The sequence below is a fragment of the Triticum urartu genome, chromosome 4A (genome assembly GCF_056163025.1).
Source record: "Triticum urartu cultivar PI428250 chromosome 4A, HENAU_Tu73, whole genome shotgun sequence".
Lineage (NCBI taxonomy): Eukaryota > Viridiplantae > Streptophyta > Magnoliopsida > Poales > Poaceae > Triticum > Triticum urartu.
Genome location: NC_141876.1, coordinates 397,169,204 through 397,241,292, shown reverse-complemented (window position 1 = coordinate 397,241,292; position 72,089 = coordinate 397,169,204). Strand labels below are relative to the sequence as shown.

The 72,089-nt window shown below is 44.3% G+C and overlaps 1 protein-coding gene and 1 long non-coding RNA gene across 4 annotated transcripts in view; both read left to right on the top strand.

Moving 5' to 3' along the window:
• The window catches only part of LOC125551769 (P-loop containing nucleoside triphosphate hydrolases superfamily protein), a 13,018-nt gene extending 2,494 nt beyond the window's left edge, over window positions 1–10,524 (top strand). Inside the window, exons 5-18 of the mRNA XM_087518468.1 lie at window positions 365–555; window positions 1,091–1,301; window positions 2,578–2,815; window positions 3,336–3,763; window positions 4,088–4,190; window positions 4,350–4,528; window positions 4,951–5,307; window positions 5,519–5,605; window positions 5,688–5,906; window positions 6,810–7,049; window positions 7,595–7,804; window positions 9,349–9,615; window positions 9,701–9,904; window positions 9,987–10,524. Coding sequence (XP_087374594.1) covers window positions 365–555; window positions 1,091–1,301; window positions 2,578–2,815; window positions 3,336–3,763; window positions 4,088–4,190; window positions 4,350–4,528; window positions 4,951–5,307; window positions 5,519–5,605; window positions 5,688–5,906; window positions 6,810–7,049; window positions 7,595–7,804; window positions 9,349–9,615; window positions 9,701–9,904; window positions 9,987–10,139 — 3,087 coding nt within the window. The 3' untranslated portion in view covers window positions 10,140–10,524. The remainder of the gene's footprint in view (window positions 1–364; window positions 556–1,090; window positions 1,302–2,577; window positions 2,816–3,335; window positions 3,764–4,087; window positions 4,191–4,349; window positions 4,529–4,950; window positions 5,308–5,518; window positions 5,606–5,687; window positions 5,907–6,809; window positions 7,050–7,594; window positions 7,805–9,348; window positions 9,616–9,700; window positions 9,905–9,986) is intronic.
• A 39,444-nt stretch (window positions 10,525–49,968) lies between these two features.
• On the top strand, window positions 49,969–61,826 carry LOC147975961 (uncharacterized). Of its 3 annotated transcripts, none has more exons than XR_015601229.1 (3): window positions 49,969–50,593; window positions 60,159–60,233; window positions 61,532–61,826. It is a non-coding gene; the product is annotated as an uncharacterized LOC147975961 (long non-coding RNA). The 3 variants fall into 3 exon arrangements; XR_015601228.1 differs by lacking the exons at window positions 60,159–60,233; window positions 61,532–61,826 and adding exons at window positions 51,912–51,986; window positions 53,284–53,592 and having other exon boundaries at window positions 49,970–50,593; XR_015601230.1 differs by lacking the exon at window positions 49,969–50,593 and adding an exon at window positions 58,500–58,837.
• Window positions 61,827–72,089: the final 10,263 nt, after the last annotated feature.

Here is a 72,089-nt window from a genome sequence, read left to right as displayed (position 1 = left end):
CCTATATATCTATATAAATACTCAAAAGGAATTCTATCACGCGAAAAGTAAAATGGGTCACTAGATCAATTACAAAGTGAGATGGGCATTTTCTCAAGGTCAAAGTAAGATAGGATGTTTTAGAAAATCCCACTTCTCTTACACATTAGGCTAAATGCTTTATTACAGTTATTAGATTTCCTGTCCATGACTATTTTGTCCCATTTTCATGGCTCGGTGTTCAACATGTTAATTCCCCAGATCTCAGTTTGTTAATTCCTACCAATTGGTGAAGCCGACCTGTTGTTTTGATCTATGTTTATCTGTTAAATCTTTTCTGTTAACACATTGTACTAAAGCTACCCAAATGAAACCTTGTATCCAGGATACATTCGAGTTCCTTAATATCATGCAAGTGCATGGATTCCCCAAGGTAATGGGAGTGCTTACACATCTTGATCAATTTAAAGATGTAAAGAAACTAAGGAAAACTAAGCAGCGCCTTAAGCATCGATTCTGGGCTGAGATAAAGGAGGGAGCAAAACTGTTCTACTTATCTGGTCTCATTCATGGAAAGTAAGTTTCTGTAAAGTTGGTATTTCATTGTTCAGACTCTTAGTTTGTTGGTAAATAACTGGAAATGTGATCCATGGGACATGGTAATTTATTTTAAGCCAATTTGAGATCACTGCTCGCCATATCATAACGAAATACTATGCAGTACTAGGTGATTTCCCCGTGCGTTGCTGCCGAATTTAAAGATTAAATTCGGATAAATTTTGTATGAACGAAAGGACCTAAATCAAAAGTTATTATTTTCAGAAGTAATTGTGTGTGAACAAATAGTTTGCATGTATGCTGGACCATTGAAGATGGACCAATTAAATTGAGGTATGCATGTGCTAGACAATAGTTTTAGTGTATGATGACGTGGCACATTTGGTGATGTGGAGGGCTGCATATTGAGAGAATTAGAGTTAGTGGGGATCAACTATTTAGGTATACTATGCAATATGCATTGGCTTCTCTATGCTGCAGCTTCATGGCATGGCTGTACATTAACCTGGATTTTTAACTTCCGTACTCCTACCACTTGTCCAATTCTGTGCAGATACACGAAAAGAGAAGTCCATAATCTTGCAAGGTTTATATCTGTTATCAAGCCCATCCCTTTGAGTTGGCGAATGGCACATCCTTACTTGTTAGCAGATAGATTCGAAGATGTAACTTCGTCAGAAAGTGTGCGCTTGAATAGGAAATGTGACAGAAAAATAACGCTGTATGGTTACCTTCGTGGATGTAACATGAAAAGAGGGACCAAGGTAACATTTAAACATATGCCTTTTCTTTCATCATTGCTGAACTTTGATTTGAATTAGGGATTAACTTATTTGTGCAAGGCTATTATACTTCATAACAGGCATTATTACTCCCATGATTGAGTTAATATATATATGAATTCATCAATACAGTTTACATTTGGACTTAGTTGAATAGCTCAAAAATGGAGGTAAAGAACAAGATCTTACTTTTCAGTAAGCATGAATTTGATTTGGGTGAACCTACAGAAATTACTATTCGATAATTAATTATTGTTCAGTTTGAAATTGACTAGATGGAATGCATAGCACTATTTTTATTAACTGTACTAGACATCGCTCAATCTGTTTCAAAATAAAAAGTGTGCAGTTTAACTCTCGATCATTTTATTTCAACTTCAGCAGCAGCCGAATAATACAGAGCTTTCATTAATGATATGAACTCCTGACTTGCAACCAAAGGGAACACACCTTTTACTAAGCCATATGCTGTATTGCTATGAGCAAGTTACTTTTGTACATTCACATACAGTAGAGTGATCCCCGTGCTCCACAACTCCTTTAACACTAAAGTGATGAATGATTTAAGTGGGTGAGTTTTCTATGAAGTGGTTATCGCTGGGGAAAAATCACATATTAGGTAGCCAGATTACTTTTGTGATGTCTTAATACATTATTGATTACTCCCTCCGTGCCTATTTACATGGTGCACACGTATTTTGAGATACAACTTTGACCGTCAATTTGACCAATAAAATGTGGTATATGTCAAAAAATCGTACCATTCAATTTGTATTAAAATGTAGTTTTAAATGGTATACTTTTAAGTTTTAACATATAATTAATATATTATTGCTGAAAATGATGATCAAAGTTCAATCACGAAAAACGAGGATGCCATGTAAATAGGCACGGCTGGAGTACCTTGCCATGCCTACATGGTGACTTGGTTGTTAATTATTTGTTTAAAGATGGGAACGTTCTTTAAAGGGACCAAATGCTTTTCAATAGGGTTAGAAAGCGAGGTTTTCTTCAATTATTATGCACTAAATTTGATGGGACTGCTGTGAATACCGAGGATGACTGCACAGGAAAGTGAGATATCAACCCCAAACACAATTTAGAGGTGTGTCAGTATTTAGTCCTTGCACATTAGAAGGAATTGGACTTCACCTCACTTAGAAGGATGCATGTACGCATTGTTGTTCCTGTTCTTTTCTCTCTGTGTTTGATTTCATCCTACTTTTTTGGATGCCAACACCTGCTGTAATTTGTGCAGGTGCATATCACAGGAGCAGGTGATTTCAGCTTGTCTGGTGTAACAAGTTTGGCTGATCCCTGCCCTTTGCCATCGGCTGCAAAGAAGCGAGGACTACGTGACAAGGAGAAGCTGTTCTATGCCCCAATGTCTGGTCTTGGGGATCTCCTGTATGACAAGGATGCGGTGTACATCAACATCAATGATCATCTTGTTCAGTTTTCAAACACTGATGACAACAGTGCATCTAAGAAACAAGGTACGACCAGCATGTTAAACTATAAATACCTGAATTTGGTCCCCTCGACTGTGATTGCCTGCAATTGGAGTTTTTTCATGTATACTTATTCAGGATAATAGTTTTGTATGAAATGACCATGCATAAACATGCTTTGGTTAACAAGGATATTTTAATGCCAAACTGGAAACTCAATTGATTGCTGATATTGTGTCGCTGACCTGGTATTGCATTCAAAAAATGTTGTGGCTTATGAGTGTTGCTGAGACATAGATTGCAAAGTGAGGCTGGCTGCTACATAGTTGCTGCTTGTGCCTCGGGAAAATAATCCGAGTAGAGAAACTTTTGCTGGTGGACCAGTTATTTGACTAAATTGCCCCTGTAATATCTTTATGGTTTTCCGATCATTCCATATAGTGCCATATGACTATTACAGAGCTTCTGAAAGTGTGTGCGACTTTCCTTTAATATAATATTTATCTCTAATAGTTTATCACATATCTATGCTTAATTGTTTGCTGGGCTGCTGACCATGCTACAGGGAAAGGTAATGATGTTGGTGTGGCTCTAGTAAAGACTCTTCAGAACACCAAATACTCCCTTGATGAGAAGTTAGATCAGAGTTTTATAAATTTCTTCGGCAGACGGCCTGCTGCTCAGTCCGAAGACAGTGACATGACAGGCAATGCCATTTCTTCAAGACAGAATGACCAGGGAGAAGCTAACATTTTGGCACAAGTAGGTGGTAATAACCTTAGTAGTGCAGGCACCCTGGAGAGCAATGGGCACTCTTCTTCTGAGTGCTCTAGTGATAGTGAAGGTGACAATGATGATGACATTCAGCCAAGTGATCATGGCGTTGACTTGAGAGAAGAAGTGGAATTTTGCAATGGAAGAATGAGGCGAAAAGCTGTGTCAGCTAATTTTCAAGATGTTGATGATGATGATGATGATGATGATGATGATGAGGTTTACCATTTGCCCTTAGTATCAATGCATATCAGTGGATAGCTTTCTTTCTCTTGTTTTGTGTTACATACTTGGTTTATGTTCCTTTTACTTCCCGCAAATGCTTTATATTTAAGAAATAATTGTTGAACATGCATTTATTTGTGAAATGTAACCCACCCAGGCAACCTATAAGACCATAGGTTGGTATTAGCTTTTCCTAAGTTCACCTGTCAATATAAAGTGGCATTTTGTAGGCATGAACTCATTTTTTAATTCTTCTATGGTACTATGGGTTTTCAGTCTGAGTCTGTAAAAATATTTTAACCTTGTTTTGAAATACAGGGTTCTGATAACGAAGATGATAGTCATAATGAAGATTCTGACGATGACCATCTATCTGAAGGTTCTTTATCATCAGATGGTAGTGGAGAAGCTCTTGATTCAGGTAGGAACCAATTTCACACGCATATCTTACGTCATGCACCCAGCAATCCTTGCACATACATATTAGTTATGCTAATTTCTTTGCTGAACCAATTTCCTTAAGAATAAAGCACTGACAATATTTTGTTTTGACATTTCAATTCTAACCTTTTTTATTTAGATGATGGAGCTGAAAACACTTCGAAGTGGAAAAAATCTTTACTTGCTAGAACACTGGCCAGACGGAGTGCCAGTCTAATGCAACTTGTATATGGGCAAGCTTCAGCAGAACTAGACAATGATAGCGGCGAAGAAGATAGCTCTGATGAAGAAATTTTTGTACCAAAAGGACAAAAAAAGGTAATTGTGTGTTGCATGCATGATAATTAACGGTAGACGAGGTATCTTATCTTCTCTAGGATAGATTATCCATGATCTCTGGTTTGATAGCCATATTCGATCAGAAATAGGTCAACAGAGAAGGGACTTCAGTAGACCCTTGTTTTTCCTTATTATACTTAAGCCATCTGTATGCTGGGGGCAAAGAAAATAGTGCCCAACTGCACTTTTTTGCTATCATTTTTATAGTTCTCCTGGTCACAATATTTATGAAGGTACACACTATGCAGTGCTAATATATGTTCATGTGAGCATTTTACCTCCTGTATTTTATTGCGTGATGGGTTACCTGGAGAATCTACTATAGTGCACAGAGTTCTACATATCTTGCTAGTTTTGTTATTAGTGTGAATCAATAGATGACTTTGTTTTGTGATTCACAGCAAGTAAAGAATGAATTACCAAGCTTTGACGATATTGATGCTGAGGATTACTCTAAGTTCTTGAAAGTGGAGCTACGTGATTGGTCTAACGAAGATCTCATCAAAAGCATCCGTGACCGTTTTGTGACTGGAGATTGGTCAAAAGCTTCTCTGAGAGGACGCGAGGTAGATGAAAATGGAGAGGGTGATGAAGAAATCGATGGTGATTTTGAAGATCTGGAAACTGGTGAGGTGCACAAGAGCCAGGCTGCTGAAAGTGCAGCTGGGAAGCCAGGTGTTCACAAAGAAGACGAACTAAAAGTTGAAGAACTAAGACTCAAGAAGCTTGCGCTTAAAGCAAAATTTGATTCAGAATATCCTTAATACGTGATCGTTTTATCTTTCTTTATTTCTCTTTCGATTTGCAGTTTGTTCTTCACGCGCTCTTTTGCTTGCCTCTTAGACTGGAGCAGCACCTCCATGATCTGTTTATTTTGACCGGTTTCTTGAACTTTTTTTTATTTGACTAGAAATTAGAAATGCATTTTTGCTCATTTCTTGTTTCATTCCTTGACTGAAACCTACATATGATGGATCGGACCTCTCTGGCGAGGAAGTTGATAACGAGAAGAAATCGAAAAGAGAGCAATCTGACGCAGGGGGCTATTTTGACAAAGTATGCTGTGCCATTCTCTGCCCTTTTCAGCTCTGCTCCTGAAAAAAGAAAGGAGACTGATCTAGCTTTTGTATCTTTTCAGTTGAAGGAGGAAATTGAACTCCGCAAGCAAATGAATATATCTGAACTCAATGATCTGGATGAAGATACCCGAGTAGAAATTGAAGGATTTAGGACTGGTACTTACGTCAGATTAGAGATACATGGTGTGCCGTATGAGCTAGTTGAGCATTTTGATCCTTGCCACCCCATTCTTGTTGGGGGTATTGGCCTCGGTGAGGAGAACACTGGATATATGCAGGTCAGCCATTTTATATTTATACTTCCAGTTTTCTTGATCAGTAGCTTAAGGAATTGAAATATGCTGGTGCAGTTACTTGATGTTGGAACTACGAATACTCTACATAACTGTAAAATAATGTTACATGGAGCTTTCAACCTTCCACATTTACATCACGTGTAAATATTATCGCGGCAGTCAGAAGGAAAAAGTGGAACAGATCTTGACTGATTATTTGGTGGTGTAGATTGTAGTGCCGCAGATTAGTCAAATCTGGATGTTAGAGTTAACCTAGTTGCATGAGAAGTACACCTCCATTCCAAGTTACAGACTTACAGTGAAAACTTGGTGGATGCTAAGAGTTTTCAGAAAGTCTTGAAAACTGCAGTATTTGAGGAGGGTGATATTCTATTAATACGTGAAATCGCAAGTTGAAAATCATATTCATATGGGAGATACATAAAAAACAAATCAGCATGAATATTGATGTTTACTCCCTCTATCCATATATATAAGGCCTAATGCATTTTTCAAGCCTAACTTTGACCACATATTAGAGCAATAATATATGACATGCAAGTTACACAAAGCATACCGTCAAATTCGTGTGTAGAAGGAGCTTCCAATGATATAACTTTCACATTATACATCTCATGTACTATTCATCTTATCAATAGTCAAAGGTAATCTCGAAAAATGCATTAGGCCCTATATATATGGATGGAGGGAATAACTGTTTTTGTCTTCCAGTGGATATTTTGCCCTAGTTTTTCTGTATGATGTTTAATGAACACTATCCACTTTTGAATTATAAATGTGTGCTGTAGCATCTAACAGGCAATTGCAGGGGGTCATTTGGTTCATTTTTATTATACTGGCGGTGACCCACAATTTCACATATTACCCTGTTTGTTGTTGATACAGGTTAGCTTGAAGCGCCACAGATGGCATAGGAAAGTGTTGAAGACAAAAGACCCAATTGTTGTCTCTATTGGTTGGAGACGTTTTCAAACAACGCCTGTATATGCAATAGAGGATCGAAATGGCCGGCACCGCATGCTCAAATACACTCCAGAGCATATGCATTGCTTTGCTATGTTCTGGGGGCCACTGGCTCCACCAAAAAGCGGTGTACTAGCAGTCCAGAGTCTTTCCAGCAACAAGGTACATTCATTGATCAGTTCACACCAGTCCATAGATGGTTAGTGGTAAATAAGAAAAAATATGCTTGGTGTGACATTTAGGCATGTTATTTTCTAACAAATGTTCCTGTTTTTAATATCCTCAAGAGACAGTGATAATCAAAATCAGAGCTATCATAGTCGCAGACAAGTGACAACAGCCTAGTATCATAATCATCTAATCACAACCAAATCGAATGGAATCTTCAATTGTTGTGTTGCCAAGGCCCTGACTTATGTCCCCGACTTTATTTTCTCCACGTTTCATGCTTTCTCTTCTAAGACAAAAGTTGAACTCACCATTTCTCTGAAGAAGTTAGGCACTATGAATGCCATGGAAAGCTAGTCAGGAGTGACCATCATTTTATTGGATGGACATGTTCACTAAGTGTCTGTCACTGTAACATGCATCTCGGAGTTTCAGTTTGCACTACTTGATAATAGTTTGTAGTTTCATTCTGTTTTAGCAATAGTCATTTTAGTATATTTACTGATATGCTTTGCAATGATGCTTGCACATTCACGCAGGTACCATTTAGAATTACTGCAACTGGTTGGGTTCAGGAATTCAACAATACTGCCCGAATTATGAAGAAGATCAAGCTCACAGGCGCACCATGCAAGATATTTAAGAAAACCGCCTTAATTAAAGGGATGTTCACATCTGATCTAGAGGTTGCTAGGTTTGAAGGTGCAGCAATTCGGACAGTAAGTGGAATCCGAGGACAAGTTAAGAAGGTAATACATGAAAGGGCTTGCTTGAATAATCCGTGGTAGTTATTTATAGCATCTTATGATTTGATGAATCTAATCGTCTAATTTTATGCCTCCACAATTTCTCAACATTTTTATATCGTTGCATTGTCTTTGGTCTTGTAATGGACATGTAAGATGTAACAGCACACAAAGTGGCCTGGCTAGGAAACAAACCTTTTGCATACACATTTTTTTCCTCTCCTTGATCAAACCAAATTGAAGATCTTGAGAATGACCAACTATCGTCTCATGGGCTAGGTTTATAGCTAAACTCCCAAGTTTTAGTAGTTCTTAACTAGAACCTTTTAGCTTTTCGGGGACGCCAATGGAAGTGATAACTGTACAGAACCTTGAAAACTACGAGCGGACATTATAAAACTCTCAATCTGTCCCTGTCATATCTATAATTATGGTTTTGGAGAGATTTGTGAAGGGGATATTTGGCAGCGCCAATGGACAAGTCGAAGTAGTATGTGCTTGTACTTGTCCGTCCTTATCTTCTCTACCCCTAGTAAGTTTTTTTTTGTGGATATACCCCTAGTAAGTTGATGCCTAAAAAGGCGGACAGTAACAAGGCGTTTCATAGAAATCTAGTACAAGCACGAGGTCATGATAAATGTAAGGCTGTCAACCAGCTGAACCAGAGCGAATACAACCAAACTCAGCTTGAGCTCGTTTTTTTTTACCATGAGCGTATTAACCCAAAGGTTAACTCAGACTCGGCTCGTAAAACCTCGGGTTGGGTCGCTGAGGACTCGACAAAGCTTGAGCTTTGCTTTACTCAGGCTCTTGGAGAATCATCATTATCTTCTGACCAGAACATTTGCTCAGAAACTAGGCACTACTGGTCTACTAAAGAAATGTTGCAAACCTAATTCTCATAGATGGTACCGCAACTTCAATCTTCTGCAGTGGCCAAGGTGGGAACCAATAAACTGGGCACCAGGCTGTGCAGGTTGTGCTTCGCTGTTTGCTGCAGGGAGCATTCAATGTGAATGATCCATAATGGGCTGCAAAGAGACTGTCATGGGCCAATTGAAGAATGTTCACGGGCTAGTCCAAGGAGGTTGTAGGCAGCGAATTGAGTTGTAACATCCAAGTTAGAATCTGTTGCCGTTAGAAACAACTGGGCTTTAATAACACGGGCTAAATGGATGTATCTAGCACTTACATCCATTTCAGCATCAATTAATATGGGACGGAGGGAGTATCATTTTAGATTTTGGTAAGTTAGCAACTTCAGAATTGTGTGGGCTAGTTTAGGTGTTATTTGTAGCTCTAAGAAAACTAATAAATAATAAAGGAAGTGAAAAAACGTGGGCCATGTAGGCACCCCTATTGATGTATGTTTATTAGTAGATTGGAATCTTATCTGGATTCTGTGTAAGCACATTAGTTTGTTTTTGCTGTTGGAGAGGAAACTTCAAGGTCAATCTGGACTATGGAAACCCTGAAGCTGACAAATTCATCATTTTTCTGGTAATTTAAATATTCAAATGTAGGCACTAAATAGTATTCTGTTACAGGCAGCAAAGATCGAACCAGGAGATGCATTAAGGAGAAAAGGGGAAAATACGGAAGGCATTGCGAGGTGCACATTTGAGGACAAAGTTCTTATGAGTGACATTGTCTTCATGCGAGCATGGGTCAACGTTGAAGTTCCCACCTACTGTAATCTTGTGACCACTTCTCTTCAACCCCGAGATCAGATGTGGCAAGGCATGAGAACCACTGCTGAGTTGCGGAAGGCACACAACATACCTATTCCACACAACAAAGACTCGGTTTACAAGGTTGTGAGCCTTAATTTCTTGTCAGGAACCCTTTCTCGCTCTTAATATCCTTTTTTACCATCTCTCTCACATGTTATCATGGCAGGGTATTGAGCGGAAAGTGCGGAAGTTCAACGCCATAGAGGTCCCTAGAAAACTGCAACCTTTGCTTCCTTTTAAATCAAAGCCGAAGGATAGGCCTAAGGGCAAGAAAGGATCAGCTGTGGACATGATACCGGAGATTATGAATATTGGCGAGAAGAAGATACATGGAGCTCTTCAACAGTTGCATCTGTTAAAGCATGAAAAGGTGACATGTTATGTGCACATGAGCATATTCTAACTTGATGCATTGTTGTGCGTGGTGCTTATCATCCGCTTGATTTATGCAGACGAGGAAGGAGAAAATCAAGCGCGGGCTGCAGAAGAAAGCTCACGAGGCGCAGAAAGCCAAGACGGATGAGATAACAAGGAAGCGGCAGAGGGAAGATAGGCGTGAGAGATACAGGGAAGAAGATAAGAAAAAGAAGCGCGCCCGAAAGTAGGCGCGGAAGATACAAGGGGTCTGTCTCTGCACGCGCGTTTCCATGACATAGAAGCACCAGCCAGAGCACTGTCTACCCAAGACATGTTACTCCACTGGCACGGCTGGCAGCAGACGACTCATGAAACCTCTAGTAGCGATCTAGTTGGAGATGCATGTGATATTGCTAGTCACTCGCAAAAAGTTATGGCCAGTGACACCATGTTCACCGGTAAGCGTGTACCTCCGTGAATTTTGTCACCCTTACGAGTGACTAGCTGGGATCGTATGTTGAATTGTAAGTTGAGAGACAGAACAGTTGGCCAATTTTGTTTCGTCAGGTTTTGTAACGGTGGAGCTTTGAGAGATGTTGACATTGGTTCTGATTGGCTGGTGTTTTTTCGACATGTGGACCTGCCCTTGTATGATTGGCTACTTTCTTTTGTATGCAACGTTTACGTATACTAGATGACCCGGTTGCGCCAATGGCGCAAGAACCCAGTTAGTAGCAATGTTAGTAGTGAATAGGTAGGGGATGTAGCTACAAACATAATGCAATGTGAATTTATCACAGATAGTAGAGTGAGGTAGATCGTTTTACAGAAACACGTACATAGGCTGCTGTAGAGCTTATTTAGTAATCTTCTTAGTCTGACTGGTTTTCAGGTGTGAACGTACGAATAAGCAGTGTCATTGTCGTATAATGCTTGCATGGTATACTTCCATAGGTACTTGAAGGCTCATGTGGCAAATGTAACAATTGATGTGTAATTTTTGGTCGATGCTAGGCGTAAGCCGGTTGATAACTCGCAATTATCGTCCGCCTTGATAACCGTCCGATCATGCACATCATAGCCGTTCACTCAAAGTCCCACGGATCCCACTTCCTCTCAGATGCACATGTTCGCCTCACGCGCCACAGCACAACGCCCAGTCGCCCACTGTCCCGCTACGATGCAACGGACGTCGATGTTGCCAGAGCTACGATGCAGCGGTCGCTGACGCCTCCGTACTTGTGATGCAGCGGTCGTCGACGCCGCCGAAGTTGCGCTGCAGCGGCCGCGACGCCGTTGGAGCAGTGATGCAGCAGTCGTGGACGCCGCCGGAGTTTGCGCTGCAGCGGCCGCGACGTCGTCGGAGCAGTGATGCAGCAGCCGCGCCGCCTCCAGAGTTGCTATGTAGCAGCCGCCAGCCTTGCCGAAGCTGCAATGCAGCGGTCGTCGACGCCACCGGTGTTGTGATGCAGCGGTGGCGACGCTGTCGGAGCTGCTATACATCGGTCGCCGGAGCTGCAATGCAAACGGTCGTCGACGCCACCGGTGTTGTGATGCAGCGGCCTTGATGCAGCCGGAGCTGCAATGCAACGGTCGCCGACGCCGCCGGAGTTGTGATGCAGCGGCCGCCGGAGCTGCAATGCAACGGAAGTCGACGTCACCGGAGTTGTGATGCAGCGGCCGCCGGAGCTGCAATGCAACGGACGTCGACGTCGCCGGAGTTGTGATGAAGCGGCCGCCGGAGCTGCAATGCAACGGACGTCGACGTCGCCGGAGTTGTGATGCAGTGGCCGCGACGCCACCGGTGCTATGATGGAGTGGGCGTCTATGTTGGCTGTTGTGGACGAGTTGCGTCGCAGCCAGAGCAACCCTGCGACGAGGTGTCCTCGCAGTAGGAGTAGCGCCGAGCCGTCGACGAGGTGCATCGCAGCATGGCGGTGACGGGCGAATTGCTGCGTCGCGGCACGATGGCCGTGGGTGAGCGGGGCATCGCATCGCCGGCAGCAACGACGAGCGGCCGCCTCCTCACACATGTTGTGTCGCCCATGCTAGGTTGCAGCACCACGGTGGTGGCGCTTGGGGCTTCAGCACCCACCTTTTGCGGCGAGGATGTAGTAGGTGGTGGGCGCCGTCGATCCTCCCTGGTTCTCTGTAGCGGGGCGGGGTGGCCGGCGTTGCCATGGGAGCTCTCTCCTTCGAGCGGGATGAGCAGAGATGGGGAGGAGAAAAAGACGAGTGGCGAAGTCGTGCGGAGGAGAAGGGACGCGAAGAGATAAGGCCGGCCGGCGGTAGATGGGCCAGAGGACACATGGCAAGCAACGCGGGAGGCTTACGTTTGTTATTATCAGCAGGTGGAAACAGAGCGTTTTCCGTAATTTTTTCGCAGCGATGAGACGCTTCGATTTTCTGACTTGATCTTTGTAAAGCTTCACTTTGTTACCCCATGTGCAATGATCATCAAAGCTTCCAGCCAGGTTCCCCTACGAATGATTTTTAAAATGGCTGGTGTAAGCATAAGTATGTACTGGTATTAGAAGATCGAATGAAAACATTGTTTGGACGTACGGATTATGGGCTTAATTGCAGGTGCTGATGTTTATAATTAGTAGGAGGTTTTTGAAAGATTAGCATCTATAGGAAGACAAATTAAATAAGGCATAATGGTATTACAGTGGCACAGGTAGATGGTTATGTTACCGAAAAAGGTAGATGGTTATGTACCATCGGATGTGTGCTTTCTTGCGATGATGTGAAGGGCCTGTGTAATTTTGAACAGTAAGATGCCTAAAAGGTGAATATAAGTAGGAGGTTAAAAAGGGAAAATTAGCAGATTGCACTTACCACAACCATCACAGATGTTGATAACAGCTGGTTTGTATTTGCTGCGCCGCCGGAGTGAGATTACATTGTTAAGCTGATGAAGTGATTCAGAAGACCCGCCATCATTACTGCCGTCACTGATGTTGATAACAGAAAATTTGGCAATGCATTGTGCCATAGTTTCCTATGATCTAAACCGGTTGAAGACACGAAGCGTTCATGTATCTTCCTTTGATCACGAACCGGTTGGAGACATGAAGTGTTCAAAATTTAATTATAATATGATCAAGGACAGAACCAAAACTAAGGTCCCCAAGGAAAAGCAGTATTATCACTATGCTAAATATACATTTCAAACGCGTGTCAAATAAACTGGATCTAAAGATAGTGGTCGGGTGTAAGCCAAGTATTGGAAGAGTGAGCATATAAGCATACCACACAACAATCTAAGCAGCAAATAACCGATAATTAAATGCACAGGATGATCTTAGAGGATTACATAAGATCCAAAAGGATGATAAACACATAAGTCTTGGTAGGCATTTATACTAATATTAAGTTATATAACAAGGGACTCTTGCAACTTGCTTATATTAGGTAGACGATCAGGCACAGTTCCTTGGAAGTGCATTTGAAGGCGAAAGCATATGCTTACCCTCTGTTCATGCTAGATGACCCGTTGCGCCGATGGTGCAAAGGGCGAGAGCAAACCATGCAAGTTAGAATACTTAGGAACCGATATTCTTTAAACATAAGGAAGTAGTTTATAAGAAGCGCTATCCTAAAATAAGTGTCTCAACTTTATACTAATTTTAGTGCAAAATTATACTAAGATTGAGGTATTTATTTTGAGACGGAGGGAGTACATTGATAATAGGTCCATAGGCTCAAAGAAAGTCATGAGCTTAGTTTATGGTAAGCAAAACTACAAAGGCAGAGATACATCATGTAGATTGCTTTGATCACTCAACTTCTGGTAACTAAGATATGTAGTCTTTCGTCGTCCTAATAGTTAACTTTTTGCCTCTTCTCTTTCATGCCGCTTCTGTATAATCAAATTGTAGAATAAATGAATAGGAAGACCGATCGTAGTTGTACCCACCATTTGGGGGGGAACTTTGAACGGTGACCATTGTCTCAGGTCCTTGTTTTCCTCGATGAACAAATCTATGTAAGATAAAGTGTTAGTATTGAATACATACAATGTGCTAGAAATTTGATTACAAATAATAATCAGATTACCTTATCAAAGGTTATGGAAGAGAGTATTGACTACATGTTCCATTGGTGTCGAAGATCACCTCATCATCTAAGCACATGGCAGGTATGTTTGGTGGGATGTTCCTTAGTAGGAATAATGTCTCTCACATTCTATCCCCGTCCAGATGGTGCGTATAGCATTGTCGACGGGCGTATGGAGGTGTGTCTCCGTCGGATCTCATGGGATTCGGTCGGTGCTGGTCTTTGGTGGATCTGTTTGGATTCAGTATTCGTTCGTGTTCGTTTGGGTGTGTATAGGTTTGATCATTCCGATTTTACAACTTTCTTCGTTAGTGATGGTTGCGGCTCCGTTACACCGCTCCTATGTGGCCTTAGAATGACGACTTCCTGACTGTTTACTACAAAAAGTTTCTCCAGCTTTGACGAGGGAGGGGCGATGATAGCGGCGCACCTTCGGCTTGCCCCAGTGTTCGTAGTCGTCGTCAAGTGGTCCACGGACCTAGTAATAATTTTTATTATCTTTGGTGTCCTTTGTGCTCCCATAGTTGAATATGAATAGATTGGAAGTTTCTCACGCAAAGAAAGCATATCTTTATTATCACCTTTATCTTTACCTTTATAAATCATTAATCTCCATAGGGGTAGGAGCTCCCTTGTTCAATTGAGGGGTACGATTTTGACCGGGTCATCACGCTTGTTTCTGCAACATCACACTTGTTTATGTGAATAAAAGCTCTTCGAGAATATAGACCCTCAAAAAGGAAAAACACTCCTTGGGAATGGATGGTTGGGACCGCTCCGACATGTGTTTTCATTCTGTCGCTTGCTGTTCGGGGAGAGTAAACTCTAGGTGGCTAGGGAAAACTCTCCCCTCGAAACTTCACCGGCGAGCCCGTGGATTCACCTTCCCTTTTCTGCCGCTCCGTCGATCGGTGGTGGGAATGGGAATCTCGGTGCCTTCGATCCGGTTAGTAGTTTAGGTCACGTTTTTTAGTCCTCGCAGGTGCGACACTCGAGCGGATGGCGGCGCTACTTCTTCGAGTTTGTCTTTCATGTCCCGATCCTACTCAAGTTCGTCCATTTGAACATAGCCGACGAAGCTCTGGCATAGATTCCTATCGTCTCCTTGGGGTGATGAGGTTAGGGTTTCTCGTCATGTGGCGGGAATTGGTGTCAGATGCTTCAGATATAGGCAAGGGTTCAACAATGACGACTACAACTCCAGGTATTGAACAAGGTGCACATGCATGAAGACTTCTCGGCTATCATTGACCAGGTCAAGCCGGCTCACGTAGGGGAGCGGCAACAGCGGCGCGTCAGCGACAGTAGTGGCTATGCGATGGTATTGGAATCTCAATGTAGTTTTTATTATGTTTGATATGATTTGTATTTTCAGTGAACATTGATAATAGATATGGATAATTTTTGGAAAAAATAATTGAGTGCTAAGATTTTGACCAGTTGTCACACTTGTTTATGTGAATAAAACATATTCCCCGGTCCCATAACGTAAGATGTTTTTTAACACTGATGTAGTGTCAAAAAGTATTTTATATTATGAGACGGAGGGAGTACCTGAGAATAATAGACCCTTTAAAAAGAAAAGAAAAACCCCTTGCGAGTAGATTTTTTTCTCCCCTTGGAATAGATGGCTGGCACCTACGAGCGCTCGGATATGCATTTTCCCGGTGGGCCACAACGTTCACGGGTGCAAGTGGCAGTGGGACACAACATTCACGGGTGGACGGGTGCAAGCGTTGTGGGCCACAATGGTTCAGCGTGAGCAAGCGGTAGTCTCCCACCGGATAAGCCACCATGCCACGCGTGTCTGGTGTGTGTGGGTTTGGCTGTGCGCGTGTCCTCTCATCGGGGCAGCCACTCAGTTCAGCTCTGGACAGAGGAGACTGGCGATTTGGATCCGCCGTAGTGTTGTTCTGGCAATCGGTGCTGCTTTCCCCGGCTGCTTCTTGGGCAGAGGAGGTTCCGGTCGTCGGTGCTGCTTTCCCCGGCTGCTTCTTGGGTGGAGGAGGTTCCGGCCGTAGGTGCTGCTTTCCCCGGTTGCTTCTTGGGCGGAGGGGGGAGCTCGGTCCATCTGTTTGCCCAACCGCCCGGATCCATGGACCATGGGGATATGAAGGAAATATGCCCTAGAGGCAATAATAAAAATTATTATTTATTTCCTTATTTCATGATAAATGTTTATTATTCATGCTAGAATTGTATTAACCGGAAACATAATACATGTGTGAATACATAGACAAACAGGGTGTCACTATGCCTCTACTTGACTAGCTCGTTGATCAAAGATGGTTAAGTTTCCTAACCATAGACATAAGTTGTCATTTGATTAATGGGATCACATCATTAGGAGAATGATGTGATTGACTTGACCCATCCCGTTAGCTTAGCACTTGATCGTTTAGTTTGTTGCTATTGCTTTCTTCATGACTTATACATGTTCATATGACTACGAGATTATGCAACTCCCGTTTACCAGAGGAACACTTTGTGTGCTACCAAACGTCACAACGTAACTGGGTGATTATAAAGGTGCTCTACAGGTGTCTCTGAAGGTACTTATTGGGTTGGCGTATTTCGAGATTAGGATTTGTCACTCCAATTGTCGGAGAGGTATCTCTGGTCCCACTCGGTAATGCACATTACTATAAGCCTTGCAAGCATTGCAACTAATGAGTTAGTTGCGGGATGATGTATTACGGAATGAGTAAAGAGACTTGCCGGTAACGAGATTGAACTAGGTATTGAGATACCGACGATCGAATCTTGGGCAAGTAACATACCGATGACAAAGGGAACAATGTATGTTGTTATGCGGTCTGACCGATAAAGATCTTTGTAGAATATGTAGGAGCCAATATGGGCATCCAGGTATCGCTATTGGTTATTGACCAGAGAGGTGCCTCGGTCATGTCTACATACTTCTCAAACCCGTAGGGTCCGCACGCTTAATGTTCGTTGACGATATAGTACTATGAGTTATGTATGTTGGTGACCGAATGTTGTTCGGAGTTCCGGATAAGATCACGGACATGACGAGGAACTCCGGAATGGTCCGGAGATAAAGATTGATATATGGGATAATAGTGTTTGGACTCCGGAAGGGTTCCGGAATTCACCGGAAGGGGTTCCGAATGTTTCCCGAAATGTTTGGGTACAAGAACACTTTATTTGGGCCAAAGGAGAAAGCCCACAAGGTTTTTGGAAAGCGCAAAAAGAAGTTTTGCGGAGTCTAGGGGCCAGACGCCGGGAACCCTGACGTCTGGCCCTGGAGTCCGAGAAGAACTCTTGCCTTTCGGGTGAAACCGACTTTGTGGAGGCTTTTACTCCAAGTTTCGACCCCAAGGCTCAACATATAATTAGAGGGGTAGGGCTAGCACCCAAGACACATCAAGAAACACCAAGCCATGTGTCGGCAACCCCGTCCCCTCTAGTTTGTCCTCTGTCATAGTTTTCGTAGTGCTTAGGCGAAGCCCTGCGGAGATTGTTCTTCACCAACACCGTCACCATGCCGTCGTGCTGCCGGAACTCATCTACTACTTCACCCTGTTGGGTTTCGTAGTAATTTCAAAAAAATTCCTACGTACACGCAAGATCATGTGATGCATAGAAACGAGAGGGGAGAGTGTTGTCTACGTACCCACGCAGACCGACTGCGGAAGCGTTGACACAACGTAGAGGAAGTAGTTGTACGTCTTCACGATCCAACCGATCAAGCATCGAAACTACGGCACCTCCGAGTTCGAGCACACGTTCAGCTCGATGACGATCCCTGGACTCCGATCCAGCAAAGTGTCGGGGAAGAGTTCCTTCAGCACGACGGCGTGGTGACGATCTTGATGTACTACAGCAGCAGGGCTTCGCCTAAACTCCGCTACAGTATTATCGAGGACTATGGTGGCTGGGGGCACCGCACACGGCTAAGGAATAGATCACGTGGATCAACTTATGTGTTCTAGGGTGCCTCTTCCTCAGTATATAAAGGACTAGAGGGGGGGAGGCTGGCCGGCCAAGGTGTGGCGCGCCAGGAGAGTCCTACTCCCTCTGGGAGTAGGATTCCCCCCCCAATCCTAGTTGGAATAGGATTCGCGGAGGGGGAAAAGAGAGAGGGGGGGCCGGCCACCTCTCCTAGTCCTAATAGGACTAGGGGAAGGGGGAGGCGCGCAGCCCATGTAGGTCTGCCTCTTCTCTTTTCCACTAAGGCCCATCATGGCCCATTTAGCTCCCGGGGGGTTCCGGTAACCTTCCCGGTACTCCGGTAAAATCCCGATTTCACCCGGAACACTTCCGATATCCAAACATAGGCTTCCAATATATCAATATTTACGTCTCGACCATTTCGAGACTCCTCGTCATGTCCGTGATCACATCCGGGACTCCGAACAACCTTCGGTACATCAAAATGCATAAACTCATAATATAACTATCATCGTAACCTTAAGCGTGCGGACCCTACGGGTTCGAGAACAATGTAGACATGACCGAGACACGTCTCCGGTCAATAACCAATAGCGGGACCTGGATGCCCATATTGGCTCCTACATATTCTACGAAGATCTTTATCGGTCAGACCGCATAACAACATACGTTGTTCCCTTTGTCATCGGTATGTTACTTGCCCGAGATTCGATCGTCGGTATCCAATACATAGTTCAATCTCGTTACCGGCAAGTCTCTTTACTCGTTCTGTAATACATCATCCCGCAACTAACTCATTAGTTGCATGCTTGCAAGGCTTATGTGATGTGCATTACCGAGAGGGCCCAGAGATACCTCTCCGACAATCGGAGTGACAAAACCTAATCTCGAAATACGCCAACCCAACATGTACCTTTGGAGACACCTGTAGTACTCCTTTATAATCACCCAGTTACGTTGTGACGTTTGGTAGTACCCAAAGTGTTCCTCCAGTAAACGGGAGTTGCATAATCTCATAGTTACAGGAACATGTATAAGTCATGAAGAAAGCAATAGCAACATACTAAATGATCAGGTGCTAAGCTAATGGAATGGGTCATGTCAATCAGATCATTCTCTTAATGATGTGATCCCGTTAATCAAATAACAACTCATTGTTCATGGTTAGGAAACATAACCATCTTTGATTAATGAGCTAGTCAAGTAGAGGCATACTAGTGACACTTTGTTTGTCTATGTATTCACACATGTATTATGTTTCCGGTTAATACAATTCTAGCATGAATAATAAACCTTTTATCATGATTATAAGGAAATAAATAATAACTTTATTATTGCCTCTAGGGCATATTTCCTTCACACCCCTCTTGCTGGATCGAGAAGGCGAGGACGTCACCGAGCCGAACGTGTGCAGAACTCGGAGGTGTCGTGCTTTCGGTACTTGGATCGGTCGGATCGTGAAGACGTACGACTACATCAACCGCGTTGATATAACGCTTCTGCGAACGGTCTACGAGGGTACGTAGACAACACTCTTCCCTCTCGTTGCTATGCATCACCATGATCCTGCGTGTGCGTAGAATTTTTTTTTGAAATTACTATGTTCCCCAACAATGGCATCCGAGACAGGTTTTATGCGTAGATGTCATATGCACGAGTAGAACACAAGTGAGTTGTGGGCGATACAAGTCATACTGCTTACCAGCATGTCATACTTTGGTTCGGCGGTATTGTTGGATGAAGCGATCCGGACCGACATTACGCGTACGCTTACGCGAGACTGGTTTTACCGCCGTGCTATGCACACAGGTGACTAGCGGGTGTCAGTTTCTCCAACTTTAGTTGAACCGAGTGTGGCTATGCCCGGTCCTTACGAAGGTTAAAACAACACCAACTTGACAAACTATCGTTGTTGTTTTGATGCGTAGATAAGAATGGTTCTTGCTAAGCCCAGTAGCAGCCACGTAAAACTTGCAACAACAAAGTAGAGGACGTCTAACTTGTTTTTGCAGGGCATGTTGTATGTGATATGGTCAAGACATGATGCTAAATTTTATTGTATGAGATGATCATGTTTTGTAACCGAGTTATCGGCAACTGGCAGGAGCCATATGGTTGTCGCTTTATTGTATGCAATGCAATCGCCCTGTAATGCTTTACTTTATCACTAAGTGGTAGCGATAGTCGTAGAAGCATAAGATTGGCGAGACGACAACGATACTACGATGAAGATCAAGGTGTCGCGCCGGTGACGATGGTGATCATGACGGTGTTTCGGAGATGGAGATCACAAGCATAAGATGATGATGGCCATATCATATCACTTATATTGATTGCATGTGATGTTTATATTTTATGCATCTTATCTTGCTTTGATTGACGGTAGCATTATAAGATGATCTCTCACTAAATTTCAAGATAAAAGTGTTCTCCCTGAGTATGCACCATTGCCAAAGTTCGTCGTGCCCAAACACCACGTGATGATCGGGTGTGATAAGCTCTACGTCCATCTACAACGGGTGTAAGCCAGTTTTGCACACACAGAATACTCAGGTTAAATTTGACGAGCCTAGCATATGCAAATATGGCCTCGGAACACTGAGACCGAAAGGTCGAGCGTGAATCATATAGTAGATATGATCAACATAGTGATGTTCACCATTGAAAGCTACTCCATTTCACGTGATGATCGGTTATGGTTTAGTTGATTTGGATCACGTGATCACTTAGAGGATTAGAGGGATGTCTATCTAAGTGGGAGTTCTTAAGTAATATGATTAATTGAACTTAAATTTGTCATGATCTTAGTCCTGGTAGTATTAGCATATCTATGTTGTAGATCAATAGCTCGCGTTTAGCTCCCCTGTTTTATTTTTGATATGTTCCTAGAGAAAACTAAGTTGAAAGATGTTAGTAGCAATGATGCGGATTGGATCCATGATCTGAGGTTTATCCTCATTGCTGCATAGAAGAATTATGTCCTTGATGCACCGCTAGGTGACAAACCTATTGCAGGAGCAGATGCAGATGTTATGAACGTTTGGCTAGCTCAATATGATGACTACTTGATAGTTTAGTGCACCATGCTTAAACGGCTTAGAATCGGGACTTCAAAGACGTTTTGAACGTCATGGACCATATGAGATGTTCTAGGAGTTGAAGTTAATATTTCAAGCAAATACCAGAGTTGAGAGATATGAAGTCTCCAACAAGTTCTATAGCTAAAAGATGGAGGAGAATAGCTCAAGCAGTGAGCATGTGCTCAGATTGTCTGGGTACTACAATCACTTAAATCAAGTGGGAGTTAATCTTCCAGATAAAATAGTGATTGACAAAATTCTCTAGTCACCATCACCAAGTTAGTAGAACTTCGTGATGAACTATAATATGCAAGGGATAACGGAAACGAATCCCAAGCTCTTCGTGATGTTGAAATTGACGAATGTAGAAATCAAGAAAAGCATCAAGTGTTGATGGTAAACAAAACCACTAGTTTCAAGTAAAGGGACAAAGGGAAGAAAGGGGAACTTCAAGAAGAACGGCAAGCAAGTTGCTGCTCAAGTGAAAAAACCCAAGTCTGGACCTAAGCCTGAAACTGAGTGCTTCTTCTGCAAAGGGACTGGTCACTGGAAGCGGAACTACCCCAAGTAATTGGCGGATAAGAAGGATGGCAAAGTGAACATAGGTATATTTGATATACATGTTATTGATGTGTACTTTACTAGTGTTTATAGCAACCCCTCAGTATTTGTTACTAGTTCAGTTGCTAAGAATAGCAACTCGAAACGGGAGTTGCAGAATGAACAGAGACTAGTTAAGGGTGAAGTGACGATGTGTATTGGAAATGGTTCCAAGATTGATATGATCATCATCGCACACTCCCTATACTTTCGGGATTAGTGTTAAACCTAAAATAAATGTTATTTAGTGTTTGCATTGAGCATGAATATGATTGGATCATGTTTATTGCAATACGGTTATTCATGTAAGTTAGAGAATAATTGTTGTTCTGTTTACATGAATAAAACCTTCCATGGTCATACACCCAATGAAAATGGTTTGTTGGATCTCGATCGTGGTGATACACATTTTCATAATATTGAAGCCAAAAGATGCAAAGTTAATAATGATAGTGCAACTTATTTGTGGCACTGCCATATTGGTGTAAAACCCATGATGAAAATCCATGTTGATGGGCTTTTGGAATCACTTGATTATGAATCAGTTGATGCTTGTGAACCATGCCTCATAGGCAAGATGACTAAGACTCCGTTCTCCGGAACAATGGAGCGAGCAACAGATTTGTTGAAAATCATACATACTGATGTATGTGGTTCGATGAATATTGAGGCTCGCGGCAGGTATCATTATTTTCTGATCTTCACAGATAATTTGAGGAGATATGAGTATATCTACTTGATGAAACACAAGTCTGAAACATTTGAAAAGTTCAAAGAATTTCAGAGTGAAGTGGAGAATCATCATAAAAAAATAAAAGTTTCTATGATATGATCGCAAAAGTAAAATATTTGAGTTATGAGTTTGGCCTTCAGTTAAAACAATGTGAAATAGTTTCACTACTCACGCCACCTGGAACACCACAGTGTAATGATGTGTCCGAACGTCGTAACCGTACTTTATTAGATACGGTGCGATCTATGATATCTCTCACCGATTTACCACTATCGTTTTGGGGTTATGCGTTAGAGACAGCTACATTCACATTAAATAGGGCACCATCTAAATCCGTTGAGATGACACCGTATGAACTATGGTTTGGCAAGAAACTAAGCTGTCGTTTCTTAAAGTTTGAGGTTGCAATGCTTATGTGAAAAAGTTTCAACCTGATAAGCTCAAACCCAAATGTTGGGTACACCTTCTATCACAGATCCAAAGGCAAGTTATTCATTGCTGAGAATGGATCCTTTCTAGAGAAGGAGTTTCTCTCGAAATAAATGAGTGGGAGGAAAGCAGAACTTGATGAGGTAACTGTACCTGCTCCCTTATTGGAAAGTAGTTCATCACATAAATCTGTTCCTGTGACTACTACACCAATTAGTGAGGAAGCTAATGATGATGATCATGTAACTTCAGATCAAGTTACTACCGAACCTCGAAGGTAAACCAGAGTGAGATCCACACCAGAGTGGTACGGTAATCCTGTTCTGGAGGTCATGTTACTTGACCATGATGAACCTACGAACTATGAGGAAGCGATGATGAGCCCAGATTCTGCGAAATGGCTTGAGGCCATGAAATCTGAGATGAGATCCATGTATGAGAACAAAGTGTGGACTTTGATTGACTTGCCCAATGATCGACGAGCCATTGAGATTAAATGGATCTTCAAGAGGAAGACGGACGCTGATAGTAGTGTTACTATCTACAAAGCTAGAATTGTCGCAAAAGGTTTTCTACAAGTTCAAGGTATTGACTACGATGAGAGTTTCTCACTCGTATCTATGCTTAAGTCTGTCCAAATCATGTTAGCAATTGCCGCATTTTATGAAATCTGGCAAATGGATAAACAAAACTGCATTCCTTAATGGATTTATTAAAGAAGAGTTGTATATGATGCAACCAGAAGGTTTTGTCAATCCTAAAGGTGCTAACAAAATATGCAAACTCCAGCGATCCATCTATGGACTGGTGCAAGCATCTCGGAGTTGGAATATACGCTTTGATAAGTTGATCAAAGCATATAGTTTTATACAGACTTGCGGTGAAGCCTGTATTTACAAGAAATTTAATGTACGGTAGAAGATAGAAAGAGAATGAAAGTCATTCCCTATGCCTTGGCCATAGATTCTATAAAATATGCCATGCTGTGTACCAGATCTATTGTATACCCTACACTGTTTTTGGCAAGGGAGTACAATAGTGATCTAGGAGTAGATCACTGGACAGTGGTCAAAATTATCCTTAGTAAAATAAGGGTATGTTTCTCGATTATGGAAGTGACAAAAAGGTTCGTCATAAAAGGTTACGTCGATGCAAATTTTGACACTAATCCAGATGACTCTAAGTCTCAATCTGGACACATTTTGAAAGTGGGAGCAATTAGCTAGAGTAGCTCCGTGCAGAGCATTGTTGACATAGAAATTTGCTGTGATTGACTTGACCCATTCCGTTAGCTTAGCACTTGATCGTTTAGTTTGTTGCTATTGCTTTCTTCATGAGTTATACATGTTCCTATGACTATGAGATTATGCAACTCCCGTTTACCAGAGGAACACTTTGTGTGTTACCAAACGTCACAACGTAACTGGGTGATTATAAAGGTGCTCTACAGGTGTCTCTGAAGGTACTTGTTGGGTTGGCGTATTTAGAGATTAGGATTTGTCACTCCAATTGTCGGAGAGGTATCTCTGGGCCCACTCGGTAATGCACATCACTATAAGCCTTGCAAGCATTGCAACTAATGAGTTAGTTGCAGGATGATGTATTACAGAACGAGTAAAGAGACTTGCCGGTAACGAGATTGAACTAGGTATTGAGATACCGACGATCGAATCTCGGGCAAGTAACATACCGATGACAAAGGGAACAACGTATGTTGTTATGCGGTCTGACCGATAAAGATCTTCATAGAATATGTAGGAGCCAATATGGGCATCCAGGTCCCGCTATTGGTTATTGACCAGAGAGGTGTCTTGGTCATGTCTACATAGTTCTCGAACCCATAGGGTCCGCACGCTTAACATTCGTTGACGATATAGTACTATGAGTTATGTATGTTGGTGACCGAATGTTGTTCGAAGTTACGAATAAGATCACGGACATGACGAGGAACTCTGAAATGGTCCGGGGATAAAGATTGATATATGGGATAATAGTGTTTGGACTCCGGAAGGGGTTCCGGATGTTTCCCGAAATGTTTGGGTACAAGAACACTTTATTTGGGCCAAAGGGGAAAGCCCACAAGGTTTTTGGAAAGCGCAAAAGGAAGTTTTGCGGAGTCCAGGGGCCAGACGCCAGGGTCCCTGGCATCTGGGTCCAAACGCCAAGAACCCTGGCATCTGGCCCTGGAGTCCGAGAAGGACTCTTGCCTTTCGGGTGAAACCGACTTTGTGGAGGCTTTTACTCCAAGTTTCGACCCCAAGGCTCAACATATAAATAGAGGGGTAGGGCTAGCACCCAAGACACATCAAGAAACACCAAGCCGTGTGCCGGCAACCCCGTCCCCTCTAGTTTGTCCTTCGTCATAGTTTTCATAGTGCTTAGGCGAAGTCCTGCGGAGATTGTTCTTCACCAACACCGTCACCACGCCGTCGTGCTGCCGGAACTCATCTACTACTTCGCCCCTCTTGCTGGATCGAGAAGGCGAGGACGTCACCGAGCCGAACATGTGCAGAACTCGGAGGTTTCGTGCTTTCGGTACTTGGATCGGTCGGATCGTGAAGACGTACGACTACATCAACCGCGTTGATATAACGCTTCCGCGAACGGTCTACGAGGGTACGTAGACAACACTCTCCCCTCTCGTTGCTATGCATCACCATGATCCTGCATGAGCGTAGGATTTTTTTTGAAATTACTACGTTCCCCAACAGGACATGTCCACGATTCAACGCCCACCCGACGTTGTCACCAAGGTAATAAATAATTAATTTTAATCCATCCACGACTGACTGTTATTTCGATTCTCCTGAAGAAGCATATTCTCTTGATTAGCATGGTCTTCTACAACAGTATTATGCTCATGCAAATCACCATAGATAGCAGCAGCTAATTCAACTCGATCGAAAAGTACTTACAAAAGGCAAGCTAACATACCATGTACAATAATCATCCTGGACATCTGGATATCCAGTATTACAGTGGAATGAGTTGATTTTGCACCTGTAAAACTGAAACTGATTTCTAACTTCCTCTCCTTCTTCAGCAGGGTGATCTGCATTGGTTTTAGACATCAATCTATATAGCCCCAGTCTTCCAGTCTATGGTTGAGCTTTATCTTCTTTTGGTATGTGGCGACATCAAGCCGAGTCATCGTTGATAAATGGATATGTTTAAGATTGTTTGATGTCAGGTATGGACTTCAATCATATAGTAAAAAGGCAATAGGAGATACATGAAACACAATTTGGCCCTAAAACATATGCTAACAATGGGGTGTTACTGATAAGCAACCTTGTTTTGGTATATGTGAGACAAGTTGTTTCATATAGTTCTAAGCATGTTTTTATAAACTGTTGTAATTAGGCTAGGGTAATTTATAAAGATGATTGCCATAGAACATAAATACTCTCTCTGTACACTAATATAAGACATTTTTGCAGTTCAATTTAAACTGCAAAAATGTCTTATGTTAGTGTAAAAAGGGAGTATGATATAGATGAAGTAAACACTGCATTTTCACACAGAAATAGTGACATTATGATTGAACGTAGATTCAAAGGCGACAAATCATTACTACCGACCATACTTCATTGTGCGCCCATAATCCACAAAATCAGAAGTAAATGCATGCTCAATAGTCTTAATCCCAATGATAGATTTAAGGGAAATGACGCACATGGGTAGCATTGGAGGAGGCACCCATATTTCCATGAGCATATATTCGACTTTGTGCTCAGCATTGGTAATAAGTCTTGCCCTTGATGCAATAATAGCCTTGGCAATATTCTAGTTGTATTCGTCCATATCATCCACCGACACATCACTTCCGGTGGTATCATCTTCCTCTAAGTTGTCACTATTGCCAATTTCACTTAATACAATAGCAAAGAACACTTTGTTAGTTGCAAAATAAAAAACGTAGAAACATGTAAAGCGTGTAGAGGTCGTTGATGTAGAACGTATTAACAAAGTATATTAATAGAAAGGTACTGACAGGTGATTAATGTAGCAGTATTAAGAAAATTTGCCACTTCTAGGCTCCACTTCGGAGCCGTCCGCACCAACTTTCCTAGAGCTATCTTGCCCACGTCACCATTTTGAACCTGTGATTGCCAAGAGAACAGAATAAGTAAACCATTATGTTGCCTTGATCATAAACACTAAACAGTCTTTACTAAAGCATTAAGATTGTCACCGACCTTCTAAGAGGAGGCTCAAACTTTTTTTCCGATCCCTCTCATCTGCAAGAAATAGTAGGTTGAACTAATCATGCAAAATATAGAATTTTATCAACATTTGAAATAACACAGCACCAAATAGCATACTATCAGCGGTCTCCGATTCGATACCAGCAAAATACATATGTATGGAGGGCAGCATTGGTTTTCAAAGGGGAATGACTGGTTTAGCACCCCCATTCACATGTGTATTAATCAAGGCATCTGAATTACAACATTGCAGATAACATAGTATGGCCACAAAATCGTGGAGGTTCGACCAGTGATGAACCACGAAATTCACCATCAATAAACCATTCTGGAGTTCGTGTAGCACTAATATTAGCATAAGGTGGTTTATGTACCAGTTTTAATGTAACACTTTTCTAGGATTTTGATTAACACGGCTACTAACTACCGGTGTCACCAATGCCCAAACAGATGAACATGTAAAATACATGGCATGGGCGACAGATCAAAATCAAAGTCTAGTAGATGTGCGCCACGACACTTGTCGTGGTTTTGTCACGGCAGATGTCCTCGTGAAAGGACTTAGTCGTGGAGACATCGCTACGGGTTAGCTTAAAGGGGTTAAACCGGACAAGGGACACGAGGGTTTTTATACTAGTTTGGCCCCTTCGATGAAGGTAAAAGCCTACGTCTAGTTGTGTTGGTATTGCTGGGATTTCGATGACCGAGGAGCGAATCTGCTTTGCCCGGCTCTCGAGTTGTGTGTTGTCCCTAAACCGCTGCCGGGTCATCTCTTTATATACATAGGTTGACGCCCGCTGGTTTACAGAGTCCCGAGGCCGGATCATAAACGTGTCCGGCTCGGTCTCTATTCTTCCTATCTTACAATGCAAGTTACATAATAAGGTCGGTTTACATCTACAGGCCTTAACTCGCCTTTGGGCCTTGGGCCTTCGTAAAGCGCCATCATTCTTACGTCTTCATGGGCTTCTAATCTTCATAAAGTTAATCCGGTTACTCCTGGCCGGTTTATGTCCAGTAGTAATATCCCCAATGTCGGTGTCAAAACTAGCGGATCTCGGGTAGGGGGTCCCGAACTATGCGTCTAAGGCGGATGGTAACAGGAGGCAGGGGACACGATGTTTTATCCAGGTTCGGGCCCTCTTGATGGAGGTAAAACCCTACGTCCTGCTTGATTATTCTTGATAATATGAGTAACACAAGAGTTGATCTACCACGAGATCGGAGAGGCTAAACCCTAGAAGCTAGCCTATGGTATGATTGTATGTTGTCCTACGGACTAAAACCCTCCGGTTTATATAGACACCGGAGGGGGCTAGGGTTACACAAGGTCGGTTACAAAGGAGGAGATATACATATCCGTATTGCCTAGCTTGCCTTCCAAGCCAAGTAGAGTCCCATCTGGACACGGGACGAAGTCTTCAATCTTGTATCTTCATAGTCAAACAGTCCGGCCAAAGGATATAGTCCGGTTGTCTGGAGACCCCATAATCCAGGACTCCCTCAGTAGCCCCTGAACCAGGCTTCAATGACGATGAGTCCGGCGCGCAGTGTTGTCTTCGGCATTGCAAGGCGGGTTCCTCCTCCGTATACACCACATAAGAGTTTGAATACAAGGATAGTGTCCGACCCTGCAAAATAAGTTCCACATTCCACCGTAGAGAGAATAATATTTCCACAAATCTAATCTGCTGACATGTTTTGGCAGCATGACATCACGCCACGGCCCGGTAATTATTTGAACTGTTTTTCTTTAACCAGCCCCGCACATAACACGAGGCGGTTTCTTGACACATCTTTGTCAAAGCAGAGATCGTGTTCCCCTTATTACGGGATTCTCATCAATACAGACGTGGGTAACCCAACCGCGCCATCAATTACGGTGCTTGGTGGACAAGCGAGTTTTACCAGGCTAGTGGAGGCGCATAGTTTAGTCCGCCCTTATAAAGGGATAAGATCTCACCTTTTTCTACCCACGCCTTCTTCCTCCTTGCTCATCCATTCTCGCGCACTCGAGCTCCAACACCCAAGTCCGCATACTCCTCCTCAACTCTCTCCAAACATGTCCGGAGCGGGAGGCAAGTGGATGGCCTCCTCCGTCACAGAGGGGCACATCAAAAAGTTACGCGGAGCCGGATACTTAGCCACATATAGCGCGCACCGGCTGCCAGCCGCGGGGCAGGTCATCCCTACCCCAGAACCCCACGAGAGGGTGGTCTTCCTCCACCACTTTGTCCGTGGACTGGGGTTTCCCCTCCATCCATTTGTCCGCGGCCTCATATTCTACTATGGGCTAGAATTTCATGATCTGGTCCCGAACTTCATCCTCAACATCTCGGCGTTCATCGTCGTGTGCGAGGCCTTCCTCCGCATCCGGCCCCACTTTGGCCTGTGGCTGAAGACCTTCAATATTAAGCCGAAGGTGGTGGGTGGCCAACAGGAGGAATGCGGCGGAGCCATGGTGGGCAAGATGCCCAACGTTACATGGCTCGAGGGTTCCTTCGTGGAGACCATAAAGGGGTGGTAGTCGGGATGGTACTACATCACCGAGCCGCGCGACACCAACTGGGCGACGACCCCCGAGTTTCGATCCGGAATCTCCACGTGGCTCACTTCCTGGAAGGAGAAGGGCCTGTCTTGGGGTCCATCAGTGGAGCTGGACGGACTCCAGAAATGTATCCGGAACATGACAAGCAAGAAACTTAAGCTTGTCAACATAGTCCAAGTCATGCTCTTCCGCCGGATCCTCCCGTGTCAGCAACGGGATTTCAACTTATGGGAGTTCGACCCGGCCCAGCACCAGACTCTAAGCGAGCTCTTCGACACGACGCACAAAGACGTTTGGAGGGTGCTGTTCAAGGGCGCCGAGGTCCCTCCCTCTATCACCGAGGACCACGGGCTAAGCGCGAAGCGCCCTGCGAATCTGGTAAGTTCTGTACATTTGGTAGGATATTTATTTCCCATAGCTTAACCCTTTGCGGGGTCTGAGCTCTCATGCCTTTAATAGGACTGGGTGGAGGCATCAGAGCAGATCGACTGTCCGGCCCCTCTGCCCGAAGACACTGCGGGCGCTCTCCTGACGGAGATGCTGACTCTGGCTCCTTATAAGGTGCCGGAGAAGACCAAGAAGAAGGACAAGGGAACCCGAAAGAGTTCCCGGCGCCAGGTGGTATCGGACTCATCGTCTGATACTCCGCGACGCACTCCTCCCATGAAGATGAGGAGGAGGAAGATGAAGATTCTCCCCCTCCAGCCGGGGGATACAAGAAAAGGAAGGCCGCCCCAACTGGGGAGGCCGAAGGGTCCAAGAAAGGAAGGAATCTCCTTTCGGACTGCTCCACCACCGCTGCCGAAGGCGAAGACGAGTGGCTGCTCAGGGCCAAGCCCCTGGCGAAGTCGTAAGTATTCGGATACCAGAGTAACTCATAGCATTCCTTTGTCGCACTGCTTCTCCTAAGGCCGAATATGATTATGCAGACCGCCCCAAGCCCGTGTCGACGTATCCTCATCGGATGGCTCCTTGGATTCGTCGGATATGGATAGCGATCCACTTCCGACCGTCTCCTCCCCTTGCCCTACGGACAATACCGAGGTGTTGTCTCAAGGGGCACCGAGCCAGGGGAAGATAGTCCCGGAGGCGTCTCAAGGCAACCTTCCGGACTCCAGGAGCAAAGGGAGCAAGGCTCCCAGGGGCTCCAAGCCCGGCTCTCAGCCAAACACCGCGCCGGAACCTCCAGTGGTTCTGGACTCGGGCAGGCGGCCCCCTTCCAGAAGGGGTAAGACGCCCGTGCCGGTGACCTCTGTCCATCCAGAGGCACCGGACAACCTGCTGGGAGCACTTCACGGTGCTTCCATCGACAAAGAGCACTGCACTATTATGAGTGCGGTGATCAAGAAGGTTCAGTCCGCCAAGAGCGGACTGACTGAAGCCTGTGCCAGCCTTTTAACAGGCTTTGAGGTAAGTATTTAAAATATAGGAAAAATATTACCGCATAGACAGTAGCCCCTGATGCTCTGTTTGGTGTTCACAAAGAAAAGCTGAATAGAGGATCAAATAATACCTGCAGGAGTCTAACATAAGTATGTCTATATGCGTATGCAGGCTTTGCTGCTGACCTCTGCCACACTCACTGCGGAGGTCGCCGCACTGAAGCAGGACCTCGAGGGGTCTGAGAAAGAGCTCGGCCTCGCTAAGAGGCAGCTCGAGGAGAACAAAGGTAAGTAATACCTAGTCTATATATATAAGATGCGATTGCAAAATGACAGGATCATCATGAATTTGCCAGGGGCCACGACCGAAGTGGCGACCCTGAAGCAAGCGTTGTCCGAGGCCGAAAACAAAGCGGCCCAGGAGCGCACCGAGCGGGAAAAGCAAGAGGCACGGGTGGGCGAGGTGCAACAAGAGCTCCAAGCTCTCATGACAAAGCACGAGGCGTTGGAGCTTGACTCGAAGACGCAAGAGTCTGAGCTTGCCGCGGCCCTTGAGAGCGCAAAGAATGCCAAGGCTAAATCCCACAAGGCCCTCCAGGAGATTGAGGCGATGAGGAATATAGCGGCGGGTAAGGCATTCAATATGCAAAGCAAGCATGTGAAAGTAAATTACTTGTTACTTACCCGAGTCCGGAGCTCTCCAGGAGCATTCGCAGATTTGCCCCGCAGTGTGTCGGATGCCGCAAAGTTTTACCAGGCCGATGAGGGAAGCTCGACGGAGAAGCTGTTCTGGTCTTAGTATACTGGGATCGAACACCCGATGCCTATGAGCGACCAGCTGAAGCAACTGGTCGAGCTGCACAAGGCGGCTGAACAGGCCATGAAGGGCTTTATAGTCCGGATGTGGCCTGGCAATGCCCTTCCCAACAGCTACTTTGGCCTGGTGAGGCGGCTTGTGGATGCTTGCCCACGGCTGGAAGTCATCAAGTTGTCCGTTTGCATCGAAGGTGCACGCCGGGCTTTCGCCCGTGCGAAGGTGCACTGGGCCAAGATGGACGCCGTGAAGCTGGTGAAGGAGGGGCCGCCACAGGGCAAGGAGCATCACCACCCCGAGATGTATTATGAGGGTGTCCTGAAGGGTGCCCGTCTTTTAGCGGACGAGTGTGCGAAAGATGTAATATTTGAATGAACTTGCTCGTGTGATCCTATATTATGAAAACTTGTTCATATGCGCTATGCAACGCTTGTTTGAATTTAAAATATTACCTTCTGTTCGGCTGTTTATCAAATCTGAGAGATGGCTAGTCGTCGGCTTCTGCCCCCATGCCACGAGTGCTGGGGTGTTCGGCATAAACCTGAGCACTCTTGTTCCCATTTTTGGGTCCTTTGAGGGAGGTGCTCAGCACAACGAACAAGGCAATCGGACTATAATGCTTTATCACTCTCACTTAGCCATAGAATTCTATAATTTTAAATTTTGGCGAAGCCCCTAGTATTCGGAAGGCCGAATTCGGGGCGCTATACATGCCTTAAGCCGGACAAAGCCGACTCCTCGCTCTAAGCGGCATAAGTCTTTAGGGACTCGAAACCTCTTGAACAGCGACCAGTCTCTCGCCTTATCATGACAGTCAGTTTTAGCTTTCTCTACTGAGGTGCTTAGCCCAGCAGAACCGGGGCACAATCGCAGTAGTTCTCCCAGTGCTACCTTAGCCGATACAGCGGAACGTAAGGTACCAAAACATGGGAGCCGGGAAAACCCAACTATTGACCCAAGACATGATTCGGAGCTGATGCATATAATGCTATAAGTTCGGGGTGCCGCACTGTCGAAAGTGTTCGGACTTCTCACGCCGTTTTATTGGGTATGCTTAAGCCCCTAGCGTATTGGCCGTACCAGAGTGTACGGGTGCTGGATGTCATGAATGAACATATATATATATATATGTAAAAAAGAAGAATGCAATAATAGTCTTAGTGCTATGCATTGTTTATTCAAAAAGGTGCGTTAAAGCTGAATGATACAAGTAGCGCGATAAGCAAAAAGTAGGACTATTTGACATGTCCCTTCCAAGGGCAAGCTAAGGAATGGTATTAAAGCAAGTATTTCACTCGTTATCGTAATCCACCTGGGAGTTCTGCAGTGCGACGTAGCTTTCTGCCTCCTTGGTTGCTGCATCATGTGTCCGGCAATCATACCGCTGGACAGGATTTCCAGAGATTAAAGTCCTGAAAGAGAAAAATAACAAAGCAGGAAGCCCCTAGTGCGGTTGAGTCGCGTCTTGGGGCGTGTCGTAGTCGTGCCCCCTCCCCACCTATGCCCATGGTATTTTTAATGCGTAATTATGTACGCGTGGCACGGATTTCGAGCAGTATAGGGGATCTATCGTAGTCCTTTCGATAAGTAAGAGTGTCGAACCCAACGAGGAGCAAAAGGAAATGATAAGCGGTTTTCAGCAAGGTATTCTCTGCAAGTACTGAAATAAGTGGTAACAGATAGTTTTGTATAAGATAGGTTGTAACGAGCAACAAGTAACAAAAGTAAATAAAGTGCAGCAAGATGGACCAATCCTTTTGTAGCAAAGGACAAGCCGGAACAAACTCTTATAATAGGAAAAGCGCTCCCGAGGACACATGGGAATATCGTCAAGCTAGTTTTCATCATGTTCATATGATTCACGTTCGATACTTTGATAATTTGGTATGTGGGTGGACCGGTGCTTGGGTGCTGTTCTTACTTGAACAAGCATCCCACTTATGATTAACCTCTATTGCAAGCATCCACAACTACAACAAAAGTATTAAGGTAAACCTAACCATAGCATGAAACATATGGATCCAAATCAGCCCCTTACGAAGCGACGCATAAACTAGGGTTTAAGCTTCTGTCACTCTAGCAACCCATCATCTACTTATTACTTCCCAATGCCTTCCTATAGGCCCAAATAATGATGAAGTGTTATGTAGTCGACGTTCACATAACACCACTAGAGGCTAGACAACATACATCTTATCAAAATATCAAACGAATACCAAATTCACATGACTACTCATAGCAAGACTTCTCCCTTGTCCTCAGGAACGAACGTACTTACTCACAAAGCATATTCATGTTCATAATCAGAGGGGTAATAATATGCATATAGGATCTGAACATATGATCTTCCACCAAATAAACCAACTAGCATCAACTACAAGGAGTAATCAACACTACTAGCAACCTACTAGCACCAATCCCGGACTTTGAGACAAGAATTGGATACAAGAGATGAACTAGGGTTTGGAGATGAACTAGGGTTTGGAGACAAGAATTGGATACAAGAGATGTTGATGGAGATTGCCCTCTCCCGATGAGAGGAGCGTTGGTGATGACGATGGTGATGATTTCCCCCCCCCCCCCGGGAGGGAAGTTTCCCCGGCAGAACAGCTCTGCCGGAGCTCTAGATTGGATCCGCCAAGGTTCCGCCTCGTGGCGGCGGAGTCTCGTCCCGAAAAGTTCCTCTCTATTTTTTCTCATCGAAAGACCTCATATAGGAGAAGATGGGCATCAGAGAGCCACCAGGGGGCCCACGGGGTAGGGGGCGCGCCCTAGGGAGGGCGCCCCCACCCTCGTGAGAAGGGTGTGGGCCCCCTGGCCTTCATCTTTGGCGTGGATTTTTCTTTATTTCTTTTAAGACGTTCTGTGGAGTTTCAGGACTTTTGGAGTTGCGCAAAATAGGTCTCTAATATTTGCTCCTTTTCTAGACCAGAATTCCAGCTGTCGGCATTCTCCCTCTTTATGTAAACCTTGTAAAATAAGAGAGAATAGCCATAAGTATTGTGACATAAAGTGAAATAACAGTCCATAATGCGATAAATATCGATATAAAAGCATGATGCAAAATGGACGTATCAACTCCCCCAAGCTTAGACCTCGCTTGTCCTCGAGCGAAAAGCCGATAACAATAAATATGTCCTCATGTTTAGAGGTAGAGGCGTCGATAAAAATAAAATATGGACATGAAGGCATCATGATTATTCTCATAACAACAACATATATAGATTTTGTCATATGATTACTTATGTTCAAGTGATGATCTATTCACAATGCAAAAGTACAAATCATAAACCTTATTGGGCTCCGACAAACTATAATCTCAGTCATTGAAGCAATTGCAATTTATCATAACATCGGAAAGAGACTATGTCAGAGCTAAAAAGCAAGTCCACATACTCAACTATCATTTAGTCCTCCATAATTGCTAACACTCACGCGATACTTGTGGTTACGGAGTTTTAATTGGACACAGAGAAAGATAGGGGATTATAGTTTTGCCCCACAACCTTTTACCTAAAGGGTAATGTCAACAATAATGGTTCATGCTCCCCTACATCTAATTAGATATATATATATATATATATCATGTTTTTTCCAACATGCTGAGCTTGCCAAAGGATAAAATAAAAAAGAAAAGGTGAAGATCACCATGACTCTTGCATAAGGTAGAAGATAATAATAAAGGATAGGCCCTTCGTAGAGGGAAGCAGAGGTTGCCATGCGCTTTTATGGTTGGATATATAAAATCTCAATGCGGAAGAACTTCACTTTATATTGCCCCTTGTGATATGAACCTTTATTATGCAGTCTGTCACTTTTATTACTTTCACATCACAAGATCGTATAAAGCTTATTTCTCCCACACCAATCAATCATACATATTTAGAGCAATTTTTATTGCTTTGCACCGATGACAACTTACTTGAAGGATCTTACTCAATCCATAGGTAGATATGGTGGACTCTCATGGCAAAACTGGTTTAATGATATTTGGAAGCACAAGTAGTATTTCTACTTGGTGCTGAGAATTTGGCTAGCATGAGGGGGAAAGGCAAGCTCAACAAGTTAGAGGATCCATGACAACATACTTTATCTCAGATATAAGAAATACATAACTCATTACGTTGTCTTCCTTGTCCAACATCAACTCTTTAGCATGTCATATTTTAATGAGTGCTCCCAATCATAAAAGATGTCAATTATAATATATCTATATGTGAAAACCTCTCTTTCCTTATTACTTCCTATTAATTGCAACAATGACCAAAGCTATGTCTGCCAACTCCCAACAACTTTTAATCATCATGCTCTTTCTATGTGAAGTCATTACTCTCAATAAGATCAATATGAACTTTTTGTTTCTTTTTATTCTTTTTCTCTTTTCTTTTATTCACCCAAGATCATGGCAAAATAATCAAGCCCTTGACTCAACACTAATCTTTATTATATATAGCTCACGAACTCGATTACATAGAGAGATCATAAAGCAAAACTCAAAACTAGATCATGCCATAAACTTTATTCTACTAGATCAAGATACTACTAATAGGATTGAACTAAGAAAAACGGTAAAGATAAGAGTTGTGATTGTGATACGATACCGGGGCACCTCCCCCAAGCTTGGCAGTTGCCAAGGGGAGTGCCCATACCCATGTGATTATGTCTCCTTTGTCGGTGAAGAAGGTGGTGGTGATGTTGGCTTAGTTGATGGCTTAGGCTTCTCCCTTAATTTGTGCTTGAGGACGGCATTTTGATCCCTCAGATCATCAATTTCCCACTCTAGGTTTAATATCTTTTTGCATAGGTCCTGCTTATTTTCCTGCAAGAGACGAAAAGGGATAAACTCGAACTTGGGTTTCTTTACCCTATCAGGGAGACTTGACTTTTTGAACTCCACGTGCATGTCCCCAGGTTGAGGTAATGGTGCTTCATCTTCATCTGAGCTCGTCTCCTCCTTCCCCTTGGGTTCATAGTCCTCTTCTTCCTCCGTGGTCCATCCATTATGTTCCACATCTCCATAGACCTTTGGATTTGCTAAGTAATCATCCACATAGCTTTCTCCTTCCGAATCCTGGGAAGACATGTTGATTTAATCTGCAACAGGACAGCTTGAAACAAAGACAGGAGATTTTTGCGTGATACGGGAGTCAAAAACTTCGGGAGAATGTATAATGAATTTTTGCCGACCAAAATACGTAACGTGCAAGAAAACGGAGTTCGGAAAGCACACAAGGTGCTCACGAGGTAGGGGGGCGCGCCTAGGGGGTAGGGCGCGCCCACCACCCTCGTGGGGCCCTCGTGTCCTTCCTGGACTGCTACTTATTTTTCTATTTTTCTAAATATTCCAAAACGGAGAAATATTGCCATAAAAATTGTTTTGGAGTCGGTTTACTTACCGTACCACATACCTATTCCTTTTCGGAGTCTGAAACGTTCCGGAAAGTGTCCCTTATGTATTCCTCCGGGATTACGATTTCAATAATATTGGTTTCAACATTTATGGGATTACCTGAGATATAATGTTTGATTCTTTGACTGTTCACCACCTTCAGATTTGTGCCTTCGAAGTTGTTGATTTTTATGGCACCGGAACGATAGACCTCCTTGATAACGTAAGGACCTTCCCATTTAGAGAGAAGTTTTCCTGCAAAAAATCTTAAACGAGAGTTGTATAGCAATACATAATCACCTACATTAAACTCACGCTTTTGTATCCTTTTGTCATGCCATCTTTTAACTTTTTCTTTAAACAACTCGGCATTTTCATAAGCTTGGGTTCTCCATTCATCAAGTGAGCTAATATCAAATAACCTCTTCTCACCGGCAAGTTTAAAATCATAGTTGAGCTCTTTAATAGCCCAATATGCCTTATGTTCTAGTTCGAGAGGTAAGTGACATGCTTTTCCATAGACCATTTTACACGGAGACATACCAATAGGATTTTGGTATGCAGTTCTATAAGCCCATAATGCATCATCAAGTTTCTTAGACCAATTCTTTCTAGACCTATTAACAGTCTTTTGCAAAATTAATTTGAGCTCTCTATTGCTCAACTCTACTTGACCACTAGACTAAGGGTGATAAGGAGATGCAATTCTATGATTAACATCATATTTAGCAAGCATTTTACGGAAAGCACCATGAATAAAGTGTGAACCACCATCAGTCATTAAATATCTAGGGACTCCAAACCTCGGGAAAATAACTTCTTTAAGCATTTTAATAGAAGTGTTATGATCAGCACTACTAGTTGGAATAGCTTCTACCCACTTAGTAACGTAATCAACAGCAACTAGAATATGTGTGTATCCATTAGAGGCAGGAAAAGGTCCAATATAATCAAAGCCCCAAACGTCAAATGGTTTAATAACAAGTGAATAATTCATAGGCATTTCTTGACATCTACTAATATTACCAACTCTTTGACATTCATCACAAGACAAGACAAACTTACGGGCATCCTTGAAGAGAGTAGGCCAATAAAAACCAGATTGCAATACCTTATATGCAGTTCTATCTCCAGCGTGGTGTCCTCCATAAGACTCGGAATGACACTTGCGTAGGATCTATTCCTGTTCATGCTCAGGTACACAACGTCTAATAACACCATCTACTCCTTCTTTATAAAGATGTGGGTCATCCCAAAAGTAATGTCTTAAATCATAGAAGAACTTTTTCTTTTGTTGGTATGTGAAGCTAGGTGGGATAAATTTAGCAACAATATAATTAGCATAATCAGCATACCATGGAGTACTACGAGAAGTACTTATAACATTTAATTGTTCATCAGGAAAGTTATCATTAATAGGTAGTGGGTCATCAAGAATATTTTCTAACCTAGACAAGTTGTCTGCAACGGGGTTCTCAGCTCCCTTTCTATCAACAATATGCAAATCAAATTCTTGTAGCAAGAGAACCCATCTAATAAGTCTAGGTTTAGCATCTTTCTTTTCCATAAGATATTTAATAGTAGCATGGTCAGTTTGAATAGTTACTTTAGAATCAACAATATAAGATCTGAACTTATCACAAGCAAATACAACTGCTAAAAGCTCTTTTTCAGTAGTAGCATAATTTCTTTGAGCATTGTCTAGAGTCTTACTAGCATAATGAATAACATTTAATTTCTTATCAACTCTTTGACCTAGAACAACACCTACAGCATAATCACTAGCATCACACATAATTTCAAAGGGTAAATTCCAATCAGGTGGCTGAACAACAGGTGCAGAGACTAATGCTTTCTTAAGTATTTCAAATGCTTCTACACAATCATCATCAAATACAAATGGTATATCATTTTGCAATAAATTAGTCAGAGGCCGAGAAATTTTTGAGAAGTCCTTAATGAACCTCCTATAAAATCCAGCGTGACCAAGGAAACTTCTTATACCTTTGATGTCCTTGGGCATGGCATCTTTTCAATAGCATCAACCTTGGCTTTATCAACTTCAATACCTCTTTCATAAACTTTGTGCCCCAAGACAATACCTTCATTAACCATAAAGTGGCACTTTTCCCAATTCAAGACAAGATTAGTTTCTTCACATCTCTGCAAAACTCGATCAAGATTGCTCAAGCAATCATCAAAGAGGAACCATAGATGGAAAAGTCGTCCATGAAAACCTCACAAATCTTTTCACAAAAGTCAGAGAATATAGCCATCATGCATCTTTGAAAGGTAGCAGGTGCATTACATAAACCAAAAGGCATACGTCTATAAGCAAAAGTACCAAAAGGGCATGTAAAAGTAGTCTTTGATTGATCTCTAGCAGACACAGGTATTTGAGAGAAACCAGAATAACTATCTAGAAAGCAATAGTGTGTATGTTTGCATAATCTTTCTAGCATTTGATCAATAAAAGGTAAGGGGTAATGATCTTTCTTAGTAGCTTTATTTAATTTGCGGAAATCAATTACCATCCTATAGCCTGTGATAATTCTTTGTGGAATCAATTCATCTTTATCATTAGGAACAACAGTAATACCTCCCTTCTTAGGGACACAATGGACAGGACTTACCCACTCACTATCAGCAACGGGATAGATTATACCTGCCTCCAGAAGCTTTAGTATTTCTTTTCTTACCACTTCTTTCATTTTAGGATTCAGACGATGTTGAGGATCACGAACTGGTTTGACATCTGCTTCCAAATTTATTTTATGTTGATATAGAGTGGGACTAATGCCCTTAAGATCATCAAGAGTATATCCAATAGCAGCACGATGCTTCTTCAGAGTTTTCAATAATCTTTCTTCTTCATGCTCTGAAAGGTTAGCACTAATAATAACAAGATATATCTTATTTTCATCAAGATAAGCATATTTAAGATTATCAGGCAAATGTTTGAGCTCAAACACGGGATCACCCTTGGGTGGAGGAGGATCCCCTAAAATTTCAACAAGCAAGTTGTGATGCAGAATAGGTTCCTGTTTAAAGAATACTTCATCTATTTCCCTTCTTTCATTCATGAACATATCATTTTCATGGTCTAGCAAATAATGTTCTAAAGGATCACTAGGAGGTATGGCAATAGAAGCAAGACCAATAATTTCATCCTTACTAGGTAATTCTTCCTCACGATGTTGTTTACTAAATTTAGAGAAATTAAACTCATGAACCATATCATCCAAACCAACAGTAAACAATATTCTTAGTGCAGTCTATGGTAGCATTGACACTATTTAAGAAGGGCCTACCAAATATAATTGGACAAAAGCTATCTTGCGGAGAAGTAAGAACAAGAAAATCAGCAGGATATTTAGTTTTCCCACACAAGACTTCAACATCTCTAACAATTCCAATTGGTGCAATAGTATCTCTATTAGCAAGTTTAATAGTAACATCAATATCTTCTAACTCAACAGGTGCAATTTCATTCTTAATTTCTTTGTATAAGTCATGAGGTATAACACTAGCACTAGCACCCATATCACATAAGCCATGATAACAATGATCTCCTATTTTAACAGAAATAACAGGCACGCCTACCACAGGTCTATGTTTATCTTTAGCACAAGGTTTAGCAATTCTAGCAGTTTCACCTTCGAACTGAATAACATGCCCATCAATATTATCAGACAAGAGATCTTTAACAATAGCAATATTAGGTTCTACTTTAACTTGCTCAGGGGGTGTATAAGTTCTAATATTGCTTTTTCCGAACAACAGTTGAAGCTTTAGCATGATCCTTTATTCTAACAGGGAATGGTAAGAAGTAGGAACAATAGGATCATTATAAGTGACAGTCTTTTCTTCAACTTTAATAGGTGCAACTACTTTTACTTCTATGGGAGGATGATATTTAAACCACTTCTCCTTAGGGAGATCAACATAAGTAGCAAAAGATTCACAGAAAGAGGCTACTATCTCAGAGTCAAGTCCATATTTAGTGCTAAACTTACGGAAAATATCGGTATCCATAAAAGATTTAACACAATCAAACTTAGGTGTTATACCTGACTCCTTACCTTCGTCGAGGTCCCAATCTTCAGAGTTGCGTTTAATTCTATCCAATAAATTCCATCTGAATTCAATAGTTTTCATCATAAAAGAGCCAGCACAAGAAGTATCGAGCATGGTGCGATTGTTTTCAGAAAGCCGAGCATAAAAACTTCGCATAGTTATTTCTCTCGAGAGCTCATGATTGGGGCATGAATATAACATTGATTTAAGCCTCCCCCAAGCTTGAGCGATGCTTTCTCCTTCGCAAGGCCAGAAATTATATATATAATTGCGATCACGATGAACAAGATGCATAGGGTAATACTTTTGATGAAATTCCATCTTCAATCTTTTATAGTCCCACGATCTCATATCATCACATATCCTATACCATATCAATGCGTCTCCCTTCAAAGATAAAGGTAAGACCTTCTTCTTAGCAACATCATCGGGTATACCTGAAAGCTTAAATAATCCACAAACTTCATCAACATATATTAAGTGCTCATCAGGATGCTTTGTTCCATCTCCTGTAAAAGGGTTAGATAGCAGTTTTTCCATCATACTCGAAGGAAATTTAAAAGGAGTTTCATTTTCAATAGGTTCAGTAGGTTGAGGAGCAACTCTTTGCTCTACTGGACGGGGTGAAGATACCCCGAACAAGCCCCTCAGAGAATTACTTTCCATAGTAACAAGTGACAGTAAATTTCAGCACACTATATAAATTTTTCCTTACCAAATTCCACCTACCAAAGGCGCTACACTCCCCGGCAACGGTGCCAGAAAAGAGTCTTGATGACCCACAAGTATAGAGGATCTATGGTAGTCCTTTCGATAAGTAAGAGTGTCGAACCCAACGAGGAGCAGAAGGAAATGATAAGCGGTTTTCAGCAAGGTATTCTCTGCAAGTACTGAAATAAGTGGTAACAGATAGTTTTGTGATAAGATAGGTTGTAACGAGCAACAAGTAACAAAAGTAAATAAAATGCAGCAAGATGGACCAATCCTTTTATAGCAAAGGACAAGCCGGAACAAACTCTTATAATAGGAAAAGCGCTCCCAAGGACACATGGGAATATCGTCAAGCTAGTTTTCATCACGTTCATATGATTTGCGTTCGATACTTTGATAATTTGATATGTGGGTGGACCGGTGCTTGGGTGCTGTTCTTACTTGAACAAGCATCCCACTTATGATTAACCTCTATTGCAAGCATCCGCAACTACAACAGAAGTATTAAGGTAAACCTAACCATAGCATGAAACATATGGATCCAAATCAGCCCCTTACGAAGCAATGCATAAACTAGGGTTTAAGCTTCTGTCACTCTAGCAACCCATCATCTACTTATTATTTCCCAATGCCTTCCTCTATTCCCAAATAATGGTGAAGTATTATGTAGTCAACGTTCACATAACACCACTAGAGGCTAGACAACATACATCTTATCAAAATATCAAACGAATACCAAATTCACATGACTACTCATAGCAAGACTTCTCCCTTGGGAACGAACGTAATTACTCACAAAGCATATTCATGTTCATAATCAGAGGGGTAATAATATGCATATAGGATCTGAACATATGATCTTCCACCAAATAAACCAACTAGCATCAACTACAAGGAGTAATCAACACTACTAGCAACCTGCTAGCACCAATCGCGGACTTTGATACAAGAATTGGATACAAGAGATGAACTAGGGTTTGGAGATGAGATGGTGTTGGTGAATATGTTGATGGAGATTTCCCTCTCCCGATGAGAGGAGCGTTGGTGATGACGATGGTGATGATTTCCCCCTCTGGGAGGGAAGTTTCCCCGGCAGAACAGCTCTGCTGGAGCTCTAGATTGGATCCGCCAAGGTTCCGCCTCGTGGCGGCGGAGTCTCGTCCCGAAAAGTTCCTCTCTATTTTTTCTCATTGAAATACCTCATATAGGAGAAGATGGGCATCCGAGAGCCACCAGGGGGCCCACGAGGTAGGGGGCGCGCCCTAGGGGGGTGCCCCCACCTTCGTGAGAAGGGTGTGGGCCCCCTGGCCTTCATCTTTGGCGTGGATTTTTCTTTATTTCTTTTAAGACGTTCCGTGGAGTTTCAGGACTTTTGGAGTTGTGCAGAATAGGTCTCTAATATTTGCTCCTTTTCCAGACCAGAATTCCAGTTGCCGGCATTCTCCCTCTTTATGTAAACCATGTAAAATAAGAGAGAATAGCCATAAGTATTGTTTGACATAAAGTGAAATAACAATCCATAATGCGATAAATATCGATATAAAACCATGATTCAAAATGGACGTATCTAACATGCCAGGCGGTCTTGTTGCCGATTACTCCGGGCGTGCTTGAAGGTGGCCGGGTCCTTAATCGCCGAACTAGTGGATTGCCTTAAGAGGCTGCTTTGCGCTTCTGCTGCGAGGGCCGTAGTGTGCTCCTCCATGCGGAGGGAGCGCTCTGTGTTTCCGTTAACTGTGATGACCCCCCGAGGTCCTGGCATCTTGAGCTTGAGGTATGCATAATACAGTACCGCATTGAATCTCGCAAATGCGGTTCGCCCGAGCAGTGCATGATAGCCACTGCGGAACGGGACTATATCGAAGATTAACTCTTCGCTTCAGAAGTTATCCGGGGATCCGAAGAACACTTCCAGTGTGACTGAGCCTGTGCAATGGGCCTCTACACCTGGTATGACGCCTTTGAAGGTCGTTTTTGTGGGTTTGATCCTTGAGGGGTCTATACCCATTTTGCGCACTGTGTCCTAGTAAAGCAGGTTCAGGCTGCTGCCGCCATCCATAAGGACTCGAGTGAGGTGAAATCCGTCAATGATTGGGTCTAGGACCAGTGCGGCGAATCCACCATGACAGATACTAGTGGGGTGGGCCCTGCGATCGAAGGTGATTGGACAAGAGGACCATGGGTTGAACTTTGGGGCGACCGGCTCCAACGCATATACGTCCCTTAGCGCACGCTTCCGCTCCCTCTTGGGGATGTGGGTTGCGTATATCATGTTCACCGTCCGCACTTGTGGGGGGAACCTCTTCCGTCCTCCGGTGTTCGGCTGCCGGGGCTCCTCCTCGTCATCGCTATGTGACCCCTTATCTTTGTTTTCGGCATTTAACTTGCCGGCCTACTTGAACACCCAATAATCCCTGTTGGTGTGGTTGGCTGGCTTGTCGGGGGTGCCGTGTATTTGACACGAGCGGTCGAGTATACGGTCCAAACTGGACGGGCCCGGAGTGCTTCTTTTGAATGGATTTTTCCGCTGACCAGGTTTAGAGCCTTTGAATCCGGCATTGACTGCCGTATCCTCGGTATTGTCGCTATTAATGCGGCACTTATGTTTGTTGCGATGTGACCTGCCATTGCCATCCTTGGTATCCGAAGTACCATGGTTCTTTGATATGTTATTGCTGCGAGCCAGCCAGCTGTCTTCTCCCGCACAAAAGCAGGTCATGAGTGTCGTGAGGGCTGCCATAGATTTCGGCTTTTCCTGGCCAAGGTGCCGGGCGAGCCACTCATCGCGGATGTTATGCTTAAAAGCTGCTAGGGCTTCTGCATCCGGACAGTCGACGATTTGATTCTTCTTTGTTAGGAACCGTGTCTAGAATTGCCAGGCCGACTCCTCTGGCTGCTAAATTATGTGGCTCAAGTCGTCGGCATCCGGCGGTCGCACATAAGTGCCCTGGAAGTTGTCGAGGAATGCGGCGTCCAGATCTTCCCAACAGCCAATGGACTCTGCTGGCAAACTATTGAGCCAATGCCGAGCTGGCCCTTTGAGCTTGAGTGGGAGGTATTTGATGGCGTGTAGATCATCACCGCGGGCCATGTGGATGTGCAGGAGGAAATTCTCGATCCATACCGCAGGATCTGTTGTGCCGTCATATGATTTGATATTTACGGGTTTGAAACCCTCTGGGATTTGGTGATCCATTACTTCGTCTGTGAAGCATAGGGGGTGTGCGGCGCCTCTGTACTGGGCTATATCGCGATGCAGCACAAATGAGTCTTGCCCGCTGTGTTCGGCCCGGCCGGATTTACTTTTACTGTATCCAGCATGACAGTTATCGTTTCACACAGTGGCGCGCCCTCGTGATCCGTAGATTGATCTTGCATGTTTTGCTTTGTCCTCCAATATGTCTCGCATATCTAGCATGTTTCCCCGTGTCTTGTCATTTTTATTTGAATGGCGTCGGGGTGGGGGCTAGGTTTTTGGCTGAAATGCCTCTCTATCGCGGCCACGAGGTGGCCAGTCAGCCGCATCATATGCTGGAGATGTAGGTCTGAGTGCTTCCTCCTCTAGTCGGGGTAGCAACCTACGCTTTGGGTAACTCTTGGAGGGCGTTCGAGTTTATATTCCTCGGCCACAAGGACTTCAGTCCATATGTTGGCTAGCAAATCTTGATCAGCTTGAAGCTGCTATTGCTTTTTCTTAAGGCTATTTGCCGTGGCTATAAGCCGGCGCTTGAAGCGCTCTTGTTCGACGGGATCCTCAGGCACGACGAATTCGTCATCGTCGAGGCTTGCCTCGTCTTCGGAGGGAGGCATGTAATTATCATCCTCCGCCTCTCCATCAACCGCTCTCTCTGGAGGGCTGGCTTCTCCATCCTCCTGCCCTAAATCTTGCTGGAGGGGATTGTTGTCGTCTTCGGCACTGTCCGGAGTGCTATTATCTCCTGTGCCGGGGTCACCGCTTTTGCTTTGGCGAGACTTAGAGCGGCGCCGCTGACGCCGGCGCTTGGGTTGCTTTTTGGAGGGGTCATCCTCCGCTATCTCATCGCCATTGCCTTCTTTGGGTGTGTCCACCATGTATATATCATATGATGAGGTGGTTGTCCAGTGCCCGGTGGGCAGTGGTTCCTCTTCGCCTCCCGCATCGTCGTCCATGCTGTCGATGTCTTCGGAGTCAAAGTCGAGCATGTCGGTTAAGTCGTCGACAATGGCTACTAAGTGGGTGGTGGGTGGGCGGCGAATTTCTTCATCATCCGCATCCCAATCCTGCCGAACATAGTTCGGCCAGGACTCTCCTGACAAGGAGAGAGAACTTAATGAGTTCAGTATGTCGCCGAAGGGCGAGTGCTGAAAGATATCCGCGGAGGTAAACTCCATGATCGACGCCCAATCGGATTCGATAGGCACGGGTGCAGGCGGTTGGGAGTCCGTGGCCGGGGAGGAATCCGGTAGTTCGGCGCCACGACTCTCATGAAGGGTAAGGTCGATACTCGGCTCGATCGCCGATGAGAGTGCGGCCTCCGTGGCGGGGTCTATCCACCCGCCCATGGAAGGCGCAGCTGGCTCCGAATTGAGGGTCGGAGCGGTTGCCGGCGCGATCTCCTGGACACTGTCCGATGGCAGAGTTAGATCATGTTCATTGTGGTCGTGTGGCGCACTAGGCAGGGGCTCGAATCCGTCGAAGATCAAGTCTCCGCGGATATCGGCCGTGTAGTTTAAGCTTCCAAACCTGACCTGATGGCCAGGGGCGTAACTCTCGATCTGCTCCAGATGACCAAGCGAGTTGGCCCGCAGTGCGAAGCCACCGAATACAAAGATTTGTCCGGGGAGAAAAGTCTCACCTTGGACTGCATTGCTATCGATGATCGAAGGAGCCATCAAGCCTAATGGCGACGACACAGAGGAACTCTCAATGAAAGCACCAATGTCGGTGTCAAAACCGGCGGATCTCGGGTAGGGGGTCCCGAACTGTGCATCTAAGGCGGATGGTAACAGGAGGCAGGGGACACGATGTTTTACCTAGGTTCGGGCCCTCTTGATGGAGGTAAAACCCTACGTCCTGCTTGATTATTCTTGATAATATGAGTAATACAAGAGTTGATCTACCACGAGATCGGAGAGGCTAAACCCTAGAAGCTAGCCTATGGTATGATTGTATGTTGTCCTACGGACTAAAACCCTCCGGTTTATATAGACACCGGAGGGGGCTAGGGTTACACAAGGTCGGTTACAAAGGAGGAGATATACATATCCGTATTGCCTAGCTTGCCTTCCACGCCAAGTAGAGTCCCATCCGGACATGGGACGAAGTCTTCAATCTTGTATCTTCATAGTCCAACAGTCCGACCAAAGGATATAGTCGGGCTGTTCGGAGACCCCCTAATCCAGGACTCCCTCACCCAACTTTAGGCCCCAGATTTGTTTGAACTTGTTCATGTCAATCTTCAACACTTAGAAAAATTCCTCCTTTGCATCTTCACCTTGATCTTGTAAACCGCCGTGACGTCATACTCCAGAATCTTAGTAAACTGCCATGACGTCACTCTGTTACTTAAAAAATGATATATCTCACCTTCAGTTAATGAGCCTCTGACAATCGAGGCGACCGCTCCTGTTAGGTATCCAATATTCTGGCTCCTTGATTCTCGTGCCTGTCACCTCCCCCCTTTACCTTATAAATAGGGCCAAGGGTCATTTCCTTTTTCCCCTCCGTCTCTTTGCTTCTTCTTCCTCCTCGCGACGCCCCTGCACCTGAGCGCCGCCGCCATCGCCGAGCTCCGCCTCTGCATCTCCTTTGGCCGCTGCATCGACCTGATCGCACCAGAAAGTCACGGCATATCTCCGCTGCTTCAACAGCCGCTGTAAGTCTTCCCCTTTCCTCCTCTGTAGATCTATCTAGGGTTTCAGTGTTCATTAAAGTTCATCAAAGCTCCGGCGCTGTTCTTCCATGTTCCTCTTCAGTCCATAGATGAAAGATCTTAAGCTTGATGTATTCTGTGTGGTAGCTATAGCATTCCTTGTCTTTGCTATCAAAACAAACCCTAATGCGCATAAAAACTGATCTGGACCTTTTTGCGAATCACTTCGGGACCAACCTTTTTAGGTCTAAATCTTTTTGCTTTGCTGACCTGTGGTAGATCCAAAATGCTAATGTGATCTTTGCGAAATCTGTTTTTCCTCACTTAGCCATTTTTAGATCTGTACCTTCTATATCACATAGACGGTTTACCCTTGTATAGAGTAATCTATTATATACCATTAGTCCCCGTGTAAATCGGCAATCCCTTTATCTCCGTTGTCATACTCCGGTTTAATAGTATGTGTATACCTCTGTTTCTTCTTATCGCTTTGTCATTCATAATTGTATCAGCCTCCGGTTTTACCAATTTCACATACTTGGATTCCTTTATCCTCTTGTACCTTATGCATCACTATAAATGAATTGTAAACCGTCATTTCCTTCCAGCTTTTCACTTGCAATGGCCAAGCAGTTTTATTCCTGCAACTGGGCTCCCTCCCGGGTTACCGAGGAGCAACTGAATGGAATGGTCAAGATCGGAACCTTACTAAAAAAGAATGAGATCCGGTGGCGAGTTCCTGGACCGGAAAATCCTCCCACCCCTAAGCAGGGTGAGGTAGTGGTGTTTTTTGATCACATAGGTCATGGTTTCAAACCGCCTGGATCAAAGTTTTTCCGGGATGTACTTGCCAGCTTTCAACTCCACCCTCAAGATATTGGACCCAACTCGGTATCCAATATATGCAACTTTCAAGTTTTCTGTGAAGTGTACCTACAAGAAGAGCCAACTGTTGAGCTGTTCCGGGACTTCTTTCATCTGAACCGGCGCACTGAATTTGTAGACGGACCCAATACTGAAATTGGTGGCATCTCCATTCAGAAAAGAAAAGAGGTTGAATTTCCTCACGCCAAGCTGCATAGTCACCCCAAAGAGTGGAATCAACCTTGGTTCTATTGTAAAGACACCTCCCCTGAAGATGAGAATCCTCTATCGGGTTACCGTGCCCACCGGCTTGCCAATACTCATCCACTTCCACAACATCTAAGTGCCCAGGAATGGGCCCCATATGCACCTCAACTCACCAAGCCGAGAGCCTTCTTGGCCAACGGTTTAACAGGTGTAGACTTTGTCCGTTGGTGGATATCCTGGAGTATCTTGCCGCTAGGTCGCCGCTCCCGCTTAATGTGCGAGTACACTGGGGAAGCAGAAGACTCCCAACGTCATATCAATATTCAACTAACAGATGAAGAAGTCACTGAGGCTGTCAAGAAGATATTGAACGAATCAGAACCTGTCTGTCGCAAAACCGGTTAGAACCTTTTTACACGCAAAACAAACCACCTGCTGTAAGTATTGTTCTTCTGCTTTACACCTGATATCTTTGGACTGTCCAATCTTTGGATACTCTTATGCTTATTTTTAAACAGGGTGATGATCCGTTCTGGAAGAAGAAACCTCAAGAGAAAGCGGCAAAACCTTCCCGCCCTAAACCCAAAGCCGTCAAGAAAACCACAAAGCGGAAGGCACCTGAATACATCAGTTGGAACTGGATGACGACCCGGACGAACCGAAAGTTGAGGTAGAACTTGATTCACTTGGTTCACTTTTCATGCATCTCATTGACAATGATACTTATCAGGAGGACATTGAAGGCAGCCAAGCCTAGGATGCAGAGGTAATTATCCTTTCCTCCGGTTCAGACTCCCTGCTAACACAAAAAATACATCAAGCGGTCCAGAAAGTAAGCTTTTCTCATCCTCTTGCTCACTTGGATCCAACAATTATTTTGAAGAAGCATGTGACGCCCGGATAGTTAAGCTACAATAACCATCTGCTAATGATGCCACGTCACTTCGATTACTGTTGCTAATCTCGCATTAGTTCGAAACAGATTCAAATTCAAATTCCAAAAACAAGTCAAATTTTATTTCTTCAAACTGATAAGGAAAAATGTTCGGTGGGTTGCAAATATTCACTAAGTAATTACCATGTAGGAGGTAACCTTAAATGGAATTTTAAACTTTCCCTAGAAATAAATAAAGTGAACAAGCATCCCTTATTATGCCCATTAAAATATGAACTTAATTTCAAACATTTCCAAATAACCCCAAACTTTTTGGAAAACACCCAAAATATCAGGAGGTGATTATGTGTGGAGTTTCAACTTTAACTAAAATCATTTAGTACCTAAACTGAATACAAAACAGTAGATAAATAAGAAAAACAATAAACAAAAAAGAAGTGAAAAACATAATACCTAATCTACTGTACACTTAGGCCCAATTATTACATTAGTAGCCCAGCCCAACTCCCCTTTTTCTTCTTCCTCTGTTCACAGGGCTGGGTGGCCACCGTGCACCCGTCCACGTCGCGGATCGGCCACGTGCTGACCATCCCGTGAATCCCCGTCGTCCTACAAGACCTCCCTCGACGCCGTGGTCAAACCCTAGCCCACTCTCTCCCCCCTCCCTCGCGCCGCTTTCTTCCCGCATGGCTCAGCCAACGCCGTCATCGCCATGGCCATCATTATTCCCGCGTGCACCGAGCTCCCCGCCGGCTGAGATCACACCTGGAGCATCGCCTGCCTCGTCCGCGTCGACTGGAAGGACTGGATCGAGATGGAGTGGACCACATCACCGGGATCGACCTCATCCCCTTCCTTCGGTCGTCGCCGTTCAACCTCGTAGATCGCCGTCGTCTGCGCTTCTAAACCTTCGCCGAGCCACTCGTGTGCTCCGATGTGAGCACCCGCACCTTTCTCCTTCTGGACTAGCTCGGATTCGAGCTCGAGCACGCCACCGCCGTAGCCATAGCTCCCTTGTCCGCCATGGCCGGAGCTCGTTCGAGCTGCCGCGCGCTGCTGCTCCCGTGTACGCGCTGCCTGCTGCTCGGTGCTGCTAGCCGCGATTGTTGCTCAAGCTGCCGCTGCTCGCCCGCGTCCACCCACGTGTGCCCCCGCCTGCCCCGCAGTTGCAGACGCTCGTCCGTTGCTGCAGCCGTCGCCCCGGCCGACCCTTGCCCATGCCGTAGGGACGTCCGCCGCCTTCGTCGTCCGCCCCACACCGCGGCCCGGCTCCCTCTGCTCCGCCCTGCGCACCACCTCGCCCCGCAGCCTACTGTTGTGGCCTTCTCCGCCGCGGCTGCCGCTCCCTACTGCTGCTCTGCCCGCTGCACTCGGCTGCAGCTCCTCTGCTACAGTAACGTTCAGTTACTGTAGCTGCAGCTAGCTTTGGCAAATTCACATTGGGTAGCCCCTTTGACAGCCAATAAACATCCACAAGGCAAGTTCTTATGTGGATAAAAATAATTTGGGCAGAGAGTACACTTGAAAATCTTCATTTTACCCCATTGGACCAAATCCATTTGATGGATGGATTAAATTCTATGAAATTCACAAATTGCTGTTTTCTTTTAACATAGAACATACTTAACCCCTGGCAGCGTGTGTGTGCTGTGTAGGTGTGTGTGCGCCGTGCATGTGGCCGGTTGTGCCCAGTAATGGCCGGCCCTTACTTAGATTAGTACTACTATAATAGGTCTTAATTAGTGCTAAGTTAGTCTAGTAGTAGATGACATGTAGGCCCTCATTAAATAAATTAGACTTATTTAATTGTTTAGATAAATAGTCTATGACATGTGGGTCACACATGCCCCTTTTGACTAGTCAAATTGACTTGGTCAGTTTGGATTAAACTAAATATAATAAATCCAGAAATTTCAGAATATACTTAAAACTTTGGAAAATCATAAAAAATTAACCATAACTTCGATGGAAAAACTTTGTACATGAAAGTTGCTCAAAACGACGAGACGAACCCGTATACGCAACCCGTTCGTCCGCCACGCATCCCTAACCTATCGAACACACAACTTTCCCCCACTCCGGCTCCTTTACCCAAAAACGTGAAACACCGGGAATAATTTCCCGGATGTTCCCCCCTTCACCGGTACCACCTCGTACCGCGTTAGGGCACACCTAGCATCACGCTTTGTCATGTCATTCGTCATGCTTTTGTTTGCATTATATTTATTGTTTCTTCCCCCTCTTCTCTCGCTAGACATCGAGACCGACGTCGCTGCTACCCAGTACGACTACGGTGTTGACGACCCCTCTCTCTTGCCAGAGCAACCAGGCAAGCCCCCCCTTGATCACCAGATATCACCTATTCTCTTCTATACTGCTTGCATTAGAGTAGTGTAGCATGTTACTGCTTTCCGTTATCCTATCCTGATGCATATCCTGTCCTTGTTACCACTGTTGTTACCTTTACCTGCAATCCTACATGCTTAGTATAGGATGCTAGTTTTCCATCAGTGGCCCTACCCTCTTGTCCGTCTGCCATGCTATACTATTGGGCCATGGTCACTTCGGGAGGTGATCACGGGCATATTCTATATACTTTACACTGTTACATTACCGGTGATACTATTCGGAGTTGGGGCTGAAGGGGCAGGTGGCTCCATCCCGGTAGAGGTGGGCCTGGGTTCCCGTCGGCCCCCGACTGCTACTTTGTGGCGGAGCGACAGGGCAGGTTGAGACCACCTAGGAGAGAGGTGGGCCTGGCCCTAGTCGGTGTTCACGGATACTTAACACGTTTAACGAGATCTTGGTATTTGATCTGAGTCTGGCTACTGGCCTATACGCACTAACCATCTACGCGGGGACAGTTATGGGCACTCGACGTCATGGTATCAGCCGAAGCCTTCGTGATGTCAGCGACTGAGTGGCGCGCGCTGGATTGGACCGTAAGCCTGCTCTTTTATTAAGGGGGCTAGTTCTGCTTCCGGCCGCGTTCGCAACGTGCAGGTGTGCAAAGGGCGATGGGCCCAGACCCCTGCGCCATAAGATTTAGACCGGCGTGCTGACCTCTCTGTTGTGCCTAGGTAGGGCTGCGACGTGTTGATCTTACGAGGCCGGGCATGACCCAGGAAAGTGTGTCCGGCCAAATGGGATCGAGCGTGTTGGGTTATGTGGTGCACCCCTGCAGGGAAGTTAATCTATTCGAATAGCCGTGATCTTCGGTAACAGGACGACTTGGAGTTGTACCTTGACCTTATGACAACTAGAATTGGATACTTAATAAAACACACCCTTCCAAGTGCCAGATACAACCGGTGGTCGCTCTCTCACAGGGCGACGAGGGGAGGATCATCGATTAGGGTTATGCTATGCGATGCTACTTGGAGGACTTCAGTCTACTCTCTTCTACATGCTGCAAGATGGAGGTGGCCAGAAGCGTAGTCTTCGACAGGATTAGCTATCCCCCTCTTATTCTGGCTTTCTGCAGTTCAGTCCATCGATATGGCCCTTTACACATTTACCCATGCATATGTAGTGTAGCTCCTTGCTTGCGAGTACTTTGGATGAGTACTCACGGTTGCTTTCTTCCTCTTTTCCCCCTATCCCTTCTACCCGGTTGTCGCAACCAGATGTTGGAGCCCAGGATCCAGACGCCATCGTCGACGACGACTCCTACTACACCGGAGGTGCCTACTACTACGTGCTGCCCGCTGACGACGACCAGGAGTAGTTAGGAGGATCCCAGGCAGGAGGCTTGTGCCTCTTTCGATCTGTATCCCAGTTTGTGCTAGCCTTCTTAAGGAAAACTTGTTTAACTTATTTCTGTACTCAGATATTGTTGCTTCCGCTGACTCGTCTATGATCGAGCTCTTGTATTCAAGCCCTCGAGGCCCCTGGCTTGTAATATGATGCTTGTATGACTTATTTTTATTTGTAGAGTTGTGTTGTGATATCTGCCTGTGGGTCCCTGATCTTGATCGTACACGTTTGCGTGTATGATTAGTGTACGGTCAAATCGGGGGCGTCACAAGTTGGTATCAGAGCCGACTGCCTGTAGGAATCCCCCTTCCACACTCCTTGGCCGAAGGCGAGTCTCGACATTGTAAAACTTTTACTAACATGGTTGTGTGCCTTACGGGCCCACGTCGCCATCTGGGTGGTATTAGGATCTTTTACTCCTCGATCCTTACTCTGGGACTCTGAGCTCTCTTCTATTCGGGTTAAATGAATTTTGCTAAATCTAACATTAGGATCTCATTATCACTTTCACCCGGAGAGCCCCTTATTACTGATGATCGTCTGCTGTACGTGAAGACCCTGAAGATACTCTCCGCTGTTAACCCGAGAACTTGTGTTCATCGTGTTTGCAATTCCCCTTCCACCGTCAACCCTTATGGATAACTACTTGCAGTTGTTATTCGTACCATCATTCCCTGTTGATCTTGTTATTACAAGATACCTCGGAAATTCTCTCTATTATTCCGAGAATAGTTTGTGCCTACTACCTTGCAGTTCATTATCCACATACACACCCCTACGGATAATTTCTCGCACTTACCGAGTATCCGCCCATCCCTAGTTGTTTGTGTGTTTCACTAAGTTCTTCAAAATAATATTCGATCTTCTAAAAATCCTTAGTAGCTTATTGCTTTTGAAATTCTTGCTTGCTTGCATTATGGTTAATCCCATAAGTATAGTAATCCTATTGGCATCCCTTGTCACTATCATTCTTGAGTCCATTGATTCAGTAAGTTGTGAATGTTCACAATCATCAGTCGAATCCTAGGATTATCCTTTCGGCTCAGACGTCATTTGGATATGAGCTGGTTCTTGACCAATCAATGCCTTGATCGGTTGTGCTTTTAAGTCTATTTAACTTATTCATTTTCGATCAGAACGATTGCTTCTGATCCCTTGATTTGGAAATCAAAAAAAATCTTTGCATTAAGCTTTGAATTAGTAAGTTGTTTCTATAATCTGATGCCTTGGCATTCCTTCTTCCTCTGATTGAGTTCCGATACTCACATCAGCCTCGTTGTTGATCGCCATACCCATTGCCGGGTTATTATCCAACAGTGTCCTTGACGACCTAAATTCTTGTGATTTTTTACCGGATACATAATGCCTTTGGTAAATTGTATCCTCTACTTTTGACAACCTTACTCTACTTTTGAGTTTGTGTTATTTACTCCCGAAGTTCATGGTATATGTTTTAAGAAGCCCCGATGGGTTGAACCTATGCCTTCCTTAATATGTGTGGACTCGAAAGTTTTCATGAGTCATACTCTTTTGGTATTTTACCAGATTAAATTTCAACACGACCACTTCATCGAACGCGAGAAGTAAATGAAAGGTTATGCATTGAAGAAGTGGGAGTCGACCTTGAACTTTGTGTTCATGCCCATGGACACGATGTAGATCTTATCATTAAAGCTTCTCTTAAATTAATTATTCCTTTGGTATAAGTTCATCTTATATCTAGGATCTGGCCTTTTGCAATCGTGGTTCCGACCATGTTTCTCCTTGATTCCATTTCTCGTGCAAGTTTGAACACTTGTCTTATGCAGAGCAATACCCTAGTCCAACCTATACTTTGATCTGTCGTCGAATATTACCCCCCTGGTATCTCGAGATTATCACGGAACTGCATAACTTCTTATGCGTTCTTCATCAAGTATTACATTCTCACTGATTCCAAATTTTTTTACGGGCTCTGAGTTAATAAACACTCAAAGACATCGATAACTGGATCGAGTTCACACCGCGATTAAACAACTCTTGGTAACCTTCATTACTTACGAATTTGAACTCGATCACGTAAGTCCTAGCCTGCTCGGCTATATCATTATTGTGCCGATTTTAACTGTGCTACCTGGTCCTTAACCCCGGAGCACAACTTTCGACGATGAGCTAAGATTATGTCGATTTCCTCGTCTTATCGTTCCACCTTGAACGACAAGCTTGAATTCGAGTTTCTGTCCTACTCATGGTCCCAAGATCATTTCGCTTCATCATTCCTTTGACTTGATGTCATCGCCAGCCGATTAAATCTCCATGAAACCTCTCGACATAATTTGTCATGATCATCATCAACATTCTGAGTTCCTCCATGATATCAATTGAATTCATGATGAGAAATACCATCCTTGCCCCTCAATGATTTGTGTTATCATCGGCAACATTCTTGCTTTCCCTTCAACACAAACTTGTTCATGTCTTGTGTTGTACCTTGAGATCCTTGCTATCCAACTTATGTTATGTTTTACCTTGGAGTATTGCTATCTTTTATGTCTAGGCTGTCATGGGAAATTCACCACCCTTAAAAATTTTTGATACAAGTGATACTTATTAACATCACCATTCTTTTCTTGGTCCCCGTGTGGTTTCTAACCGGAATACCGACAAATGGTGTAAATTCTACACTTCTAGCAACCCTATTGCTTTGAAGTTATTGGTCTATAGTTTCATTCTACGTCTATGGCTTATTGAATCATCATTCGAACATTGATTGTGCTACCTAGCCCATATTTCGGGTGCACATTTCAACAAATGTTTAACTATGTATGTTTTCCTGGAGCATACCTCATTATGTCATCTGATCTGACAAATATTATTTCCTTATTCACATAAGTGTGGAAATCCATCTTTTAAAAATCTCAATGAATTGTCGCTGAGTTCATCAACCACCTCTTCATTCTCTCCTTGGTTTTAATGATGAACTCTTGTTATGGAACTCGCTTCCATAGTACATTTCCCAAGAATCTTACAATGTCGTCTCGTCAATTGTGTTGCACCTTTTCTTCTCACGCATCCTGAGTCTAAGGCATCCCGGCACCAATCAGATCTGAATCTCGGTCAGATATGATGGTTGGAACATATTCCAAGAGTTATTACATTGGTCCTTATATATCGGTAAGGTGAGGTCATGCCGATCACACCTGGTCGGAGGACTTGTTGTTATAGATTCCTTTTCAGCAAGGTTATCCATTCTTCCACGAGAAAATTGTAAGACTTATTCTACAAGTTGTTCTTGATGGATCCTTTGTGCATCCAAATTCTAACCCTTACTTGATGACCATGTCAATGCTATCTCGAAGCATGTATGTGGCACTCTGATCATCGATAAGAACATTTGAAGCGCCATGCTAAATTTACTTTATCAATTATTCAAACACCGTTGTTTTGGAAATGTCATGAACTTCCTCTCCCCTAACCTAAATGGTTTTCTACATTATATCCTATCATGGATATCATGCTCTACTTGTCTTTGGGAAGGATATACCCTGAAATATGTGTTTAATCACATTTTTCTTTCCATTGTTCTGATTAAATCTGATAGACACTTTTCCCTTTCCATTGGTTTGTTCAAACCCTTTCTATGATCTATATGATATAAGCAGTAATAATTCACTGCTTGTGCAAACATCTCGGTGTACAACTCTGTCAGTAAGACCATGTTACTATTGTTGATGACATTCCGATAACCACCGATGGACGAGAACTGTGCCTATTGGTCCGCCTCGTTTCAACGAGCAGGAAAATGGTTCTCTTCGTCCCTCGCCCTTGGTACCGAAGTTGTTACTGACATAACTGACAGGCTACCCTCTGACATGCCTTACTATCATGATCGTGCAAGATGTCACCGCCCTTCCTACTTTAACCCACATGGTGGGCCCATAACCCACAGTTCCACAGGATCGAAACCTGACTCTCCTATACACCCCCTATTTCCAAAGTTATTCCTCACGTTTGGTTTCGTATGTAGTTCACGAGCCACCTTCTGTGTGTTCCTCAATTCTGGTATTAAACACAATACTTATTTCCGTTGCTCTGAACCCCTTTCACACTTTGTTTCAGGCAACGAACGATTGCCTACCCGCTTGAAACTTCTCATGGTATCTCCTTACTTTACTCTCAATATTTTCTTAAGTTTTAGTTCGAGAGTTACTTTCCGCCACCTTCCTCGATGTTAGCTACTAGATAGTCAACCTTGCAGAGGTCCGTTCTCCCGGATTATACCCACCCTTTATTCTTTCGTAAGTACGATGGAGTTCTCGAAGCAAGGATGCCGACTTCATCATGATGACTTGGAGCAGGGAAATAAATACTTCAACGAGGAGGATCTACTACTTCGGGAAGAGCAACCAAGACCAAGAAGAATTGTTAGAATTTCATAACCCATTCTTCCCCCTTACTCCCCTCTTAAATCTCGGGACGAGATTTCTTGTAGTGGAGAAGAATTGTGACGCCCGGATAGTTAAGCTACAATAACCATCTGCTAATGATGCCACGTCACTTCAATTACTGTTGCTAATCTCGCGTTAGTTCGAAACCGATTCAAATTCAAATTCCAAAAACAAGTCAAATTTTATTTCTTCAAACTGATAAGGAAAAATGTTCGATGGGTTGCAAATATTCACTAAGTAATTACCATGTAGGAGGTAACATTAAATGGAATTTTAAATTTTCCCTAGAAATAAATAAAGTGAACAAGCATCCCTTATTATGCCCATTAAAATATGAACTTAATTTCAAACATTTCCAAATAACCCCAAACTTTTTGGAAAACACCCAAAATATCAGGAGGTGATTATGTGTGGAGTTTCAACTTTAACTAAAATCATTTAGTACCTAAACTGAATACAAAACAGTAGATAAATAAGAAAAACAATAAACAAAAAAGAAGTGAAAAACATAATACCTAATCTACTGTACACTTAGGCCCAATTATTACATTAGTAGCCCAGCCCAACTCCCCTTTTTCTTCTTCCTCTGTTCACAGGGCTGGGTGGCCACCGTGCACCCGTCCACGTCGCGGATCTGCCACGTGCTGACCATCCCGTGAATCCCCGTCGTCCTACAAGACCTCCCTCGACGCCGTGGTCAAACCCTAGCCCACTCTCTCCCCCTCCCTCGCGCCGCTTTCTTCCCGCATCGCTCAGCCAACGCCGTCATCACCATGGCCATCATTATTCCCGCGCGCACCGAGCTCCTCGCCGGCTGAGATCACACCTGGAGCATCGCCTGCCTCGTCCGCGTCGACTGGAAGGACTGGATCGAGATGGAGTGGACCACATCACCGGGATCGACCTCATCCCCTTCCTTCGGTCGTTGCCGTTCAACCTCGTCGATCGCCGTCGTCTGCGCTTCTAAACCTTCACCGAGCCACTCGTGTGCTCCGATGTGAGCGCCCGCACCTTTCTCCTTCTGGACTAGCTCGGATTCAAGCTCGAGTACGCCACCGCCGTAGCCATAGCTCCCTTGTCCGCCATGGCCGGAGCTCGTTCGAGCTGCCGCACGCTGCTGCTCCCGTGTACGCGCTGCCTGCTGCTCGGTGCTGCTAGCCGCGGTTGTTGCTCAAGCTGCCGCTGCTCGCCCGCGTCCACCCGCGTGTGCCCCCGCCTGCCCCGCAGTTGCAGACGCTCGTCCGTTGCTGCAGCCGTCGCCCCGGCCGACCCTTGCCCACACCGTAGGGACGTTCGCCGCCTTCGTCGTCCGCCCCACACCGCGGCCCGGCTCCCTCTGCTCCGCCCTGCGCACCACCTCGCCCCGCAGCCTACTGTTGTGGCCTTCTCCGCCGCGGCTGCCGCTCCCTACTGCTGCTCTGCCCGCTGCACTCGGCTGCAGCTCCTCTGCTACAGTAACGTTCAGTTACTGTAGCTGCAGCTAGCTTTGGCAAATTCACATTGGGTAGCCCCTTTGACAGCCAATAAACATCCACAAGGCAAGTTCTTATGTGGATAAAAATAATTTGGGCAGAGAGTACACTTGAAAATCTTCATTTTACCCCATTGGACCAAATCCATTTGATGGATGGATTAAATTCTATGAAATTCACAAATTGCTGTTTTCTTTTAACATAGAACATACTTAACCCCTGGCAGCGTGTGTGTGCTGTGTAGGTGTGTGTGCGCCGTGCATGTGGCCGGCTATGCCCAGTAATGGCCGGCCCTTACTTAGATTAGTACTACTATAATAGGTCTTAATTAGTGCTAAGTTAGTCTAGTAGTAGATGACATGTAGGCCCTCATTAAATAAATTAGACTTATTTAATTGTTCAGATAAATAGTCTATGACATGTGGGTCACACATGCCCCTTTTGACTAGTCAAATTGACTTAGTCAGTTTGGATTAAACTAAATATAATAAATCCAGAAATTTCAGAAAATACCTAAAACTTTGGAAAATCATAGAAAATTAACCATAACTCCGATGGAAAAACTTTGTACATGAAAGTTGCTCAAAACGACGAGACGAACCCGTATACGCAGCCCGTTCGTCCGCCACGCATCCCTAACCTATCGAACACACAACTTTCCCCCACTCCGGCTCCTTTGCCCAAAAACGCAAAACACCGGGAATAATTTCTCGGATGTTCCCCCCTTCACCGGTACCACCTCGTACCGCGTTAGGGCACACCTAGCATCACGCTTTGTCATGTCATGCATCGTCATGCTTTTGTTTGCATTATATTTATTGTTTCTTCCCCCTCTTCTCTCGCTAGACATCGAGACCGACGCCGCTGCTACCCAGTACGACTACGGTGTTGACGACCCCTCTCTCTTGCCAGAGCAACCAGGCAAGCCCCCCCTTGATCACCAGATATCGCCTATTCTCTTCTATACTGCTTGCATTAGAGTAGTGTAGCATGTTACTGCTTTCCGTTATCCTATCCTGATGCATATCCTGTCCTTGTTACCACTGTTGTTACCTTTACCTGCAATCCTACATGCTTAGTATAGGATGCTAGTTTTCCATCAGTGGCCCTACCCTCTTGTCCGTCTGCCATGCTATACTATTGGGCCGTGGTCACTTCGGGAGGTGATCACGGGCATATTCTATATACTTTACACTGTTACATTACCGGTGATACTGTTCGGAGTTGGGGGCTGAAGGGGCAGGTGGCTCCATCCCGGTAGAGGTGGGCCTGGGTTCCCGTCGGCCCCCGACTGTTACTTTGTGGCGGAGCGACAGGGCAGGTTGAGACCACCTAGGAGAGAGGTGGGCCTGGCCCTGGTCGGTGTTCGCGGATACTTAACACGTTTAACGAGATCTTGGTATTTGATCTGAGTCTGGCTACTGGCCTATACGCACTAACCATCTACGCGGGGATAGTTATGGGCACTCGACGTCGTGGTATCAGCCGAAGCCTTCGTGACATCAGCGACTGAGTGGCGCGCGCCGGATTGGACCGTAAGCCTGCTCTTGTATTAAGGGGGCTAGTTCTGCTTCCGGCCGCGTTCGCAATGTGCAGGTGTGCAAAGGGCGATGGGCCCAGACCCCTGCGCCATAGGATTTAGACCGGCGTGCTGACCTCTCTGTTGTGCCTAGGTAGGGCTGCGACGTGTTGATCTTACGAGGCCGAGCATGACCCAGGAAAGTGTGTCCAGCCAAATGGGATCGAGCGTGTTGGGTTATGTGGTGCACCCCTGCAGGGAAGTTAATCTATTCGAATAGCCGTGATCTTCGGTAATAGGACGACTTGGAGTTGTACCTTGACCTTATGACAACTAGAACTGGATACTTAATAAAACACACCCTTCCAAGTGCCAGATACAACCGGTGGTCGCTCTCTCACAGGGCGACGAGGGGAGGATCATCGGTTAGGGTTATGCTATGCGATGCTACTTGGGGGACTTCAGTCTACTCTCTTCTACATGCTGCAAGATGGAGGTGGCCAGAAACGTAGTCTTCGACAGGATTAGCTATCCCCCTCTTATTCTGGCTTTCTGCAGTTCAGTCCATCGATATGGCCCTTTACACATTTACCCATGCATATGTAGTGTAGCTCCTTGCTTGCGAGTACTTTGAATGAGTACTCACGGTTGCTTTCTTCCTCTTTTCCCCCTATCCCTTCTACCCGGTTGTCGCAACCAGATGTTGGAGCCCAGGATCCAGACGCCATCGTTGACGACGACTCCTACTACACCGGAGGTGCCTACTACTACGTGCTGCCCGCTGACGATGACCAGGAGTAGTTAGAAGGATCCCAGGCAGGAGACCTGTGCCTCTTTCGATCTGTATCCCAGTTTGTGCTAGCCTTCTTAAGGAAAACTTGTTTAACTTATGTCTGTACTCAGATATTGTTGCTTCCGCTGACTCGTCTATGATCGAGCTCTTGTATTCGAGCCCTCGAGGCCCCTGGCTTGTAATATGATGCTTGTATGACTTATTTTTATTTGTAGAGTTGTGTTGTGATATCTGCCTGTGGGTCCCTGATCTTGATCGTACACGTTTGCGTGTATGATTAGTGTACGGTCAAATCGGGGGCGTCACAAAGCAGCAGCACGAGGCTCGCCGCACAACCCGGCATAGCGGCCAAAAGGTCACTTCGACCGGTTTACCAGACACCCCGGTTCGAAAGCGCCGATCTGAGGTCTCACCCACTTCTGACACTTCTTATCCCAAGGCAGGATATTTTTGACAACCTCTTAATCCGTCCGATTCGAATTATCAGGTGACACCTCCTTCATCTTCTGGCGAGTCAACAGCAACACAACTCCCCCCTCTCAAAACCGTAGTTGGGTAAGTACTTCACCCCTTTCTTTTGATGTTTCATACTTTATATGCTGTGCTAACCTTTGCATCTTGTTCTGTTTAGAGCCAAAGCTAGACCCAGTAAAAAGGCTCAGGTGAATAATCCGCCCGAAGACCAGGTGGTTACTGAACCGGAGCAGACTGCTGAACCGGAGGGTCCAACTCCTAAAGCTACCTTTGATGAACCACCCCCTTAAGATCACAATACTGATGAACAAGCAGAAGTTGATACTGTTGTGCCTGATGATGAATCATCAGATCCAATCCGGACTGGTGACAGATCTTCTAGTCCGGTGAGAGCTACTGACACTCCATCAACCCCAGAAAAGGCTACTGGAGACAAAGAAGGTGAGGTTATCATTACTGGTATTGGTCACACCTCTCCTAGCCATCCTGTAATCTTGGCCAAACATAGTGCCAAGGAAGAGCGTGCTGCCATGGAAAAAGGCAAATGGAGCACCGACTTGTCAAGCTACGCCCATCTCAGCGCTCAAGAACTTCACTTTGGTTTTCTAAACCGTCTGCACTCAAACCATGAGTATGAAGCCGGTTTGGTGAACCTGATGAAGGAACGCTATGAGGTATTTTCATCACTTTTCCTTTCTTAAATCCAAAGTATGAGTATCAACCCAAGTAGCCCCAAGGGCCGGTTTATGATGGCAATCATAAACTGGGACTTTATAATACCTTCAACTCTTGCAAACCTGTCCTTCATATACCAACTGATCTTTTGAAGTAAACCAGACGTGATTATTGTATTCCTGTAGTTTTCGCCTGTCTAGTCCCCAAGGGCCGGTTTTTATCTTTCCAAGGTGAACCGGGTCTTTAATCCATGCATCCATTTGAACAGATGTAAATTAGCCCCCAAGTGTCAAGGATAATGCTTGCATTGTACTTGAGACTTGCAAATAAATTTTTGATGATAGAACAAATAGGCATTAGCCCCCAAGTACAAAGTGCATAACTTGTTATATGCTTGGTACTTCAAAATAGACATATCTCATTGCTGATATATCTTGGCTTTGCAGGCCGAGCTGAGTAAAAGGGATGCTCAAACCGCTGACCTTCAAGAGAACGTCAAATCTCAGCAAGCAGAAGCTTCCAAGGCTAAGGAAGAGTTGACAAATGCCTTAGCAGCCATGGAAAGGCTGAAAGAGACCTTTAACAAAGAGCGTGCAGACTGGGAAATAGAAAAGGCCGGTTTAACAAAGAAGGCCGAGGACGCACAGGCAGCCCTGAAGCCGGTGGTTGAAGAGCTGGCTGGCTTAAAGCGGCATATTAATGCCATGACTTCTGCTGTGTTTGGTAAGTACTTTCTCATGAAATTTTTGTAATTCGTAATATCTTATGAATGACTTGTTTACTGATGTTTAACCATGACAGGGACCCGCATTACTTATCTGGGCTCCAACATGCGGATGAAGCTTAAAGCGGCCTACACTTTGATAGAACAACTGTTTTCTGGATCCCAACGAGCCATTTGCACTGCAGCTTATAACAAGCCCCTGCCATCACTGATAAAAGAAACTATCGAAAAGCTGGCCATGCTGCCTGCCCAGATCGACGAACTGAAGAGATCAGCCACGAGGTCAGGTGCACTGACCGCACTAATCGGGGCCAAGGCATGGATTCCGGATCTTGAACCGGCAGATATCATCAAAGGCTATCCTGGTGTGAAAGAAGACGGTTCAGACTTCAATAATGACGATCTCCGAAGGCTAACAAAGGAGATGCGGCCTATAGCAAGCAAATTGGCGGAGGACACAGATCTGTCACATTTTCAACCGGTTTACGATGCTGAAGGGAAAAGACAGCCCTCACTGATTCATAATGTAGAAGAGCTTGTTCCGCCAATCCGTAAGCATACTTACGCTCCTGATATTGACCCTTCCAACCTTATTCATGAAGAAGCCGTTTTTCAAGCCTTAACTGGAATCGACTGGTCAACGACTGATTTCCAGCGACTGGGAGGGATGAAGAGAATACGCCCACTCAAGATGACCCTCAATCGTCAAGCCGTCCAGATGAGGAATCCTAAACCGGTGGCCGGTTTACTAGTTGCAGTCTTCCACTCTTGAAAACAATTATTCAATTTGGGTTATTTAAAGCGCCTTGTAATAGGATAGCGTGAACACCTTTATCTGCCATGCCATCGAGCATGTTTGTTTTGCTTGTTACCTAAAACTTGCCATGCCTTTGGGGGTTATGATATGCATAGTCCATTATGGCTTTTGTTCCTGCATATAAAAACTTGAAAATGTCCTAGTGGTTTACCACTGGACGGGTCACAATGCCCAAAAAATATATACATAACTTGGATGGATAACCAAGATTGTAATAACCAGATATAAAATAGATAATACCTGTGACATACCTCGTTGGCTGACCAACTGTTTGTATAATAAGGGTGAAAAACACCAATCTGTAGTGTTGATGACTCCTTGCCCTCTTGTCGGTTCATATAAAAACCATACCGGGCTATAATAGCCACTGATTTGTTCGTATAATCATGGTGACATCTAGTCAAAACCAGACCGGAGCAACGTACTGCCGGGTTAGAACTGATCGTGTACTGACAATTGAGCGTTGAAAGCCACGTCGGGTTGTAATAAACACCGGTTTATCAGAAAATATTCATAAATCCCTTAGTCGTGGAGCCATCGCTATGGGTTAGCTTAAAGGGGTTAAACCGGACAAGGGACACGAGGGTTTTTATACTAGTTTGTCCCCTTCGATGAAGGTAAAAGCCTACGTCTAGTTGTGTTGGTATTGCTGGGATTTCGATGACTGGGGAGCGAATCTGCTTTGCCTGGCTCTCGAGTTGTTGTGTGTTGTCCCTAAACCGCTGCCGGGTCGTCCCTTTATATACATAGGTTGACGCCCGCCGGTTTACAGAGTCCCGAGGCCGGATCATAAATGTGTCCGGCTCGGTCTCTATCCTTCCTATCTTACAATGCAAGTTACATAATAAGGTCAGTTTACATCTACATGGCGTAACTCGCCTTTGGGCCTTGGGCCTTCGTAAAGCGCCATCATTCTACATCTTCATGGGCTTCTAATCTTCATAAAGTTAATCCGGCTACTCCTGGCCGGTTTATGTCCAGTAGTAATATCCCCAACAACACTGATTAGTGATTACATGACTTTGATAGGTAATACCGAATCACATGAAAAGTATAGTGTCCAATAGACCATATGTGGAGAGAGTTTCATGTTAAGAGAATGAAGAGAATGTTGCAGGTCAAGAAAACAAGTATAAGAGCTTATATATAGAATGGTTTAAACTGAGCAGATGCCCTATGACCCTATCACATATTCCGTGGAATGAAATTATATGAAGAGAATGTTGTAAGTCAAGAAAAAAGTAGAAGAACTTATATATAGAATGGTTTAAACCGAGGAGATGCCCTATCACATATTGTGTGAAATGAAATTATATGACCAATTTACCTTGTAATGGTTGTCATCTAACTCGGTAGGAAAGAGAGCCCAACAGGCATGGTGTTTGGAGGGCCTATTTGTGCTATTTTTAAATATTGTTACCAACGTTGAGACAAGATGAAGCTAGCTACTATACAGACTGGGCATATAAGCCTAGTAGATGTGTTTTTAGGAGTGTAATGTGTTTACGACAATGTATCAATCTAGTTATCAGGGATGTAACCAACAACAGAGTAACTTGATTAAAGGCCTAAGCAATAGAGTGCAAAGATACAAATATTTTCGGCAAATGGCACTCCATCGGCAATGAATTGTCATACATCACAACATAGATTAATGTTGGTCGTATGAAAAAAATACTAACATAGATTAATATTGGCACGCATCAGTAACCAAGTCCTAATTACAGTTGCAAAATAGCCAAATAGCCAAAACCAGCTAGTTGCTCAATGTTGCAACCATTCTGCACCATCAGTACTTACTTGCTACCATACACGTTGCAGCCACTCAAGCGTTGGGAACTTTTGATAGAGGCTATATTTTTAAACCATCTGTTCACGTACTAACATTTTGATCCGAGAGGCATATTTTTTAAAATTTTGGGATACACCCTATATGATAAGAACAATAGACAAATGAATCAAAAAGGCTGGATTTACCCAAGAGTACCAACCTTTCTTTAGCATGTTTCAGAAGAATAACATCGCCGGATTAAGTGAAGCAATATTTCACTCGAGTTGCTTGTCCTTGGTCGTTTCCAGAATCCATGCACAGAATAAGCTAGAAGGAGAGCAAGCATGAGAAGAAAATAATAACGAAAACAGAACACAACGCACAGAACACACAGGTAGAGCGAGTAAAATGTTGTATATGAAATGAGAAAAACAATGGAAAGTCAGAGAAGGAAGGCAGAACCTTGGCAGGAAGAAAGGCAGCAGACGAGGCGGCGGGCCGGCAGAACAGCAACAAGACCTGGAATACAGAAGAAAATAAGGACCCCGAGAAGATAGATTGGCAGGATAAGGAACTGAATCACAACACACAGAATCTTTTCTTGCACAGAATGATGCTTCCAGTAGCATCTTTTTTCATTAACAGAAGTAAGAATGCATGGTCATAAACAAGCTGATCTAGCATAAGATACAGCAGGCAAGACAAACAAACTGGACATAGGCACCGCAAGCAGACAATAGAAAGGACAAACCTAAAGGGAAACAACAATTATACAAGGCATGATGCAAACAAAATATATAGGAAGCAAACCACTATACATACCACAAAAAAACAAAGGACAAGATTGGTGTTCAGACTCTGTGTGAATATTGAGATAATGATGACCTACCATGTGTAAAAATTTATTTACCTTGCATCACTTATGCAATATTGTAATAGTAGAACAACTAAATAAATTACTTCACCTTTTTGCATCTTCCAATCTTAAAGCGCTAGAGCAAGGTGGCCACATTTTGTGAATCTTCCAAATTTGAAGCACATTCAAACAGAAGCAGCATGGGGTACTTACAAATTAAAGGATTCAGGCAACATCTTCCCCTCTACCATGAACATGTTGACAATTTAGATATTTCACTTGAGCAAGTACTAATGGATATGCACATCAATCCTGCACGACCCACCACCAGAAATTAACCAATAACGGAAATCATCCCAAGAACACATCAAGATAGCTACCTCATGTCCGCTTCCCAGTTGCTCTGTTCCACTCTGTAACCACAATGATAAACCTGGGAAAACATGATAGATCAATGCAGGAGCAAAGTGAATCGAGCAATAAACAAAGGATTAGAGACCTATCGCGGTCAATGTCATTGCTCTATTGGTTGCATGTCACCACCGACACCCTTGTTGCTGCTGTGGAAGAGGTTGACCTGAACACCTACCATGCTCCTCGCTGCCATGCACGAGCCCTTCGCAAGGATGAGAGTTAGTAGGAGGTGAAGTCAGCACGCAAGCAACTCCAATGCATACAAACGGTTCATATAAAATAGTGCACATGATACTTCTGTAACGATAACCAAGGGAATCCAAAGTACATGATAACATGAGTTTGGCTCTTTTTGACAGTAATAATCTTAATCATGAGTCATCACTATGCAAAATCTCAGAGCTAGTAAAAAAGAGTTCATAGTCTAGACATGTCAATGGTACATTAAGGAACCAGCTGTGACCATACTCAACTATGATAGTTTTTAGGCTGTTGTTCCCATGCCATTCTAGCACCCAGCTTTTAATGTTGCACACATTGGAAAAGGTAATTCCTTGGATGTATTAAAGTAGAAACATTATTGAGGGTTTGTGATAGGATGGTATATGCCTTCGACAAGTTAAGGTGACAGAATGATAGATCAGTTTGGAAAAATTGGTGTATTTTCTCTTCTGGGAAAGGAAGCAAAAGCTCTGCTATTAGAAATTTACTATACATACATGTTAAAACTTTTACATGCATGTGAAACATATTATTTAGCTTTCTGGGCAAAGAAGCAAGAATTCTGCTACTACAAATTTGAAGGAAATATGCCCTAGAGGCAATAATAAAGTTATTATTTATTTCCTTATATCATGATAAATGTTTATTATTCATGCTAGAATTGTGTTAACCGGAAACATAATACATGTGTGAATACATAGACAAACAGAGTGTCACTAGTATGCCTCTACTTGACTAGCTCGTTAATCGAAGATGGTTATGTTTCCTAACCATAAAAAAAGAGTTGTTATTTGATTAACGGGATCACATCATTAGGAGAATGATGTGATTGACATGACCCATTCCATTAGCTTAGCACCCGATCGTTTAGTATGTTGCTATTGCTTTCTTCATGACTTATACATGTTCCTATGACTATGAGATTATGCAACTCCCGTTTGCCGGAGGAACACTTTGTGTGCTACCAAACGTCACAACGTAACTGGGTGATTATAAAGGAGCTCTAAAGGTGTCTCCAAAGGTACATGTTGGGTTGGCGTATTTCGAGATTAGGATTTGTCACTCCGATTGTCGGAGAGGTATCTCTGGGCCCTCTCGGTAATGCACATCACATAAGCCTTGCAAGCATTGCAACTAATGAGTTAGTTGTGAGATGATGTATTACGGAACGAGTAAAGAGACTTGCCGGTAACGATGTTGAACTAGGTATTAAGATACCGACGATCGAATCTCAGGCAAGTAACATACCGATGACAAAGGGAACAACGTATGTTGTTATGCGGTCTGACCGATAAAGATCTTCGTAGAATATGTAGGAGCCAATATGGGCATCCAGGTCCCGCTATTGGTTATTGACCGGAGATGTGTCTCGGTCATGTCTACATTGTTCTCGAACCCGTAGGGTCCGCACGCTTAAGGTTTCGATGACAGTTATATTATGAGTTTATGAGTTTTGATGTACCAAAGTTAGTTCGGAGTCCCGGATGTGATCACGGACATGACGAGGAATCTCGAAACGGTCGAGACATAAAGATTGATATATTGGACGGCTATATTTGGACACCGGAAGTGTTCCGGGTGATTTCGGAGAAAACCGGAGAGCCGGAGGGTTACCGGAACCCCCCCCCCCCCCCCGGGAGAAGTAATGGGCCATATGGGCCTTAGTGGAGAGAGAGAGGGGCTGCCAGAGGTGGGCTGCGCGCCTCCTCCCCCCTGGTCCGAATTGGACTAGGAGAGGGGGGCGGCGCCCTCCCCCCTTTTCCCTCCCCCTCCCCACTTCTTTCCCCCTCCTAGTAGGAGTCCTACTCCAACTAGGAGGAGGACTCCTCCTGGCGCGCCTATAGGGGCCGGCCGGCCTCCTCCCCTTCTCCTTATATACGGGAGCACAGGGGTGTTGGGGAACGTAGCAGAAATTCAAAATTTTCTTACGTGTCACCAAGATCTATCTATGGAGAGACTAGAAACGAGGGGAAGGAGAGTGCATCTACATACCCTTGTAGATCGCTAAGCGGAAGCGTTCAAGTGAACGGGGTTGATGGAGTCGTACTCGTCGTGATTCAAATCACCGATGATCAAGTGCCGAACGCACGGCACCTCCGCGTTCAACACACGTACAGCCCGATGACGTCTCCCATGCCTTGATCCATCAAGGAGGAGGGAGAGGTTGATGAAGATCCAGCAACACGACGGCGTGGTGGTGGATGCAGGGCGTCACAGTAGCAGGGCTTCGCCTATACTACGAGGGAGAGACGTAACAGGGAGAGAGGGAGGCGCCAGGGGCTGGTGTGTGAAGTTCCTCCTCTTCCCCACTATATATAGGAGGGCCAAGGGGGGTGGTGCGCCAGCCTAGGAGATCCAATCTCCTAGGTGCGGCTGCCCAAGGGAGGTTTCCCTCCCCCCCAAGGCACCTAGAGGTGCCTTCCACTAGTGGGACTCCTCCCATATGGAAACCCTAGGCGCATGGGCCTATAGGGGCTGGTGCCCTTGGCCCATATAGGCCAAGGCGCACCCCTTACAGCCCATGTGGCCCCCCGGGACAGGTGGCCCCACCCGGTGGGCCCCCGGGACCCTTCCGGTGGTCCCGGTACAATACCGATAACCCCGAAACTTGTCCCGATGGCCGAAACAGCACTTCCTATATATAATTCTTTACCTCCGGACCATTCCGGAACTCCTCGTGACGTCCGGGATCTCATCCGGGACTCCGAACAATATTCGGGTTACTGCATACACATATATCTTCATAACCCTAGCGCCACCGAACCTTAAGTGTGTAGACCCTACGGGTTCGGGAGACATGCAGACATGACCGAGACGTTCTCCGGTCAATAACCAACAGCGGGATCTGGATACCCATGATGGCTCCCACATGTTCCACGATGATCTCATCGGATGAACCACGATGTCAAGGACTTAATCAATCCCGTATACAATTCCCTTTGTCTAGCGGTATGTTACTTGCCCGAGATTCGATCGTCGGTATCCTTATACCTTGTTCAATCTCGTTACCGGCAAGTCTCTTTACTCGTTCCGTAACACATCATCCCGTGATCAACTCCTTGGTCACATTGCGCATATGATGATGTCCTACCGAGTGGGCCCAGAGATACCTCTCCGCTTACACGGAGTGACAAATCCCAGTCTCGATTCGTGCCAACCCAACAGACACTTTCGGAGATACCTGTAATGCACCTTTATAGTCACCCAGTTACGTTGTGACGTTTGATACACCCAAAGCACTCCTACGGTATCCGGGAGTTGCACAATCTCATGGTCTAAGGAAATGATACTTGACATTAGAAAAGCTTTAGCATACGAACTGTACGATCTTTGTGCTAGGCTTAGGATTGGGTCTTGTCCATCACATCATTCTCCTAATGATGTGATCCCGTTATCAACGACATCCAATGTCCATGGTTAGGAAACCGTAACCATCTATTGATCAACGAGCTAGTCAACTAGAGGCTTACTAGGGACATGGTGTTGTCTATGTATCCACACATGTATCTGAGTTTCCTATCAATACAATTATAGCATGGATAATAAACGATTATCATGAACAAGGAAATATAATAATAACCAATTTATTATTGCCTCTAGGGCATATTTCCAACAGTCTCCCACTTGCACTAGAGTCAATAATCTAGTTCACATTGCCATGTGATTAACACTCACAGGTCACATCGCCATGTGACTAACACCCAAGAGTTTACTAGAGTCAGTAGTCTAGTTCACATCACTATGTGATTAACACTCAATGAGTTTTAGGTTTGATCATGTTGCTTGTGAGAGAGGTTTTAGTCAACGGGTCTGAACCTTTCAGATCCGTGTGTGCTTTACAAATCTCTATGTCATCTCCTAGATGTAGCTACCACGTTCCATTTGGAGCTAATCCAAATAACTGTTCTGCTTGGAGCTATTCTAAATTGTTGCTCCATTATATGCATCCGGTATCTCTACTCAGAGCTATCCGGATAGGTGTTAAGCTTGCATCGATGTAACCCTTTACGACGAACTCTTTTACCACCTCCATAATCGAGAAAAATTCCTTAGTCCACTAGTTACTAAGGATAACTTTGACCGCTGTACTGTGATCCATTCTTGGATCACTCTTGTACCCCTTGACTGACTCATGGCAAGGCACACTTCAGGTGTGGTACACAGCATAGCATACTGTAGAGCCTATGTCTTAAGCATAGGGGACGACCTTCGTCCTTTCTCTCTATTCTGCCGTGGTCGAGCTTTAAGTCTTAACTTCATACCTTACAACTCAGGCAAGAACTCCTTCTTTGACTGATCCATCTTGAACACCTTCAAGATCATGTCAAGGTATGTGCTCATTTGAAAGTACCATTAAGCGTTTTGATCTATACTTATAGATCTTGATGCTCAATGTTCAAGTAGCTTAATCCAGGCTTTCCATTGAAAAACACTTTCCAAATAACCCTATATGCTTTCCAGAAATTCTATGTCGTTTCTGATCAACAATATGTCAACAACATATACTAATCA